The sequence below is a fragment of the Oncorhynchus mykiss genome, chromosome 11, assembly GCF_013265735.2.
Source record: "Oncorhynchus mykiss isolate Arlee chromosome 11, USDA_OmykA_1.1, whole genome shotgun sequence".
Classification (NCBI taxonomy): domain Eukaryota; kingdom Metazoa; phylum Chordata; class Actinopteri; order Salmoniformes; family Salmonidae; genus Oncorhynchus; species Oncorhynchus mykiss.
Genome location: NC_048575.1, coordinates 7,000,252 through 7,072,340, shown reverse-complemented (window position 1 = coordinate 7,072,340; position 72,089 = coordinate 7,000,252). Strand labels below are relative to the sequence as shown.

General features: G+C 41.8%; 1 protein-coding gene across 1 annotated transcript; it reads right to left on the bottom strand.

Annotated features, from left to right (window-relative positions):
• Positions 1–20,936: 20,936 nt before the first annotated feature.
• Positions 20,937–59,993, bottom strand: LOC110535201 (V-set and transmembrane domain-containing protein 2A). The gene is made up of 5 exons (XM_036934747.1): positions 59,362–59,993; positions 56,596–56,762; positions 30,594–30,644; positions 29,949–30,279; positions 20,937–25,127 (listed from the first exon to the last, which is right to left on the bottom strand). Exons 1-5 carry the CDS (start codon positions 59,438–59,440, stop codon positions 25,051–25,053), a joined length of 705 nt encoding a protein of 234 aa, XP_036790642.1. The 5' UTR covers positions 59,441–59,993; the 3' UTR covers positions 20,937–25,050.
• Positions 59,994–72,089: the final 12,096 nt, after the last annotated feature.

Here is a 72,089-nt window from a genome sequence, read left to right as displayed (position 1 = left end):
TACTACAGAGATGCAAAATAAGTTAAGAGGAAAATCAAAAATAATCATCTAATGTAATCTATTACAAAAATAAAGCAAACTGGATGGAATGTGGAGAAAAATGCACAAAATTATACCTGAATCTCCAGTACAGGAAGGAACGTAGGTATACGGCAGGACCAAATCGGAAAGACAGGTAGGAGCCCATATAATGCTTTGTAGGTTTGCAGTAAAACCTTGAAATCAGCCCTTGCTTTAACAGGAAGCCAGTGTAGGGAGGCTAGCACTGGAGTAATAGGATACATTTTTGGGGGTTCTAGTTAAGATTCTTGCAGCTGTGTTTAGCACTAACTGGAGTTTATTTAGTGTTTTATCCGGGTATCCGGAAAGTAGAGCATTGCAGTAGTCTAACCTAGAAGTGACAAAAGCATGGATTAATTTTTCTGCATAATTTTTGGACAGAAAGTTTCAGATTTTTGCAATGTTACGTACTATATGTCTATGGTTGCCTAGATTGGTTCTCAATCAGAGGCAGCTGTTTATCGTTATCTCTGATTGGAAACCATATTTAGGTAGCCATATTCCTTGGTTATTTTGTGGGTTGTTATTCTATGTTTAGTTGCCTGTTCTGCACTAGCCATATTGCTTCACGGTTCGTTTTGTTGTTTTTGTTTAGTTCTGTTCAGTGTTCTCTCTTTTATTAAAGAGTTATGTTCGCTTACCACGCTGTCTCCTCTTTATGACGACCGTGACAGAACAACCCACAAAACAAGGACCAAGCAGTGTGAAAAGGAGGAACAGCGCTTAATGGGGAGATGGACCTGGGAGGAGATATTAGATGGAGCAGGACCCTGGACACAGCCGCGAGAGTATCGCCGTCCTAAGGAGGAGTTAGAGGCAGGCGATACTACGAGGAAAAATACCGGAGAATAGAGGAACGGCGACGATATGAAGGTACATGGCTAGCACGGAAGCCCGAGAGGCAGCCCCAAGATTGTTTTTTGGGGGGGAACACGAGGAGATTGGCTGAGTCATGTAGGAGACCTGAGCCAACTCCTCGTGCTTACTGTGGGGAGCGTGTTACTGGTCAGGCACCATGTTATGCGGTAGAGCGCTCAGTGTCTCCATTGCGCTATTATAGCCCGGTGCGCTCTATTCCAGCTCCTCGCATTTGCCGGGCTAGAATGGGCATCCAGCCAGGACGTATTGAGCCAGCTCTATGTTCTGGATCTCCAATGCGTCTCCACGGTCCAGCGTATCCTGTGCGCCTCCAGAGCCCAGTACGCCCTGTTCCTCCTCCCCGCACTCGCCCCGAGGTGCGTGTTCCCAGCCCGGTACCACCAGTGCCGGCACCATGCACCAGGCCTATAGTGCGCCTCGGCAGTCCAGTACGCCCTGTTCCACCTCCCCGCACTCGCCCTGAGGTGCGTGTCCCCAGCCCGGTACCACCAGTGCCGGCACCACGCACCAGGCCTACAGTGTGCCTCGGCAGTCCAGAGCGTCCGGCGACAGTACCCAGTCCAGAGCTTCCCGCGACAGTTCACAGACCGGAACCTCCAACGACGGGCCACATTCCGGAACCTCCAACGATGGGCCACAGTCCGGAACCTCCAACGACGGGCCACATTCCGGAACCTCCAACGACGGGCCACATTCCGGAACCTCCAACGACGGGCCACATTCCGGAACCTCCAACGACGGGCCACAGTCCGGAGCCTCCAACGACGGTCCCCAGTCCGTGGTCTCCAGCGACGGTCCCCAGTCCGGGGTCTCCAGCGACGGTCCCCAGTCCAGATCTGTCAACAGGCCCTTGAGCAGGGCATTGACCCTGGATGCGTCTGTGTGTCGCTCTGACTACAGGTCTTCTCAGATCCTGTAATTGATATCCGAAACAAATTGGATCCGTGAAATTCCCTTCCAACACTGACAGGACCCGGTCATTTAAAAAATATATATATATATCCGATCCAATAGGATCTAAATTGTGTTGCGTCTATATCAGGTCTTGCGCAAGCCAGCAGAGTTGTTTTGACCTGTCTGGCAGGCTTTGAACTTTTAACGTTTCACTTGTATTTTCTCTTCCTAGGCCTATCTGAAATGATTTGTGGTCTACACTACAGATTAGTATTTTCATATGACATCTCTAATTTTAAAAGTCGACACTTGAAGAAGGAAATGGGCACTATAGGCACGTCTCGTCCAGAATGCACTCTCTGTCTCCCGCTAATTTGTGCTCAATCATTGTTTCATTGTGTGAATTGTTTGTTAATGTTTATTTCTATATATATATTTGCTTGAGCACACATAGATGGTAATGTCTGATAGTATTTTTGATTGTCTTAACTCACCACCACTTATGAGCTGCAGAGCTTCTCAAAGTATTTATTTTTCTCATAGGAGCATGTTTTTCATCCACCGCGAATGACAATAGTTCCTGACAATCTTTCCAACACCCTTCGTTCTCGATAGGCTCTAACTATTCTTGGTGTGAAATATCAACATGTTGCTGATCCCAAATCTCCAGTGGAAATAGATTATCCAAACATTTCTCCATTCTGTTTCAAGCTCATTGGGACAGGAAACAGTGAGGGCCCAGTTGAAACAGTGTTGCAAGTTGGCTATAGCAAGAGATCAAGTAAGACAGAGAGAGAGAGGCAGACAGGTGGAGGAGAGAGATTAATAATATGGACTGAACCAACTGCCACCCTTATTTAATTTCATCAGGACATTTTCTTCTTAAAATATAATTTAGGAACTGGTCTGTACTTCACATATTTTCAGACAAATCCGAGGTCCGTGGCCACCAAGTGTGATCCAACCCTGGATCCAACCTGTTCTGATACCGGGTGGGGTCTTGGGTAATCGGGTTAGGGTATATCTGTGAAGACCCCTAGTTCGGACAAGACCAAATCTGAATGAATAATCGACTTCAGGAGTTTTAACGGCACAATTCAGCACAGTAGAGCACAGTAGAATACAGTAGACTACAGTACTGTATGGTACAATACAGGACAGTAGAATATTATTCAGTAGAGTACAGTACAATATAGTACAGTATAATGTATTGTACTCTACTTTATCTGATTTAAGACCGGTCCTAATAGGTTACTGCCCCGATGTCCTATAAACAATATTTCATATATCCTCCTGTTTTAAAAACAGTAAAACAGCTTTGTAGGCCTCATAGCATTGGTTGTGTTTTAGGCAGGTCTTAAGAATAATTAGCATACCAAAAGTTTGCAATTCAAAGAACCTCTATGATAACCTATAGCAAGACGCGTGGTCAATTTATGAAAATGGGTAAAAAAGTCAATCTGTAACATCTGCTTCCAACTCACATCCTCAAACACATGTATACCCTGAACGCAGCTCACTCTCCAGATCCCAATCACTTGAATTCTAATCACCTGTTCACACACCTGTAGGTCATTATCACACACTATTTAGTTCAGCTCTTTGCACCCCGTCACTGTGAGGTATTCTTTGTTTTGTGACACACTTCTATTCGGAGCTCTGTTTTTCCCTTGATTTACTCCTCCTGTGTATGATAGTTTTTGCCTTCCTCACTAACGAAGCCTTTTGCCTATTCTCTGCCTGTACTTTAGCCTATCAAATTTCCGGTGTTACTGGCCTTTTCGCTGCCTGTACTGTTCCCCTTTTGGACCCCCTGTGTTTGACCTTCTGCCTGCCCCTGGACCCAGCTACCTGCCTCCTCCTGTGTATGACCTTCTGCCTGCCCCTGGACCCAGCTACCTGCCTCCTCCTGTGTATGACCTTCTTTCTGCCCCTGGACCCAGCTACCTGCCTCCTCCTGTGCATGACCTTCTTCCTGCCCCTGGACCCAGCTACCTGGCTCCTGCTGTGTATGACCTTCTGCCTGTCCCTGGACCCAGCTACCTGCCTCCTCCTGTGTATGACCTTCTGCCTGCCCCTGGACCCAGCTCCTGCCTCCTCTTGTGTATGACCTTCTGCCTGCCCCTGGACCCAGCTACCTGCCTCCTCTTGTGTATGACCTTCTGCCTGCCCCTGGACCCAGCTACCTGCCTCCTCCTGTGTATGACCTTCTGTCTGCCCCTGGACCCAGCTACCTGCCTCCTCCTGTGTATGACCTTCTGCCTGCCCCTGGACCCACCTACCTGCCTTCTCCTGTGTATGACCTTCTGCCTGCCCCTGGACCCAGCTACCTGCCTCCTCTTGTGTATGACCTTCTGCCTGCCCCTGGACCCAGCTACCTGCCTCCTCTTGTGTATGACCTTCTGCCTGTCTCTGGACCCAGCTACCTGCCTCCTCCTGTGTATGACCTTCTGCCTGCCCCTGGACCCACCTACCTGCCTCCTCCTGTGTATGACCTTCTGCCTGCCCATGGACCCAGCTACCTGCCTCCTCCTGTAGTTCTTTACAATAAACACCTGCTGCACCCTGCGCTTGAAACCAACTCTCTGCCTCCCATCATGTTCATTACACAATCGATAAAAAGTACAAACAAACACGCATATAAAGCAAATACCAAAGCTCTATATAGGAATAAATACTATGGCTCCATAAAGGAATATATTCTACGGCTCTAAAAAGGAATACATTATATGGCTCTATAAAGGAATAAATATGGTGGCTCTATACAGGAATACATATTACGGCTCTATAAAGGAATAAATACTCTGGCTCTATAAAGGAATACATTATATGGCTCTATAAAGGAATAAATATGGTGGCTCTATACAGGAATACATATTACGGCTCTATAAAGGAATAAATACTCTGGCTCTATAAAGGAATACATTATATGGCTCTATAAAGGAATAAATACTCTGGCTCTATAAAGGAATAAATACTCTGGCTCTATAAAGGAATAAATTCCACGGCTCTAAAGGAATAATTCTACTGTACTGTAATCTACTCAAGTGTTCTTTACTGTACTGTAATCTACTCAAGTGTTCTTTACTGTACTGTACTGTAATCTACTCAAGTGTTCTTTACTGTAATCTACTCAAGTGTTCTGTACTGTAATCTACTCAAGTGTACTGTAATGTACTGTAATCTACTCAAGTGTTCTTTACTGTACTGTAATCTGCTGTTTTATGTATTTATTCTACCTTTATTTAATGAGGCAAGTGATTATTTACAATGATGACCTTCCCCGACCAAACCCGTACGACGCTGGGCCAATTGTGCGCCGCCCTATGGGACTCCCAATCATGGCCGGATATGATACAGATTGGAATCGAACCAGGGTGTCTGTAGTGACGCCTCAAGCACTGAGATGCAGTGCCTTTGACCGCTGCGCCACTCGGGAGCCCTGTAATGTACTGCTGTGATGTACTGCACTGTGCTGTACAAACTTGTTAAAAAAATGGATTTATATGATTGAACCAATTATAGATGTCTATATTTGGGGCAAATATAGGACAGGTCCGGACTGGACGTCTGTGGAGATTGAAATCAAGGCCAGTCCAGACCGGACCAAATTCAAACAACAAAATAGACAGACGTCTATAGCCCCTTTTATACCTAGTTCTAACATGTCCTGATTGTGCCCACATTTGTCGACAGGTGTAGAAAATCAAAAGATTTTTGGAATCTGATTGTGATTAGATCTTCCTGAAGATCGAAGAAGATATTGTTGTATGGATAGCCTGGAAAACAAATCCTGACAACAAAAGCGTATAAATTTGACCAACGTCAAGATTTTCCCGCCCAGGTAATGGGGTCACAGCTAAGGTCACCATTGTACAGCACCCCTGGAGCTATTAGGGTTAAGTGCCTTGCTCAAGGGCACTGCTACAGAATATTCACCTCGTTGGCTCTAGTATTCAAACTATTACTGACCCAATGCTCTAACCTTGAGGCTACCTATCACCCGTTGTAACCGTGGATAGTGTTTGGGACAAATCAAGGCCGATCCGGACTGGAACATATCTGAACCAACTATATATAGACATCTATGTTTGTATCAAATTTAGGCCGTTCCGGACCGGACGTCGAAATCAAGGATGGTTCGGACCAAATCTGAACCAAATATAGACATCTATGATTGGTTCAGAGTTGGGATGGACCGGACCAAAATCATCGTCCGCATGCTAACAAAGAACAATAAAAGACGAAAAAAAAAGTCAGTCCCTCTAAATCTCCCTCAGACAAACGACTGGCAAGTTTATTTTGAATCCTACATTTACACTGCTCTACTGTGACATTTGAATCACCAGCAACGTATTTGTTCTTGTAACCTGTGTGTCTATACACAAGAAATAAAAAAAAACAAGTCTTGAGTGCAAAATAAAAACCAGCACTACTGCTAGTCCCAGCTACTTGCACATATCATTGTGTGGCAACATGTATTCTAAACCATTACTGTGGATATTGAGAAACCATTCCTTAGCCCAACAACTACAAACAACACAATCCTTTTTTGTATAGTTGGTTGCTGGCAAAACAAATGCTGTGCTCGGATGAGCTCCACCGCCATTCCTCAACGGCCAGTTGTGAATGTTGATGAGCCTGTCGGACGTAAAGCACTGTACTTTAGATTCAAAATCAATACCACTGACTTTCAATTGTGAGTACGTATTTCCTCTATAGATTTCTCTGCCATGGACCCAAACAAATAATTGCACCAATAGCGTTAATTTAAATGGAGGACCCATCTCGATAGGATCATTTCCAATTCCCAGATGTCGTTGTGAATACTACAGGTGTGGAATCTTCATTTGACCTCTTTCTCACAGCAGGAAAATAATCCTGCAGCAATGGAAAATGTGAATTGTTGTGTGGATTTAGGGGTTGATGCATTGTTAGTGAGGGCAAATCTAGTCTGAAATTGGGTGGGGGTGGGGGTATTATTTAGACATTTCCTGCAACAACACGGTGATCAAATGAAGAGCGGTTAAGAGGGATTGGTCCAGCAACTGAAAGGTTGCTGGTTTGAGTCCCTGAGCTGACTAGGAGAAAAACCTGTTGATGTGCCGTTGAGCAAGGAACTGAACCCTATTTGCTTTGGATAAGTGCGTCTGCTAAATGACAAATAAACCGTCTGGAATTCAATTTGCTATAGCAGTGTCCAGACTTGATAACTAGCAATGAAACTCTCAGTAACCTTATGCCTCTGCCAATCCCCTTCCGAGTGAGTGTCAACAACACATGAATGAGGGTTGCAGGGTAAGTGTATTTGATGTTTCTGAAGTTTTTAAATTACACTTTGAAATTTCCAACTTGAATTTCCCTTAAAATGTATCAACCCCTACAAGAATGTCCATTCATTTTAATCCACATAACAATTCAAATGTCATTTCCCTGTACCAAAATGTCTCAAATTAAGATCTTGCATCTGCAGGGTCATTCCACCAATTCTGTGTTTGTTTTGAGAAGTGTAGCTTGATAAAAAGCATTCTGTAATAAAGAGCACATGTTCAAGTTTATAAAAAATAAATAAAACTGCCCCTAAATATATTGTAGTAAGTGCCTGTTAAGCGTCAAATAAAGTTGTGGTGTTGACAGTAACAGTTTTGATGATTTCATCTTAAATCAGCCATAAATCCCGTTGCGAAAGGCGGAATTGGAAGCTTGTTGTATGCAACAGGGAGTGGCAATTGAATGCAAGCTTCACATAAAAACATGTAGTGGTGAAAATAAATGTTTTGCCTGTCTATCTACGGGAAACAAATATGTAAAAAAGGAATAGTTTCACCATATTAAATCAAGAGTACAGTTTGTGTAACAGGGTGGACCTTAACATGAGACAAATGTAAATGAATAGCTAACATAACATGAATAATCAACTTCAGAAATGACTTTGTCAAAAAAAAATAAAAAATAACTAGGGCTTTACAATGATGGTGAAAATGTTGGGTTAATGTCTTCCTAGAATCACGGAGGGTGCACGGAGGGACACGTGAGTCATTCTTAATTCAAAATCAAAAATAGATTTGATTTAATTCTCAATCTTGTCTATATTAAAGGTTACTTAATTTAATATTACAAGATTCAAGATTGGTGCATAATTTCTAGAAAAATATAGGCACTTTCATGGAATGATGAAGTAGACAACCTGTGGTTTCTACGTGTCCTCTTGATTGCTGTCAACATTTTGTGGTCCAGGTATTCTGGTAATCTGGTAGGTAATACAGAATACTGGTAATCTGGTAGGTAATACAGTATATTGGTTATCATAATGGTTATCTGGTAGGTAATTCAGTATTCTACTTATCTGGTTGGTGATACAGTATTCTACTTATCTGGTAGGTAAAACAGTATTCTACTTATCTGGTAGGTAATACAGTATACTGGTTATCTGGTAGGTAATATTCTACTTATCTGGTAGGTAATAAAGTATACTGGTAATCTGGTAGGTAACACAGTATACTGGTAATCTGGTAGGTAATACAGTATTCTACTTATCTGGCAGGTAATACAGTATTCTACTTATCTGGCAGGTAATACAGTATACTGGTTATCTGGTAGGTTAAACAGCATAGTGGTTACCTGGAAGGTAAAACAGTATTCTACTTATCTGATAGGTAATAGACCCACTTCAATTTGCTTTCCGCCCCAATAGATCCACAGATGATGCAATCGCCATCACTCTGCACACTACCCTATCCCATCTGGACAAGAGGAATACCTATGTAAGAATGCTGTTCATTGACTATAGCTCAGCATTCAACACCATAATACCCTCCAAGTTCATCATTAAACTTGAGGCCCTGGGTCTGAACCCCGTCCTGTGAAACTGGGTCCTGGACTTCCTGACGAGTCACCCCCAGGTGGTGAAAGTAGGAAAAAACACCTCCACTACGCTGATCCTCAACACAGGGGCCCCACAAGGGTACATTCTCATCCCCCTCCTGTACTCCTTCTTCACCCATGACCGCGTGACCAAGAACGCCTCCAACTCAATCCTCAAGTTTGCAGACGACACAACAGTAGTAGGCCTGATTACCAACAATGACGAGGCAGCCTACAGGGAGAAGGTGAGGGCCCTGGGAGTGTGGTGCCAGGAAAATAACCTCTCACTCAACATCAAAAAAACGGAGGAGCTGATCGTGGACTTCAAGAAACAGCAGAGGGAGCACCCTCCTATCTACATCGACGGGAGAATGGGAAAAGGTGGAGAGCTTCAAGTTCCTCGGCAAACACAGCACTGACAACCTGAAATGGTCCACCCACACAAACAGAGTGGTGAAGAAGGCGCAACAACTTGCCAGCTAAAACCCTCACAAACTTTTACAGATGCACAATTGAGAGCATCCTGTTGGGCTGTATCACCGCCTGGTACGGCAACTCCACCGCCTGTAACCGCAGAGCTTTCCAGAGGGTGGTGCGGTCTGCCCAACGCATCCTCGGGGGCAAACTACATGCCCTTGAGGACACCTACAGCACCCGATGTCACAGGAAGGCTTAACAGATCATCAAGGATAACAAACACCTGAGCCACTGCCTGTTCACCTATCATCCAGAAAGCGAGGTCAGTACAGGTGCATCAAAGCTGGGACCGAGAGACTGAAAAACAGCTTCTATCTCAAGGCCATCAGACTGTTAAATAGCCATCGCTAGCACTTTAGAGGCTGCTGCCCTGTATACATAGACTTGAAATCACTGGTCACTTCAATAGTGGAACACTAGTCACTTTAATAATGTTTATATATTTTGCATTACTCATCTCATATGTATATGCTGTATTCTATTCTACTGTAATAATCCAAATATTTATATATTCTGAATTCCATTCCTTTACTTTATATTTGTGTGTATTGTATGTGCTGTTGTGAATGGTTAGATATTACTTGTTAGATATTACTGCACTGTTGGAGCTAGGAAAACAAGCATTTCGCTACACACGCAATAACATCTGATAAACACGTGTATGTGACCAATACAATTTCATCAGCTTGGATTTGATTTGATTTAATGTAATATTCTGATTGTAGGTTATACAGTATACTGCTTATCTAATAGTTAATACAGTATACTGCTTATCTAATAGTTAATACAGTATACTGCTTATCTAATAGTTAATACAGCATACTGCTTATCTAATATGTAATGCAGTATTCTGGTTGTCTGGTAAGTAATACAGTATTTGGGTTATCAGGTCGGTAATACAGTATTCCGCTTATCTGGAAGGTAATACAGTATTCTGGTTGTCTAATAGGTAATACAGTATTCTGGTTGTCTGATAGGTAATATAGTATATTGGTTATCTAATTGGTAATGCAGTATACTAGTTATCTGGAAGGGAATATAGTATACTGGTTATCTAATTGGTAATACAGTATACTAGTTATCTGGAAGGTAATATAGTATACTGGTTATCTAATAGGTAATACGGTATACTGGTTATCTAATAGGTAATACAGTATACTGGTTATCTAATAGGTAATATAGTATACTGGTTATCTAATAGGTTGTCAAATCAAATCAAACTTTATATGTCACTTGCGTCGTGAATATAACAGGTGTAGTAAACCTTACCGTGAAATGCTTACTTAAAAGTCATTTAACCAATAATGCAATTCAAGAAAGAGTTAAGAAAATATTTACCAAATAAACTAAACAAAAACATATAAAAAGTAGCACAATAAAATAACAATAACGAGGCTCTATACAGGGGGTACCGCTACCGAGTCAATGTACATGTAGGTAGGGGTAAAGTGACTATGCATAGATAATAAACAGCGAGTAGCAGCAGTGTAAGAACTAAATGGGGGGTCAATGTAAATAGTAATACAGTATTCTGGTTATCTGTCACTAGTCTATCTTTCAGAACCTAAAATTAACCTATTTTTAACAGATCTTTTAGATGTCCTTTCAACATCATTTTGCTTACTGGGACATGTCACTCCTCCAAAATGCTTTCAGAAAAAACTGCTTCTTGAATTTTTTTTAAAGGCCAAATATTTCATACCACCATCTAATCTGCCTGCAGCGTAGATGCATGATGATACTTGAGAGCAGTCTAGATGGATTGACCTCTGCTTTGCCCAATAGATAAAGCTGTCAGTAAAAGGAAAAAAATAACTATTTAGCAAGAAAAAGGAGCTGATTGTGGTCTACAGGAAACAGAGGGCCGAGCACGGCCCCATTCACATCGACAAGGCTGTAGTGGAGCGAGTCGAGAGCTTCGAGTTCAATTGGTGTCCACATCACTAAAGATCTATCATGGTCCAACACACACCAACACAGTCGTGAAGAGGGTACGAACAACACCTCTTCCCCCTCAGGAGGCTGAAAAGAGTTGACATGGTCCCTCAGATCCTTAAAAGTTCTTCAGCTGCACCATTGAGAGCATCTTGACTGTCTGCATCACCGCCTGGTATGGCAACTGCTTGGAATCTGACAGGAAGGCGCTACAGAGGGTAGTGGGTACGGCCCAGTACATCACTGGGGCCGAGCTCCCTGCCATCCAGGACCTCTATACCAGGCGGCGTCGGAGGAATGCCCTAAAAATTGTCAAAGACTCCAGCCACGCAAGTCATAGACTGTTCTCTCTTAGCTACCGCACGGCAAGCAGTACCGGAGCTCCAAGTCTAGGACCAAAAGGCTCCTGAACAGCTTCGACCACCCAACCATAAGACTGCTGAACAGTTAATCAAATGGCTACCCGGACTATTTGCATTGCACTGACTTCCTTGCACTGGCTCTATGTACACTCACTGGACTGTACCCACACACTGACACCTACTATACTGACTCTCCAACACACACACACACACACACAAAACACAAACATGCATATTGACGCCACACACACACACACGCGCACGCACACACACACACACACACACACACACACACACACACACACACACACACACACACACACACACACACACACACACACACACACACACACACACACACAGACACACTTTCACACTCTTCACATATGCTGCTGTTACTCTGTTTATTAGTTATCCTAATTGCCTAGTCACTTGTACCCCTACTGTAATGATGTGCGCTGAGAGTCGGGAAGCACGTTCAGGGGGAGTGAGTGTTGTAATAAACAAAATACAAAACCACGACCAATGCACAGACATGACACTGGAACAGAAACAATAACACCCGGGGAAGGAACCAAAATGCAGTGACATATATAGGGCAGGTAATCAAGGAGGTGATGGAGTCCAGGTGAGCACGATGACGCGCAGGTGCGCATAACGATGTTGAAAGGTGAGCGCCATAACGAGCAGCCTGGTGACCCAGAGGGCGGAGGGGGAGCACACGTGACACCTACATACATGCACATATTACCTCAACTAACTTGTACCCCTGCACATTGAATCGTTGCTGATGCTCCTATATATTATATATTATATTATTGCTCTTTTAGTTATTTTATTGTGTTACTATTTCCTTTGTTTTATTTAGCAAATTTTTTCTGACTTTTTAACTCTGCATTGTTAGGAAAGGGCTCGTAATTCTAGATCCAAGAGGCTTCTAAACAGCTTTCTACCCCCAAGCCATAAGACTCCTGAACACCTAATCAAATGACTACCCAGACTATTTGAATTGTTGGTTAGGGGCTCGTAAGTAAGCATTTCACTGTACGATCTACACATGTTGTATTCGGGGGACTTGACATTGGATTTGGGCGGCAGGTAGCCTAGCAGTTAAGAGTGTTTGTGCCAGTAACTGAAAGGTTGCTGGTTAGAATCCCTGAACCGACTAGGTGAAAAAAATCTGTCCGTGCCCTTGAGCAAGGCACTTAACCATAATTGCTCTGGATAAAAGCGTCTGCTAAATTGCTAAAATGTCAAATCTAAATTTGATTTACAGTACCAGTCAAAAGTTTGGACACACCTACTCATTCCAGGGTTTTAAATTATTTTTACTATTTTCTACATTGTAGTATAATAATGAAGACACCAAAACTATAAAATAACACATATGGAATCATGTAGTAAGCAAAAAAGTGTTAAACATTATATTTTATATTTGAGATTCTTCAAAGTAGCCACCCTTTGCCTTGCTGACAGTTTTACACACACTTGGTATTCTCTCAAACAGCTTCATGAGGTAGTCACCTGGAATGCATTTCAATTAACAGGTGTACCTTGTTAAAAGTTATTTTGTGGATTTCTTTTCCTTCTTATTGCATTTGAGCCAATCAATTCTGTTGTGACAAGGTAGGGGTGGTAAACAGAAGATAGCCCTATTTGGTAAAAGACCAAGTCCATATTATGGCAAGAACAGCTCAAATAAGCAAAGAGAAATGACAGTCCATCATTACTTTAAGACATGAAGGTCAGTCAATATGGAACATTTAAAAAACTATGAAAGTTTCTTCAAGTGCAGTCGCAAAAACCATCAAGTGCTATGATGATACTGGCTCTCATGAGGACCGTCACAGGAACGGAAGACCCAGAGTTACCTCTGCTGCATAGGATAAGTTCATTAGAGTTACCTGCACCTCAGATTGCAGCCCACTACATGATTCCATATGTGTAATTTTATAGTTGGATGTCTTCACTATTATTCTACAATTAAGAAAAAGTAAAAAATAAAGTACAAAATCAAATTCCTTGACTGAGTGGGTGTGTCCAAATGTTTGACTATTACTGTTTGGTCACTCTGACCTGCTGTTGACCTGCTGTTGACCTGCTGTTGACCTGCTGTTGACCTGCTGTTGACCTGCTGTTGACCTGCTGTTGACCTGCTGTCGACCTGCTGTCGACCTGCTGTTGACCTGTGATGGTTTAACTACTGGTCCGTCTCCAGACTCCAGACTTCCAGCAAGCAATAATCACCATGAATAGACCTAGGTAGTATTGACATGCTATACACAACGAAGGCGATCATTCCTACCCATTTCTCCTACCGTCGGTGAGCAGCAACACGGTTGATTTGGCTGCAGTGACTTGGACTCTGTAGTAGACCTATATACTGTAACTCTTTTTAGGCCAACTGAGAGACGCTAACACTGCTTGTAATGAGTCTGTCTGAGATGAGGTTCTGAGAATGGCCTAGGGTTAACAATATTTTGTGTTTAATTAAAATGTTAATTAGACAATATCCCTGAAGCCAGAGCATGAGTAAAAAAATATGTAGGTCACACAGTCTTGTCTCCCTTGGACACTGCCAATGTGGAGAAACAGCAGGGAACCCAACTTTAATGTCCTACCATATCTTAGGATAATTGTATTACTGTAGGAGAGGGTGAAGCCTCTTGATAAGAGAGCAATCTTACTGTAGGCTACACCATTTTAGAAGATTTAGAGAGTTTGGAGGTTTATTACCTTAAGCACTCATTAATTTACGAATATATGGTGGTAGACAAATGCATTTTTTTGGGGGGGGGGGGTAATCTGTAGATTTGTTTAAATGATTAGCATTATTATTCATTAGATACAATTTATAAAATCAAACACACAGGGTAATTTGTAGTATCTTCTAGCAAATGTATATAAACTAATATGTTAATAAAATTAGCTATTGGGTCTTAATAAACATACAATCATTACATAATCGTTGCATAATGACTGTGCCAATGTCAATAACTGTCATTCCATAATTACGCTCAGAGGTTAGTCATTTCATTTTATTGATTTGCACATTGCTCATTTTCTGCAGTTGATGGCTTTATGTGCTGTATATTATATCCGGACTCATCCTAAAGCTCACTAGAGGAGGCCTGACTAGAGGAGGCCTGACTAGAGGAGGCCTGACTAGAGGAGGCCTGACTAGAGGAGGCCTGACTAGAGGAGGCCTGACTAGAGGAGGCCTGACTAAATGGCTTCCTAATACATGTTAGAACACAGCCCTGCAGAGGAATGTGAATGAACCATCAACAATTTATTGCTCTCTTTCAGCTCTTATTACTTGGGTTGTGCCTTGTCTTGGCACGTGCCATATAACTACAATGCAAGGCTGGGAAGATTGAGCAGAATACAATGAAAAGTCCTCATATCTTTAAAATAAATGAATGATCAAAAGAGAAGACTAGGCCATATGTGCGACTGAAAAAAAAAAAAAAAAAAAGCTTTGCCATGAATTACTTTGCTTCGTAACCAGGAAGTGAACCCTCAGTTGTATCTAGGCATTGCGTAGTCTCGTTGTATTCCATTTATAATGAAGTACACTAGGCAGTACATCAGGATCAAAACGAATCCACTTGCAGCATTGACCATTTACTGTATCCTTTAATTGGCCTTCAATGGATTTCACATATTTTACCAGATTTATCGCTAAACATCGATGCTAGTATGGATTTAGTTTCTAATGAGGATCAGACTAAATGGAATGAAGAAAAGCTTTTAATTTTTTCATCTCACGAAATCACATTGAAAAGCTGCAGTCTTATCTAGATTCTAGGTAACCTTTTTAGAGCCCTGTAGCCCAACTTTGACTTCAAAGTCATTGTACAGTATGTGCTGTCAGGGTTACATGTTTTACCATTCTGAATTCATGCCACTGATTCATTCCAGGGACAAAGATGCCCTAAAACAACTTGAACTAATTTGACGGGAGCCTGTCACTCTCACATCCTCTGGTCTGTGTGCTTGATTCTTCCCTGACTAGGTCCCCATGGCAGCCAGGGATCATTTGAATGCAGTCGTGCTTCGAGGTAATTCCATAATACATGCCTCTGGTTTCACTGAGCAATAGTTCCTTTCGCTGCATCAGGCAAACGACACAACAAGACATTTAGCTGTAATGTGCTAATCCCCCCCAAAAAACATTTCAGAAATGTATGATGGTTTTGCTGCAGCTATACAAAATGAATTGCAACTAATGTGTTTATTTACAATTATCTGGAAGCAGTTGAACAATTACCCCTCATTCCATATTTGAACAAAGCGGGACTACATATCCACTGTTAAACACTCTATATTATTGGCTCCATTTAGTAATTTACACCCACTCACTCACAGCTGTCACACACGTTGTCATGGAAATGACCGGACCAAGGTACAGCGTGGTGAGCCTACATTTATTTTAATTAGAATGTCACCAACAAAAACAAGAAACAAAAAAACGACCGTGAAGCTTACTAGGGCTATACAGGCCACTAACAAAGTCAACTACCCACAACTGAGGTGGCAAAACAGGCTGCCTAACTATGATTCCCAATCAGAGACATATTAGTTTCACCTGTGTGTATTTTAGTTTAATTAGCGTCCTTATATATAGTAGGTTGTCCCGCCCTTGTTTTGTGTGGGATTGTTTTTTGTTACTCTGTTGGATTGTGGTTTTAATGTGTGTATTCTCCGGACTGGTTGGTCCTGGTTTTGGGCTGGTCTGTTCTATGCTGACCGTTTTTTGGCCGGAGAATAAAATCACGATATACTGAACCCTGCTCTCTGCGCCTGATTCCAACCCACCACTCTTAGTATCCCGTGACAAAAACAGGCTGCCTAACTATGATTCCCAATCAGAGACAACGATAGACAGCTGTCCCTGGAGGTTTATTACCTTAAGCACTCATTAATTTATGAATATATGGTGGTAGACAAATTTATTTTTGAGGGGGAGGATTAATTTGTAGACAGCTGTCCCTGATTGAGAACCATACCCGGCCAAAACATACAAACAGAAAAAATAGAAATAAAGAAACTAGAATGCCCACACTAGTCACACCCTGGCCTAACCAAAATAGAGAATAAAAGCCTCTCTATGGCCAGGGCATGACAACAGCAATACAATTCCCTATCCACCTACCTCTTGCACCTGACACCATATTAGTTAGTGTGATGTCCTTAATCGTTTATCTAACCCATTATTTACAGAAGGAAGTTTACATGGTTGCCATATGTTCCATGATTTGTAGTGCTTAAATATTTTTTTTCACTGTCCTTGTGGTAGAGATGACAACACATTTTCCCTGTAAAGCCCGAGAGCCAGATATAACAAGACGCTTTCCCTGAAAAGGGTTCTTAAATACCAAGGGTTGCTTAGTATGGACTGATTCATTTGAACACCCCCCCCCCCCCCCCCCCCCCCCCTCCTGCCGAGACTCTTAGAGAATAAAATAATCAAGCAAGGTAAAAGAACCATAGTACATTAAAGTAAAGAATTTCTGCAAGTACCATTAAAGAGCTGTACATCAATGCCAGTATCAATTGATTGTTTAATGAGAACTAATAAATAATGTAACTCTCTCTCTCTCTCTCTCTGTGTGCCTGTGTGTGCACATGCCTGTGCATGTGAAAAAGATTGATAGGAACAGAGAGTTGGGAGAGTGCAATGTCCTTGAATTGCATTGGATTGTCTTTTTAGCATTTCTTCCAAAAGCTTCTAACAAGCCATTAAATGGCTTTTTCCTGCATGACCCCAAGTCATGGGGCCAAAAGGCAGGGCAGGAGGGTTACATGTACGTCTTGATACTCTCAACATGCCACAGGGGGTGTTGTTAGTGGACGTCGCTTCGAACAAGCTAACATTAGAGAAGGAAGGGAGGATGATATCAGCTCATGTACGAAGGGCTATATAAATACATTTGATTTGATTTGATTTGATTTGAAGGGGAGGACCATCCTCCTCATTCAATTTCAGAAACAAGTAATTGTGAAAAGTAAAATAATTATCATTTTTTAGATAAAACTACACTTTTTAGATAAAACTATATAAAACTATGTCATGTCACCAAATCATTTAATAAAACATCATTATTTTGCAATAAAGGTCACAGTAGCCTCAACAGCACTCTGTAGGGTAGCGCCATGGTGTAGCCGGAGGACAACTAGCTTCCGTCCTCCTCTGGGGTACATTGACTTCGATACAAATACCTAGAAAGCTCATGGTTCTTACTGCGTTTCATAGACTTACACAGTAATTATGACAACTTCCGGAAGACGTCCTCCAACCTATCAGAGCACTGACATGTTGTCCATCCAATCAAAGGATCAGAGAATGAATCTAGTACTGAAAGCATAAGCTACAGCTAGCTAGCACTGCAGTGCATACAATGTAGTGAGTAGTTGACTCAAAGAGAGAGAAAGACAATAGTTGAACAGTTTTGAACCAATTAATTTCTTCAAAAATGAAGGTGAAGCAAGAGAGAGAGACAGAGAGAGAGAGAGAGAGAGAGGGACAGCAAGAGCTAGCTATATTTACTATATTTTTCAATTTCACTTACTTAGCTAGCAAATGCAGCTAGCTAGTTTAGCTTACACAAACACCCGGCTCAAACAAAGCGATGCTATGTTACCTAGCTGGCTATGGAAGTAGAAGTCTTCCAAGTCAAAGTAAATGTTTTATGAATCTATTGCCATTAGGGCCCGCCAGTGTAACTGCTAAATTCTTGCTAACTGTACTGCATGATTGTAGCGTGTTTACTAACGCGTTAGCTACTAGAACTATGTGGACTTGACGTTAGCTAATATGGTGACAGTGATGTAGGCTGTGTGTAGCGGTTAGCGGTTATGATACAAAGGTTTGACTTGGAAATGTGTTTTTGCCTGGTCACATGACAGCTGATATGTTGTGCACTGAAGTCCACAAGCAAAGGGAAAAGGTGAGCGGAGAAGAGTGATAAACAGACTTTAATTTGTCCAATAGAAACTCTTGTTTGCAACTGGTGGACTAATGATTACGCCCTGGATCAGCTAGATTCAGGCAATATTGTGCAAGGCGATATTGAATGTGTCAAAGTCGGTCACCTTGATTACTCTAATTTCTCTCAACCTGTGCACCTACATTGTAAATGTTTATTCGTAGGCTAGGTTGGTAGCAACCTCCTGATGGTTAAAGGGAAAATTTGAAATTTGAATATCATGTTGTAGCCTAAATTTATTGATGTTACACTGAGCTGGGTGATTGGAATATGAATGACAGTTATCCAACATCCAACAATGGCACCAACCGCCATTGACCTAGCACTAACTTACTTATTTCAGTGTCATTGCGTAGCCTCCTTCACATGATTGGAAGGAATTTATGCAAAGAAACATGAATGCATTGAGGACCCTAAATGGTCAAAATCCTGACCAATGAAAAGCATGGATACTGTATAGCACGCAAGTTCCACATGAATCCATTTGTTGTTGTCAATTGGAAATGTAAAAATGTGATTTACAGGCACACCTCAAGATAGGTTTTGTACCCTGAGTATCTTCTTTTAGTGGGAGAAGATATGAAAATTCCGTTCCTATATCACCCTAATATGGAACAGACAGACAGAAACCTTGGGCTTCTGCAATACATGTGGAATGATCACGTCTCTGTAATATAGCATATTTGTTATCAGATTAATACACTTTGGAATCCAGTGGCTGGATTGGGAATGTGCTGCCTATGATTTATTCATATAATAATTTCCCCAGCCATATATCCCTATGGAGATGTAGCAAGTCTGAACCAAAGTGCTGGAGGCTGGGTTGCACTCATTTCCACATAAATAACAGACTTGGTGCTGACCAAATTATCAAACACAATCCAGGCATCATTTTACAATGTTGCTCATCTGGCGTTCCCACCTGTGGGCCCAATGGTTGGCCCCGTCCTTCCTAAATGTCCTTCTTTTCCCATTCCGAATCTTCTGATTAAACAAACCTGATTAGATCCATAGTTGTACATTTCAAATTTGAATTTAAAAGAGGTTTTTTATCTCGCCACTCAAAATAATGATTGGATGAAATGTGACAAGCTAATTTTTCCGGCAGTGAAGTTGTGATTAGAGCCGTTTCCTGCGACAAACAGTGTACCGAGGCGGAGACCGACTTCAAATCAACACGTACGGTTTAAGCCCTCCAGTAATACCAAGTTGATACACTGCATCTCTGCTTGCCCAGTTCTGCAATCAACAACAAATCACACAAATACCTGTGTCTTCTCTGGCTAGGTTCCATGGATCCTCCATTGTCAAATTCAAATTTAAGTAAAACTTTAACACCAAGTAACATATAGTATCTTTATTTTCTAACTAAATACATAATAAACAGGTTCTTTATCATGTTTTTAATGCCTGATCCCTCAGAATGTCAGAAACGGAATTGGATATTAGTATTTGATAACAACCTGACATGAGTTTTCAAAATGTAAACCCGGCTTAGTTATTCAGAATTCAGATAGCGGCTTGTCATATTTGCATGTCAAAAAGTCAGGTGGTGTCATTAGCAGCAACCAGGAATCTATGCTTGATCACCCCCTCATACAGTATCTCTGATAACTATTATTTTAACTCAATTACCTTCCTATGATACAGGGGTGAACACAAACTATTAACTCAATTACCTTCCTATGATACAGGGGTGAACACAAACTATTAACTCAATTACCTTCCTATGATACAGGGGTGAACACAAACTATTAACTCAATTACCGTCCTACAATAGAAAAGTGAACGCAAACTTGCAAACAGCAACTACAGATATGCTATATCAAAACAATGGCAGAAGGAAAGTTCATCTCCATGCTAGTTTTGTAAGTATGGTGTCTATATTAGGACATATCAAGTCACAGTATATTACAGACTTAACAAATGGACTCGTCAGTATGGTGTCTATATTAGGACATATCAAGTCACAGTATATTACAGACTTAACAAATGGACTCGTCAGTATGGTGTCTATATTAGGACATATCAAGTCACAGTATATTACAGACTTAACAAATGGACTCGTCAGTATGGTGTCTATATTAGGACATATCAAGTCACAGTATATTACAGACTTAACAAATGGACTCGTCAGTATGGTGTCTATATTAGGACATATCAAGTCACAGTATATTACAGACTTAACAAATGGACTCGTCAGTATGGTGTCTATATTAGGACATATCAAGTCACAGTATATTACAGACTTAACAAATGGACTCGTCAGTATGGTGTCTATATTAGGACATATCAAGTCACAGTATATTACAGACTTAACAAATGGACTCGTCAGTATGGTGTCTATATTAGGACATATCAAGTCACAGTATATTACAGACTTAACAAATGGACTCGTCAGTATGGTGTCTATATTAGGACATATCAAGTCACAGTATATTACAGACTTAACAAATGGACTCGTCAAAGGAAGCAGTGTTTGAATCCAGTCTGTGAAAATGATTTATTTAAATATTATTCTGATATCATCATTACAATTACAAACTGTGTCAACGTTCCAGTACAGAAGCTTCACACACACTACCAGATCAAAAATAAAATTACAGTTCATAACATTTTCGACGGCTCAACAAACAGACAAGACTGCATGGAGATGAATCATGATAAGGAGACAATACATCTATGTGGAGCTGAAACAATGGATCAGAAAAAAAAACAGAAACTGATAGTGCTACTCAATTGTCATTGCGTTGTACGGAAAATTCCCCGGTAACGGAATGAGACTGAGACTCAAGACTCTCTTACTTAAAAAATGTATGCCAAACAAAATCCAATTGATTTCAAAGTTTAACACACCATACAACTCCCAAAGTGGGCTCCAGAGTGGCGCAGAGGTGCTAGAAGCGTCACTACAGACCCTGGTTCGATCCCGGGCTGTATCACAACTGGCCGTGATCGGGGGTGCCATCGGGCGGTGCACAATTAGGGGAGGGTTTGACCGAGGTAGGCCGTCATTGAAAAGTATAATTTGTTCTTAACTGACTTGCCTACTAAAATAAAAACAACTCTATGCACAATAACTTCTTTTAACAATTTACACAGAAATTTGACAAAAACACATTTACTTGAAGAACAGTGGAGATGCTAAGTTTGGTTACTAAATGATGGCACCATCAGAACAAACCGTCATCCAGTTACCATAATTTGCATCTCCACTGTTCTTTAAGTAAATGTATTAAGGTCAAGTTTTGAATGTAAATTGTTAAAAGTAGTCATTGTGGTATCTTAAACTTTGATATCAATTGGATTTTGATTGGCAAACATTTTAAAGTAAAAAAAATCTCAGCGTAATTCCTTCATGTGGGATTGCCCATTTCTCATTTGATGGCTGAGACTTTGTTGCTTGTAAGCCACCACAATTGTCAGACTTTGCAATCACCTTAATAAATGACTGTTGTCAATCCTTCAAATGAAATATATTCACTTTGCTTGACCCATAATACTTTGAAATGGTTCCATTTCTTGTTGACAAAATCCAGTGGGTTGAAGTATTGTAGGCCGTGCAACAGGTTCGTTGTCATTGGAAGAGGTCCTCCGTAACTGATGGTGAATCCAACTGTCAATAAAGTTTTTTTTAAAGAATTGCGTAATTCCATTTCCTGTTGTTAGCAAATGAATAAATGACAACATTGTTACAAATACAGAACATCACTTGTCTCTGCTTTTAGACATTTTGATTAAAAAACATGCTGATTGTTTACTTTACAAGTTTTACAGATTTTTTCAATTTAAATTTTATACAGGGATTTGACAAACTGAAGGCATTCATTTAAAGATGCAGTTCGGGATCTTAAGCACTCACAAATTCATAACATATTCATCTGAATTGCAAAACAAAATTAAATATTTTTGCACAACGTAACATCATACGAAATGGATGACATAGTACACAACTGTGCACAGTTTTCGGGGACCCGTTTTGGCTCGTGAACACTACTTTCAAAAACGACTGGCTGAAATTATACAAAAGTTCTGGAGCGTCACTGTGCACACAAATATGCTATCCATTTCACCAGTCCCCGGCTAGAGAACTTGTACGGTATAAACATTCTACTAGCAGATGTCAACCCTTCTTTTTCAAAACGGAACATTTAGCATTAATTTAAATACTTATGATGTTACTTTACTCAATGGACTTTAGCCATTGTATCGATTTGAGGTTGAGTGGCATGACACAGCCTTGCTAGACTGAGTTTTGTCATCCTGGCGCCACTGGGACAGTGCAGATGAAATACATCGCCCACACATCTTGTACCCTGACAATACTTGATGATCAGGATATGTCTCTAGGTGGATCCTGCGGTATGCTCTGTCAGCTAACTCCAATTGCTGAATCAACAGGTTTAGATCAGTCCTTCCCAAACTTGTCCCCCCCCCCTCCCCCAGTACTACAATTATATTATTATTAATAATTATTCCAATTATCAAAGCTGGATGATTAGTTGATTATTCAAATCAGCTGTGTATTGCTAGGGACAAAAATCCAAATGTGCACCCAGTTTGGGAAACCCTAGTTTAGATCCTCTCGCTGATCTCAGCAGTGCTGTGTACAGCAGACGGGGGACTATGTTAACTGTGGGAAAAGCCTATTGAGACTTTCAGCAAAATGGTGCTTCCTCGTGGCCCCTGGAATTTGTAGGTACTTCCAATACCTAGAATTTTTCCATCTCAGTAAGTCATTGTTTTAAACAGGATTTGAAGAAATGGACAGATGTTGTGTTGTGAATCTGGGTAAGCCCAGATTGGAAATAAATTGGAACAATATGTGAGAGCACTAGGATACAGTATGAGCAAAGAGACCAATGTTGGTGAACGCCATATTGTATGGCCATAGCCAATGTCTTTGGTTGCATGATACATTTTTACAATGGAGACTCTCTTCAGTCTTTGGCTACCCTCTTCAACTAAACTGAATGGCAGATCTGAAGCATTGCTACCGCATCAATGAACAGTTCCACCCATTAAACCAGTACAGATGTATGATCTTAATATGATCACCCTGTAGCAGGGGAACTTACTACTTGTAGTGTAATTGAGGTTTTAAAAAGATTCAGAAATGTATATTTTACACTTTAAAAATGTCCATTAACCATAAACCACATAATAATTATAATTTCCTGCTGCTGAAAGATTATTTTCCTGCTGTAGCAAACTGGCTCAAATTAAGATCCAGTATCTGTATTTATGGGGGAATATGTCCATAGGTCACTTTACGTAACAACAATGCGACATAACATCGATGCATCCATTTAGTTAATGGAAATTATTCAAAGTGGTGAATGTCTATGGAACAATGCAGAGATACTTAGAAAGCTCCCATTTCTATTAACAGTTTTGTATAACGGTAAAATCCATGTCGTCTGCTAACGTGTTCTGAACCAAGAGGTCGGATTGTCAAAGCGTTGTGTCAATGAACATGGTGAAGGGATAAGAGCGAGAGCGATTTAAAACCGTTTCCTTAATCACAAGACCCATACAGTCTTTCTACGTCCTTACGTTTGTGTTACAGAGAAGAAACGTATCGTCTTGTCTCATTGGGGGAAATCATTGCACCATCAAACGGTATAAGATGGCGTCTTGGCTAATGTAAGATTCTTTACATAAAGATAGTGTCCCTGAACAGTAGGCTACAGCAGTACCTTGATACTCAGTCCTTTGTTTTCAGTGATGGTAGAACATTTAAATAGGAGAGCTGTACTGTACGTGAAGCATGACTATTAATGGCTTTGTACAATATTAGTGCAGGCCAATTTAAATGAATGGTCTGCTGGCACGGTCACATTATGAACATTGACATGTTCATGAATCATAATAGGAAATGATAAGGGAAGGAAAATAAGTATAATTGTAAACAGAAGAAATACCATGTAAAAAGTAAAGAAGGTGAGCATTAATGAGAAGTGATCTGTAATAACAACGGTCAAGAACTGTATTTGCAAGTTACACACATTATGGACGATAAAATAATTCATCGTCGAGTTGCCTTCATTTAGCAATCCGACTAGGCCTCTACATCATGTTGCTGTATTTGACTAACTCTTTTGTTCTAAGAGGACTATGAATAGCCTTGCACGATGTAGTTTCATAATAGTGAAAACATAGCGAATGTTAGCTATACAACAGTTCCAGGTGTTTGAAATAAAACAATTATATATACTGATATTATATATACACAAATATAGATTTTTTTAATTGTATTTTTTTTACTTTAAGCATTGACACAATAGATTCACTGCAGGAAACCCAAAATAAAGGTCTGTGAAAGATATTCCAAGGAGCCAATGTCAGTTTCCATTTTGTTTTTCGATCGTTGGGTGCATTGAAGAAACGTCGGCACAACAGGTAATCCCGCTGGTGGCCTTTGAGAAGGTGCCCCTTGTGTACAATGAGTAATAAGAATGCATTGGGTGCAGAGTAGTGGAAAATTAGGGCCAACTGTGTCGTCCGCTTGGTGGTAATAACAGGCCATTTTCTCCTTCGTTTCGAGAAGAGGGAGTGATACTCGGAGGAAAAGTCAGTCCTTGAAACTATAGCAAGGTATCCCTCATGAAGCCACAGGCAAGAATCAGGATGGCAAGTCCAAAGCTTGTAGCTATCCTCGTGCCTGTGAAAGAAGGAATATGGTCAACACATATACAGCGCTTATCTTGCATTCATTTTGTTTTTCACTGACAAAAACACTTATTGTTGTAACGTATGTATTTTGTACCTATAAAGCTGTACATTGGGTGTGAGGTTGGTAGTCATCCGTTGTTATATAGAATATGCATTAATTTCACGCAAAATATCTGCACAGTTGTTATCTTTAACAATGTATGCAAAAGCTATTACGACACTAGTCTGAAACATTATATACATTATGCACATACGGAATGATCTGCTTCTGAAATGAAATATGAAGGCTGGATAAGGCCACTAGCTTCCAAATGTGAGTAAATTCATTTAAATCTATTCAAATGAACACTCACTACACCAAACACCCACAACAACAAAAAAATTGGATAGAATCTTTACCCTAAAGTACAGGAAGTACAAACGGTCTTTGAACTAACGTGAAAGGATTTGCATGGACAACTACCACTGGCTGAATTTGTCAAGCTGCTGTCTGTTCTGAAGTCAGTTTCCACTGCATTTTGAGCAACCCACACTGTCTGACAACTGTGTGATGTTAAATAGCGTGGCAGTCTTATGCAAATTTGGTTAATTTGTGTCTTCGGGGACATTGTCCTTGAATTGATAAGAGCAAAGCGCTTAGAGCACAGAAAAAAAAGGCATCGAGGCATTTCTGTACTAAGGATAATGATGCAGAACTTATAGTACAGAAGGGAGAGATGGGAAGATATTCTGAATGGCAATGGTACATACTCTAGTGTATATTAAGCTTTTATTCTGTTAAATCACCCTGGAACACACAAACTAAAACTGGATCCAAGGTCCGAAAGGCATAAAAAGAAACAAGATGAACTTGTTCTTGTACCTGCCGAGACTGAAAAAAGTGTCCGGGAGGGAAAATAGCAAGAATGTAATCCTCCCGAAACAAGGCAGCGTTCAGGAAAAGTAAAATGAAATATTCCCTAAATCATGATGACATTTACTGGATTTTGTCTGTCAGACCAAGCACAGCAATGTTCTAAGAGGAGAATTGTCAGGGGACATTTTGGTTCAGCTCAATATCAGGAGGAGGAAAAAGACGGAGGCCTGTGACCCGCTGTTCTTCCCTGCCAGATTTAATTTGGCCCGGGGTGATCAAGTGGACAGGAGTGCCACAGAGGAGCTAGGCCAAAACATCCTCCGCATGGAGAATCATTAATCAGCTCACAGCCTGGGAGGGTGGGCTACGCTGCACTGCCGATGCAGACTGCACTGATGATGTGCAGTGAATATCTCCACACCATCCACGCTAGCCCCACCTGAAAACATACTCACGCCACGGAATAAAGCCTAAATGTCATTCTTAGATAAACAATAAAAAAAGTGCATCACATGAAAGGCTTAAAAAAAAAAAACATGAATTGTCACAACCAAACTCTTGATTTAATAAATAAGGCTAAAACCGGGAGTGAGCACAAGTATAATACGACACCATAGGACTCTTAATTTTACAATAACAGGACTTAAATGGCTTTAAGTTGCACAGAGTAAAGTCACCTGGTCTACTAGCAATCATTACAGTCTAACTGAGTCTCTAGTTTAATCAATATTTAGTCTAATGGAATGCAGGGCAGAGTGACCTCCCCACTGAGGGAGGGTGTATCACCCTGGCCTTATGCTGCTACCATAGGGATAGAGCTAATCTCCCATGGGCAGATTCTGCATGTAGGGCGGAGAATCACTGATTATATGGACCTATCGGGACTGGGAGGAGGTAGTGTTTTAACTGTCTTTTGGGGGGGGGGGGGGGGGGTTCCTTTTGCGAGGGTGGAGACTTTGCAAACCGATAGAAATCTAAATTTCTTAAAAAGTATAGACCTAGAAGTTAATCACAAAACTGATCAAATTCCCAGAGATTAAAATTCTGGGTTAACTGAGATTAGGAGAGAGCTGGCCTTACGCCATCTATCTGCCTACACGATGGCGCTAGCTGTGGATGTGGCCTACTGAAAAAAATGCAATAACAGTCTGATTTGTCTAGTAAATCCCTGCTGGGATTTGGTGATACCAGATGGCACTGCATCTAGGTGTCATTCACCCATTTCACAAATGTTCCCAGTTTTCAGTATTGTTCAACACTCAGCCATGTCGGACAGGACACAGGGGTATTCGATCTTATGAAAGTATACTGACCCAAAATATAAACGCTTGCTGGTCCCGTTTTTAATGAGCTGAAATAAAAGATCCCAGAAATTGTCCATATGCACAAAAAGCTTCTCTCAAATGTGTTTAAATCCCTGCTAATGACCTTTTCTCCTTGTGCTGGGGACAAGAATACTCCACTCTAAAATGTGCATTATTGTCACACAATGCCACAGATGTCTCAAGTTGATGGAGAGTGCAATTGGAATGCTGACTGCAGGAATATCCACCAGAGCGGTTGCCAAAGAATTGAATGTTCATTTCTTTACCACAAACTGCCTCCAATGTAATTTTAGAGAATATGGCAGAACATCCTACTGGCCTCACAACCACGGTCCATGTGCAACCACGCCAGCCCAGGACCTCCACATCCAGTATGTCTGTCTGTAATAAAGCCCTTTTGAGGGGAAAAACTCACTCTGATTGGCTGGGCCTATCTCCTTAGTGGGTGGGTCTATGCCCTCCCAGGCCCACCCATGGCTGCCCCTCTGCCCAGTCATGTTAAATCCATAGATTAGGGCCTAATTGATTGATTTCAATTGTCTGATTTCCTTCTATGAAATGCAACTCAGTCAAATATTTGAAATTGTTGCATGTTGCGTTTATATTTTTGTTCAGCATAGTTCTTTTCCCACAACGGGTTGGCGACTTGCCACATAGTTTAAACAAAGTTGTGAAGGCCTTTTGGTACATCTCACTTCTGGGACATTCATTGTATTTTAATTAAGTGATCCAAGAGCTTTGAATAACCAACAATGCCAAAACAAATGTATGCAAACTGTGAGGTAACTAGACCTGACACATTAGCCTTCTCTGCACAGGCACGTAATGCAGACAAGACTATGCACTGAATTCCTACCCGGCTAACAATTGCCATGGTTTACAGGTACAGGTAGACAAACAGACAGACTGACATACAGGCAGAAAATAAGAAAAAAAAATACAAAATAGATAGATGGATTGGCTAATGATCAAGTCCACTGAAATTCCATGAGGGTAGGTAACAACATCTCCACCCCGCTGATCCTCAACACTGGGGCCCCACAAGGGTGCGTTCTGAGCCCTCTCCTGTACTCCCTGTTCACCCACGACTGCGTGGCCACGCACGCCTCCAACTCAATCATCGAGTTTGCGGACGACACAACAGTGGTAGGCTTGATTACCAACAACGACGAGACGGCCTACAGGGAGGAGGTGAGGGCCCTCGGAGTGTGGTGTCAGGAAAATAACCTCACACTCAACGTCAACAAAACTAAGAGAGATGATTGTGGACTTCAGGAAACAGCAGAGGGAACACCACCCTATCCACATCGATGGAACAGCAGTGGAGAGGGTAGTAAGTTTTAAGTTCCTCAGCGTACACATCACAGACAAACTGAATTGGTCCACCCACACAGACAGCATCGTGAAGAAGGCGCAGCAGCGCCTCTTCAACCTCAGGAGGCTGAAGAAATTTGGTTTGTCACCAAAAGCACTCACAAACTTCTACAGATGCACAATCGAGAGCATCCTGTCGGGCTGTATCACCGCCTGGTACGGCAACTGCTCCGCCCACAACCGTAAGGCTCTCCAGAAGGTAGTGAGGTCCGCACAACGCATCACGGGGGTAAACTACCTGCCCTCCAGGACACCTACACCACCCGATGTCACAGGAAGGCCATAAAGATCATCAAGGACAACAACCACCCGAGCCACTGCCTGTTCACCCCGCTATCATCCAGAAGGCGAGGTCAGTACAGGTGCATCAAAGCTGGGACCGAGAGACTGAAAAACAGCTTCTATCTCAAGGCCATCAGACTGTTAAACAGCCACCACTAACATTGAGTGGCTGCTGCCAACACACTGACTCAACTCCAGCCACTTTAATAATGGGAATTGATGTAAAATATATCACTAGCCACTTTAAACAATGCTACTTAATATAATGTTTACATACCCTACATTATTCATCTCATATGTCTACGTATATACTGTACTCTATATCATCTACTGCATCTTTATGTAATACATGTATCATTAGCCACTTTAAACTATGCCACTTTGTTTACATACTCATCTCATATGTATATACTGTACTCGATACCATCTACTGCATCTTGCCTATGCCGTTCTCTATCATCACTCATTCACATTTATGTACATATTCTTTATCCCTTTACACTTGTGTGTATAAGGTATTAGTTTTGGAATTGTTAGTTAGATTACTCGTTGGTTATTACTGCATTGTCGGAACTAGAAGCACAAGCATTTTGCTACACTCGCATTAACATCTGCTAACCATGTGTATGTGACAAATAAAATTTGATTTGATTTCATTTGATTTGACATGAAACAGCGAGTACCGGAACCCAACGTAGCGGAACCCGACGAGACTCTTGCGGCGTTATCTCACCTGAACTCTGTTTGATTGTCTCACCTGAACTCTGTTTGATTGTCTCACCTGAACTCTGTTTGATTGTCTCACCTGAACTCTGTTTGATTGTCTCACCTGAACTCTGTTTGACTATCTCACCTGAACTCTGTTTGACTATCTCACCTGAACTCTGTTTGACTGTCTCACCTGAACTCTGTTTGACTGTCTCACCTGAACTCTGTTTGATTGTCTCACCTGAACTCTGTTTGATTGTCTCACCTGAACTCTGTTTGATTGTCTTGGCTGATGATGTCTGAGAGCTGGAGGTAGAGCGAACCCTCAGGTCGGGGCTCATGCTGTCTTGTGCTGCTGTGGCGCCTGTCTTGCGTGGCTTCTTATCTGCTGTCAGGTGGGACAAGGGGGATGTCTTCTTGGCCAGCCTGATGCGGGGCCGGGTGCTGTTCACCTTCAGGTAGGCCTGGACCTTGTACTCTAGCAGCTCTCCGTAGTTAGCATTGGTGACTCTGCACTCGTACAGGCCCTCGTCACTCTTTCCCACCCGGGAGATCTGCAGTTTGTGGGAGATGTCGTTTCCCTGTACCTTCACTGTCTGTAGGGAGATATAGAGATGTTCAACGAACAATGCAGGAGCAACCTACATCACAAAGCCACATGACTAGTGGTGCAGTACAGAGAACCATGTAATGACACAACAGTAACCCACAGTGATGGTTTTATATGTCCATACTTATGGAGTCACATACTTATGGTGTCCATATTCTACATCTGCAGTGCTTGCTGTTTGCCGTTTTAGACTGGGTTTCTGTTTAAGCACGTTGTGACATCTGCTCATGTAAAAACATGTTATTTAATTTGATGTCTTAATATGGACACCATACACATTCTGTACATGCAGTAACTTACACTTATTTTAGTCCCTTCATCGTCTGGATCCGGCTCTGGTATCACTTCCATCTAAGAAAACAGAAAAAACAAAAATACACCTAAAAACCAGGAACAAAGCTGAAAAGACATTTGAAAAGTGGTCAGCAATGCATTCTGGGTCTCTAAGAGTGTGCCATCCCAACAAATGTTCGAGGAGATATATTTTTATACGAATTTAGTCTTCGCAGACACTCAAATATAACTAGTCAGACAGCCTCTGGCATTCCTTTCAGTACGGTGCACTCAAAAGTATATTTTGTGTGTAAATGCAGTATCGTCGTCATCCATGGACGACTATAAATGTTTGATAGCTACATCGATAAGTAGTTAATCACACATGGGAGCAGCAAAAACATACCAATATCACCACAAAAGATTGGCTAATATGAAGGAAAACCTTCTCCCCCCCCCCATTCTGTACATTTAGAATGGGGACAAAGCTTTATGAAAAGAATCAATGAAATACAGTTACTTCGATATTCAGTGAAAAGAAACAGTATGAAACAGAATGTTTATACTCTTTGACAAATTGACAACTGACTGCAACACATTTTTACTCAAAAATGACATTGAACTGGCAAAGAACTCTACATCATCATTTAAGAAAAGCCTAAGTTTTCTCGACATGCTGATGAGACATAATGAACTGTCTGGTGTCTTTATACACACAACAAACCTTTCAATAGGAGACTCTCAAATGAAGTGAAAACACAGAGAAATCAAAAGAAAAGGGATACAGCTTCAGGTTGAACATGCCCACATTCTGGCTCTGGTGGCTGTATTCTGGCACCACAGCAAACACTCAGCCCAAAGCCGACATCATGGACTGGGCATTGATTTTAGAGGGTATAATTTATTTAATCTTCATCGAAGGCCAAATGGACTTATTTCCGGGAAAGTGTGCTGGTGACAGGCTTGAGCAGAGCAGCAGAGCCTCTTTCAAACCAGTCCATGAAAGAAACACCTTCAGAGGTTGAAATATGTCGGCTTCACAAGAGACTTTTAAGGTGGAAAAGGTACAGGAGCTACATAAGGAAACCTGAACTGAGCGAGTTTTCTGTCAAGTATATAATGACTTTCGAGAAGCCACTACTTATAAAATACTTTTAAGGTCGAAAAGGTACAGGAGCTACATAAGAAGACCTGAACAGGTCGAAAAGGTACAGGAGCTACATAAGGAAACCTGAACTGAGCGAGCTTTCTGTCAAGTATATAATGACTTTCGAGAAGCCACTACTTATAAAAGACTTTTAAGGTCGAAAAGGTACAGGAGCTACATAAGAAGACCTGAACAGGTCGAAAAGGTACAGGAGTTACATAAGGAAACCTGAACTGAGCGAGTTTTCTGTCAAGTCTATAATGACTTTCGAGAAGCCACTACTTACAAAATACTTTTAAGGTCGAAAAGGTACAGGAGCTACATAAGAAGACCTGAACAGGTCGAAAAGGTACAGGAGCTACATAAGAAGACCTGAACAGGTCGAAAAGGTACAGGAGCTACATAAGGAAACCTGAACTGAGCGAGTTTTCTGTCAGGTATATAATGACTTTCGAGAAGCCACTACTTACAAAAGCATACTTTCTTTCAACTGTGATCAAAAGTATGAATAATAGACAATTGCGTACGATGATGTCAAGAGAATTGGTGGGGCCTCGGCATGGATTCGACTAAAAGTCCCCTATCTCAATATTTTCTTTACAAAATGTCCCTTGATTAAACTATAGAGTCCATGTAGTGTCCATATAAGTCACCTGGGATGGATACTCTTCTAAAAGATAGAAATCCACTCACATCTGTCCTGCTGGTTTCCCTCTATAGACAGAATAATGTTGTAGAGTGGACGCACTGTAGAATGTGAACTAGTTCATCTAACCATCAATGACCAAAGACTAGGTTCAGCAGAAAAAGATTGGAGCCTGTCTCTCTAGTTCAGTCCTGGATCACAGTTTTATAGGGTCATTTATCCCAATTGGGTCTAGTCAATTTACAGTGGCTTTGCGAACCATAAAAAAAAAATGCTGGGCATTTAACTCCATTAGTCATTTAGCCTTGTACAAATGCAATTAACTTAATTGTGACATAATGAATTTTTCGATATTCATTCAGAATCCAGGGATTTATCATGAAGCGTAATAGACATTTATAGGCCACTTGCAGACTGGCAGGGAAGTGTGTTGATTTCATGATGAGAGAAATCTATTAAAATGTACACAAGCGTTAGCCTATCCGTAGCTCGAGCATAGCAGAACAGCTTGTTTCCTCAAATGGGAACTAGACTCCCAGTCTTAGAATGCCTGTTGTCATCAATAATGATACCCTTTTGTCTACAAATGTGTTCTGTTTAATTTACAAGTGTTCTTTAGAGTGACTTAACGTCTTTTGACTGTGATGCAAAAGTTCGCAGTGATACTAAGAAACAAAAGCTCCATTATTTTCTCATTTATATTTCATTTTTCTATGCCTGGCTGCCTCTGAGCTCCACACACTCTCCGTTTCACAATCTCTTGTCTCTTTATTACAAAAAACCCCTCCACCATCACACACTGCCATTCTTCATGCGAACTGAAATTGACTTCTTGTAAAATGTGTCCCGCAATTACTGTGCATAAAGCAAGTGGCCGCCCAGGTCCCTGCAACCAAATGAATGTCAAAAGAGAAGAATGGATGAATGTACATTGAGATATAGACCTAAATGTACAACACTTCCACCCTTCATTACGACCATCTGACATATTTCATTATAATGAACTAGAGGCTGTTATAATTCTTAGGCAATTGTCTATAGACCCCCTGTGTTACATTTCATTAATTAGAAGCAATCAATAAGCAGCCTTGATTTAAAAACCAATCAAATCATACGATCAGCTGCAACAACAAGACTCACTCCCTCATCCTTCAAGAGCTGGGCTCTTGAGCTCAACGCGTTATTCCCCTCTCACTGTCTGGAGAAGTGAGGAACAACACAATACACGTCCATTACTAAAGGCTGCCCAAGTATACAACCAGATGAATAACAGTCAACTAGGATGTAGATTCACTTTCTGTAACACTTGACTTAAAGTCAACCCGGTTAGGGTTTAACAGCAGTCATTTGGTAACGCTGGACTTAAAGGCCAGTAAGCATTTCACAATAGCATTTACAGCTGCTTTATCCTGTGGACGTGACAGATTCATTTTTGATTTGATTTGATTTGAAAAGTAGAAGCCCTGTGCACAGCAGTGTGTCTTCTTCAAGTTGGTTAGGAACAACTTGGAATCCAAATCACATGCAAAAACCACACACTTGGAAAGACAACAGTTGATCTTGATGCATTGTCTGAGGCTGTCCTAATATGGAAGTGTGCCAGTTTTACATTTGTTTTGGGAACTGCAAGTTAACTTTCTCTACAAAATCTCTGCCTCTTTAACAAGTCCTTCGTCATAACATCAAGTACCCAATAATAATGTTTGAGTGTGTTAAGCTGGAGTACATAAAATGCCATGCAGCCTTGTAAGTGCTCGCTAATTACAAAGCTCACTGACTCTTGAGTGGGCGCTCAAGACGTTATGGTGCGAGATCTGCTGTTAATGTTAATTATGGCCACTGCAATCATGTTCTTGAGTTCTTCTCAAATGGAAAAAAGCTGGACGGGCTCCACTGCCATTGGTCAAGTGTCCGATGATGCAACAGTAATTACATGTACAATAGATAAACTGTAGCATCTCCCAATATGAAAGAGAGTGTAGGACTCGGTTTCAGTCGGCTAAACAGCTCTCCAAGTGTACATAGGTTTCTAACTGACAGAACAAAATTTAATTTAAAATGAGTTTTGGAAAATACTGCTGTACGTGATCGCATTTCATACATTTTTGGTGTACTGCTTGCATTAAATCTGTATAAGTTATCACCTCTTTCCATTTGAGAAGAACTCAAGGGGTGGCAGGTAGCCCAGTGGTTAGAGCGTTGGGCGAGGAACCCGAAAGGTTGCTGAATCAAATCCCCGAGCTGACAAGGTAAAACAAATATATGTTGTTCCTCCCCTGAACAAGGCAATTAACCCACTTTTCCCCGGTAGGCTGTGATTGTAAATAAGAATTTGTTCTTATCTGACTTGCCCGGTTAGATAAAACATCACTGCACAGGACTTGTGAAATTAGTGACTTTGAGATTAATAGTGTAAAGTGACAATCTGAGCATTTTAGAGGGCACACAAGTAAATGTGATTTTTAAAAAGCAAGAGGAAGGAACTCCTACTCAGCCCTTCAGAAGTTCCCAGTGTGGAAACAGGAGACACGATTCCGTTTAAAAGAGCTTCTAAAAATGGCTTCAAAGCCACGTGCGGCTCCCTAGTCTCCTCTAGCACCACACCACCTTGGCAACTAAATAAGTGAAGTATGAGACCACGGTGGTTCTTCAAGTATATCATCAAACCTCTCAGTCAAATCAGCAATTCCATCATATAGAAAAGTCCAATCAGTTCCCATACAAGTGAAGGTACAGAGATGAATTTCTCCAATCTTTGATGTTTCTCACAGATGTTGAGTTATCCTCTTGTTAGTGCCATCATAGATCACTCACCCACACACACACACACACACACACACCGAACACACAACAAACTACTGACAATGAACATGTCAACGTATGAACAGAGAATGGGACACAATGTCTCAAAAAGAGATGTAGGTTAACTTAAACAAATGTTTACTGGAGAATATTGAAAGTCAATTGATTGGGCAGTTTTATGTTCAGTCTGGCAGTCCTATCCCTCTCTGACACAGAGGAAAGGAAGAGCTGGTATGTAACAAATCAGGAGACTGAGACAGAGGAAGACAATGTGAAGTGTCAATGTAAAGTAGGCGATTATGAAAAAATGGTGAAGTGCTGTGGAAAACAGCTGAAGCATGTTTAATACAGTAGAATCATTATGAGAATTGAATGACAAAGTACCATGGGAATACATTCATGAATCAAGGTTCATGAAGGGGGTTTGACAATCACATCTGATGCACAAGCACGTCCTATTTTCAACGTGAAACTGGTCCACAGTAAATTAAATATTTCAAATCCCTTTTCCATCTCTCTGTTTTTTGCATTTCTTTCGCTGAATCAATAGTTTAATTGTGACTTCCTTCCTCTCTTCTCCTCTTCTTGTTCATCAGAGATATTCTGAGAAACAAGGTGGAGGTGAGACACAACAGTTCAGTTCCAAGGAGGCAGCACCAACATCCTCTACCATCAATGCCATCTCTGTGTTTAGGGAAAATGCACGTTGTAGAAAAGCATTGGCCTTTCAGAATCGGCAGAGACTATGTGCTATGACTCATAGTGGAGTAAAAGAGAGGAAATTAAAGTAAGCAAACAGAAATAATAGTTCAAGGAACAAAAAAAATCAGGAAGATAAACAACTTACAAAATAACTTAGAGAACACCTCCATATTCCCATGGAGAGATGTTGAAAGAAAACTTTTTCTACCTTTTCTATATACTATAGGTCTCTTCACTGATGTTGTTAATGTCTCTGGGCAAGAAGTGCCTACGCATGGAAACACACTTACTGTTTATAGAACAAAACAATACATTATTCACATTCATGTTAAATAATCACTGTAATTATGAAGCTAACTTTAATATGCACAGTCTAATAAGAGTCACTTTATGCTATTATTCAATTTGATGGAAGTAAATTAGCACATCAATTAACATCTTAAAAACCTCTTGAGGTATTTAAGTCCAAATCATAGGCGGATGACAGATCTTGTGATAACATATCCTTTTTTTTAGGATTTATTTGATTCTCAATGCAACACACCCCTTTTAGGCAATGGAAAATTGAGAGAGAGAGAGAGAGAGAGAGAGAGAGAGAGATAATAAAAGTACACTAATTACTAAAGTATATTTCCTGAATCTGATAATAATCCTTTTGATTGAAACTCCCCTTGAATTAAATTGAAGAGATTCCAGTTGGAAACAAATACACCCATGTCCCTCAAAGATGCCAATAACACACTGTCACACCCTGACCATAGTTTGCTTTGTATGTTTCTATGTTTTGTTTGGTCAGGGTGTGATCTGAGTGGGCATTCTATGTTACATGTCTAGTTTGTCTATTTCTATTTCTATGTTTGGCCTGATATGGTTCTCAATCAGAGGCAGGTGTTAGTCATTGTCTCTGATTGGGAACCATATTTAGGTAGCCTGTTTGGTGTTGGGTTTTGTGGGTGATTGTTCCTGTTTCTGTGTTTGCACCAGATAAGGCTGTTTATTGTTTTGTTAGTCTAGTCATGTATAGTTTCTTGATTAAACAACCATGAATAGAAACCACGCTGCACTACTTCCGGCGCCGACAGAGATGGCCGCCTCGCTTCGCGTTCCTAGGAAACTATGCAGTTTTTTGTTTTTTTACGTGTTATTTCTTACATTAGTACCCCAGGTCATCTTAGGTTTCATTACATACAGTCGAGAAGAACTACTGAATATAAGATCAGCATCAACTCACCATCAGTACGACCAAGAATATGTTTTTCGCGACGCGGATCCTGTGTTCTGCCTTACAAACAGGACAACGGAGTGGATCCTATGCAGCGACCCAAAAAAACGACTCCGAAAGAGAGGGAAACGAGGCGGTCTTCTGGTCAGACTCCGGAGACGGGCACAGCGCGCACCACTCCCTAGCATTCTTCTTGCCAATGTCCAGTCTCTTGACAACAAGGTTGATGAAATCCGAGCAAGGGTAGCATTCCAGAGGGACATCAGAGACTGTAACGTTCTTTGCTTCACGGAAACGTGGCTTACTGGAGAGACGCTATCCGAAGCAGTGCAGCCAACAGGTTTCTCCACGCATCGCGCAGACAGGAAAAAACATCTTTCTGGTAAAAAGAGGGGCGGGGGCGTATGCCTTATGACTAACGTGACATGGTGCGATGAAAGAAACATACAGGAACTCAAATCCTTCTGTTCACCTGATTTAGAATTCCTCACAATCAAATGTAGACCGCATTATCTACCAAGAGAATTCTCTTCGATTATAATCACAGCCGTATATATCCCCCCCCAAGCAGACACATCGATGGCTCTGAACGAACTTTATTTAACTCTCTGCAAACTGGAAACAATTTATCCGGAGGCTGCATTCATTGTAGCTGGGGATTTTAACAAGGCTAATCTGAAAACAAGACTCCCCAAATTTTATCAGCATATCGATTGCGCAACCAGGGGAGGAAAGACCTTGGACCATTGTTACTCTAACTTCCGCGACGCATATAAGGCCCTGCCCCGCCCCCCTTTCGGAAAAGCTGACCACGACTCCATTTTGTTGATCCCTGCCTACAGACAGAAACTAAAACAAGAGGCTCCCACGCTGAGGTCTGTCCAACGCTGGTCCGACCAAGCTGACTCCACACTCCAAGACTGCTTCCATCACGTGGACTGGGAGATGTTTCGTATTGCGTCAGATAACAACATTGACGAATACGCTGATTCGGTGTGCGAGTTCATTAGAACGTGCGTTGAAGATGTCGTTCCCATAGCAACGATTAAAACATTCCCTAACCAGAAACCGTGGATTGATGGCAGCATTCGTGTGAAACTGAAAGCGCGAACCACTGCTTTTAATCAGGGCAAGGTGTCTGGTAACATGACCGAATACAAACAGTGCAGCTATTCCCTCCGCAAGGCTATCAAACAAGCTAAGCGCCAGTACAGAGACAAAGTAGAATCTCAATTCAACGGCTCAGACACAAGAGGCATGTGGCAGGGTCTACAGTCAATCACGGACTACAGGAAGAAACCCAGCCCAGTCACGGACCAGGATGTCTTGCTCCCAGGCAGACTAAATAACTTTTTTGCCCGCTTTGAGGACAATACAGTGCCACTGACACGGCCTGCAACGAAAACATGCGGTCTCTCCTTCACTGCAGCCGAGGTGAGTAAGACATTTAAACGTGTTAACCCTCGCAAGGCTGCAGGCCCAGATGGCATCCCCAGCCGCGCCCTCAGAGCATGCGCAGACCAGCTGGCCGGTGTGTTTACGGACATATTCAATCAATCCCTATACCAGTCTGCTGTTCCCACATGCTTCAAGAGGGCCACCATTGTTCCTGTTCCCAAGAAAGCTAAGGTAACTGAGCTAAATGACTACCGCCCCGTAGCACTCACATCCGTCATCATGAAGTGCTTTGAGAGACTAGTCAAGGACCATATCACCTCCACCCTACCTGACACCCTAGACCCACTCCAATTTGCTTACCGCCCAAATAGGTCCACAGACGATGCAATCTCAACCACACTGCACACTGCCCTAACCCATCTGGACAAGAGGAATACCTATGTGAGAATGCTGTTCATCGACTACAGCTCGGCATTCAACACCATAGTACCCTCCAAGCTCGTCATCAAGCTCAAGACCCTGGGTCTCGACCCCGCCCTGTGCAACTGGGTACTGGACTTCCTGACGGGCCGCCCCCAGGTGGTGAGGGTAGGCAACAACATCTCCTCCCCGCTGATCCTCAACACTGGGGCCCCACAAGGTTGCGTTCTGAGCCCTCTCCTGTACTCCCTGTTCACCCACGACTGCGTGGCCACGCACGCCTCCAACTCAATCATCAAGTTTGCGGACGACACAACAGTGGTAGGCTTGATTACCAACAACGATGAGACGGCCTACAGGGAGGAGGTGAGGGCCCTCGGAGTGTGGTGTCAGGAAAACAACCTCACACTCAACGTCAACAAAACTAAGGAGATGATTGTGGACTTCAGGAAACAGCAGAGGGAACACCCCCCTATCCACATCGATGGAACAGTAGTGGAGAGGGTAGCAAGTTTTAAGTTCCTCGGCATACACATCACAGACAAACTGAATTGGTCCACTCACACAGACAGCATCGTGAAGAAGGCGCAGCAGCGCCTCTTCAACCTCAGGAGGCTGAAGAAATTCAGCTTGTCACCAAAAGCACTCACAAACTTCTACAGATGCACAATCGAGAGCATCCTGGCGGGCTGTATCACCGCCTGGTATGGCAACTGCACCGCCCTCAACCGTAAGGCTCTCCAGAGGGTAGTGAGGTCTGCACAACGCATCACCGGGGGCAAACTACCTGCCCTCCAGGACACCTACACCACCCGATGTCACAGGAAGGCCATAAAGATCATCAAGGACATCAACCACCCGAGCCACTGCCTGTTCACCCCGCTATCATCCAGAAGGCGAGGTCAGTACAGGTGCATCAAAGCTGGGACCGAGAGACTGAAAAACAGCTTCTATCTCAAGGCCATCAGACTGTTAAACAGCCACCACTAACACTGAGTGGCTGCTGCCAACACACTGACACTGACTCAACTCCAGCCACTTTAATAATGGGAATTGATGGGAAATGATGTAAATATATCACTAGCCACTTTAAACAATGCTACCTTATATAAATGTTACTTACCCTACATTATTCATCTCATATGCATACGTATATACTGTACTCTATATCATCGACGGTATCCTTATGTAATACATGTATCACTAGCCACTTTATACTATACTATGCCACTTTGTTTACATACTCATCTCATTTGTACATACTGTACCCGATACCATCTACTGTATCTTGCCTATGCTGCTCTGTACCATCACTCATTCATATATCCTTATGTACATATTCTTTATCCCCTTACACTGTGTACAAGACAGTAGTTTTGGAATTGTTAGTTAGATTACTTGTTATTACTGCATTGTCGGAACTAGAAGCACAAGCATTTCGCTACACTCGCATTAACATCTGCTAACCATGTGTATGTGACAAATAAAATTTGATTTGATTTGATTTGATTTGGTCCGCCTCTCCTTCGACTCAAGAAAACCGTTACACACACGCTATATCCTGTCACTTACACTGTTTTGTTTCATGTAAAGCCAACCAATGAGTGGGGCATATCTACATATAAACTCAGCAAAAAGATTAACGTCCCATTTTCAGGACCCTGTCTTTCAAAGATAATTTGCAAAAATAGAAATAACTTCACAGATCTTCATTGTAAAGGGTTTATAAACTGTTTCCAATGCTTGTTCAATGAACCATAAACAATGAATGAACATGCACCTGTGGAACGACACTAACAGCTTACAGATGGTAGGTAATTAAGGTCACAGTTGAAAACTTAGGACACTAAAGAGACCTTTCTACTGACTCTGAAAAACACCAAAAGAAAGATGCCCAGGATCCCTGCTCATCTGCATGAACGTGCCTTAGGCATGCTGCAAGGAGGCATGAGGACTGCAGATGTGGCCACGGCAATAAATTGCTATGTCCGTACTGTGAGACGCCTAAGACAGCGCTACAGGGAGACAGGACGGACAGCTGATCGTCCTTGCTGTGGCAGACCACGTGTAACAACACCTGCACAGGATTGGTACATCCGAACATTACACCTGCAGGATAGGTACAGGATTGCAACAACAACTGCCCGAGGTACAACAGGAATGCACAATCCCTCCATCAGTGCTCAGATTGTCCGCAATAGGCTGAGAGAGACTGGACTGAGGGCTTGTAGGCCTGTTGTAAGGCAGGTCCTCATCAGACATCATCGGCAACAACGTCGCCTATGGGCACAAATCCACCGTCGCTGGACCAGACGGGACTGGCAGAAATTGCTCTTGCCTGACGAGTTGCGGATTTGTCTCACCAGGGTTGATGGTCGGATTCACGTTTATCATCGAAGGAATGAGCGTTACATCGAGGCCTGTACTTTGGAGCGGGATCGATTTGGAGATGGAGGGTCCGTCATGGTCTGGTGTGTAACAGCATCAACGGACTGAGCTTATTGTCATTGCAGGCAATCTCAACTCTGTGCGTTACAGGGAAGACATCCTCCTCCCTCATGTGGTACCCTTCCTGCAGGCTCATCCTGCCTTGACCCTGCAGCATGACAATGCCACCAGCCAAACTGCTCGTTGTGTGCGTGATTTCCTGCAAGACAGGAATGTCAGTATACTGCCATGACCAGCAAAGAGCGCAGATTTCAATCCCATTGAGGATGTTTGTGACCTTTTAGATCGGAGGGTGAGGGCTAGGGCCATTCCCCCCAGAAATGTCCGGGAACTTGCAGGTGCCTTGATGGAAGAGTGGGGTAACATCTCACAGCAAGAACTGGAAAATCTGGTGCAGTCCATGAGGAGGAGATGCACTGCAGTACTTAATTAATGCAGCTGGTGGCCACACCAGATACTGACTGTTACTTTTGATTTTGACCCCCCCTCGTTCAGGGAAACATTATTGCATTTCTGTTAGTCACATGTCTGTGGAACTTGTTCAGTTTATGTCTCAGTTGGTGAATCTTGTTATGTTCATAGAAATATTTACACATGTTAATTTTCCCAAAAATAAAAGCAGTTGGCAACGTTTCTTTTTTTTGCTGAGTTTAGAATGTGTAAAAACCCATTACACAACAAGCCATAACCTGTCACCATATCTCTCACCGTAATGGTGTTGAGGCAACATATTGTCAGTAAGAGCACAGGGGTGCATGGATGATTGATACCTCTAGCCCTCAAATATATAGATAGCTGGTCTTCTCTATGATAGACAGCCTGAAATGACTTGTTTCACTCACGGAAAGTGGTTTCTCTCTTCTCCCACCTGAGAGCAAGGAAACCCAAGATTTCTTCTCCAAAGTAGATATTTACATTGCTGAGACATTGACCCTGCATTTCAGACAGCTAAGAAAACCCCAACTGTGTCCTTGTGAACAGATACAGTATGGTCTTGATGTATGTCTGTTGAGCAAACAAAAACACCACAACTTTCCAAGGCAGAGAAAATTTAAGTGACGAAGCAGCAGGGGTGGAACTTAGGCTAGCACATGGCCGACATTGAGAGTGTTAACCCTCTCAAGGCTGCCGGCCCAGACTGCATCCCAAGCCGCATCCTCAGAGCATCCTCAGAGCATGCACAGACCAGCTTGCTGGAGTGTTTGAACACCCAAGCCACCGCCTGTTCACCCCGCTATCAAATCAAATCATCCAGTAGGCGAGGTCAGTACCGGTACATCAAAGCTGGGACAGAGAGTCTGAAAAACAGCTTCTATCTCAAGGCCATCAGACTGTTAAACAGCCATCACTAGCCAGCTACCACACAGTTACTCAACCTTGCACCTTAGAGGCTGCTGCCCTGTATACATAGACATGGAATCACTGGCCACTTTAATAATGGAACACCAGTCACTTATTATGTATACATACTGCTTTACTCATCTCATATGTATTGACTGTATTCTGTTCTACTGTATTTTAGTCAATGCCACTCTGACATTACTCATCCTAATATTTATACATTTCTTAATTCCATTGTTATACTTTTAGATGTGTGTGTATTGTTGTGAATTGTTATATCCTTCTGCAATGTTGGAGCTAGGAACACAAGCATTTCACATCTGCAAAAAAATGTGTATGTGGCCAATAACATTTGATTTGATGTTAAAAATCGGTAAAGTTAGATTTTCATATCAACACATAACCTTCAATTAATTTTCCTCTTTTACGAAAATTTAAAGAAACCAAATAAATACACTTAATCAATAACGTTTTATTTAGCTAATTATCTTTCTCAAAAAAGTTTGTATATTATCCCATACCAAAATCATTATTCTTCATTGTTTGTTCCCAATATTTTACAGTTACCCTGTGACCCCACTAGTGGCCGTGACCCCGACTTTGAATACCACTGCACTGGCTCAAGGATAGTAATTTTCAGACAGAGTTATTAGAAAATGTACCAAACTAGAGATGCCTTTTCCATTTTCGTGTAGCAGACCCAAGCTAGTAGAAATTGTAGACTACGAGCCTGGATGGCCAGTGTCAAAAATAATTACAATTACTACTAAGTCATTTTGTGGACTTCTGTACTTTAGTTTACTATTTATATTTTAGAAAATGTTTATTTTTACTTCACTACATTCCTATAGAAAATAATATACGTTTTACTCCATACATTTTCCCTGACAACCAAAGTACTTGTTACATGTTGAATGCTTAGCAGGACAGGAAAATGGTCCAATTCACACACTTATCAACAGAACATCCCTGGTCCTCCCTACTGCCTCTGATCTGGAGGACTCACGAAACAGAGAACATCCCTGGTCATCCCTACTGCATCTGATCTGGTGGACTCACTAAACAGAGAACATCCCTGGTCATCCCTACTGCATCTGATCTGGTGGACTCACTAAACAGAGAACATCCCTGGTCATCCCTACTGCATCTGATCTGGTGGACTCACTAAACAGAGAACATCCCTGGTCATCCCTACTGCATCTGATCTGGCGGACTCACTAAACAGAGAACATCCCTGGTCATCCCTACTGACTCTGGTCTGGAGGACTCACTAAACAGAGAACATCCCTGGTCATTCCTACTGACTCTGGTCTGGAGGACTCACTAAACAGAGAACATCCCTGGTCATCCCTACTGACTCTGATCTGGTGGACTCACTAAACAGAGAACATCCCTGGTCATCCCTACTGACTCTGGTCTGGAGGACTCACTAAACAGAGAACATCCCTGGTCATCCCTACTGACTCTGATCTGGTGGACTCACTAAACAGAGAACATCCCTGGTCATCCCTACTGCCTCTAATCTGGCGGACTCACTAAACAGAGAACATCCCTGGTCATCCCTACTGCCTCTGATCTGGAGAACTCATGAAACAGAGAACATCCCTGGTCATCCCTACTGCCTCTGATCTGACTGACTCACGAAACAGAGAACATCCCTGGTCATCCCTACTGCCTCTGATCTGGAGGACTCACGAAACAGAGAACATCCCTGGTCATCCCTACTGTCTCTAATCTGGCGGACTCACTAAACAGAGAACATCCCTGGTCATCCCTACTGCCTCTGATCTGGAGAACTCACTAAACACAAATGCTTTGTTTGTAAATGATGTTTAAGTGTTGGAGTGTGCCTCTGGCCATCTGTTAAAATAATAATAAAACAAGAACAATCGTGCTTTTTGGTTTGCTTAATATAAGGAATATTACATCATTAATACTAAAGGTACATGAAAAGTTGATTGTCAACAAAATGGACGAATGAAACATACACCAAAAGATACTAACTAGTATGTGGTGGAATTTTTCTTTAAGTATAATTAAAACCGAATACTTTTAGACTTTTACTCAAGTAGTATTTTACTGGGTAACTTTTTACTTTTACTTGAGTAATTTTCTATTAAGGTATCTTTACTTTTACTCAAGTATGAATTTGGGTACTTTATCCACCACTGTTATGTTCCATCACTGAGAAACGGTTTTCTGCTGAATACATCCTTTGCCTTTTTTCTCTGTCAGACTTAAAACGCGTCTCACAAAACGAGGCTGCGTACCCTTGAAATGCTTGATATCAAAATGTGTGTCTCGGTCATAATCCGTCAGTAAATACATTTTCCCTGGGAGTCCTAATTAGGCGCTTAATTCCAAACTCTTGTTGCTCACTCATCTCCAAAGGCACCATGGAAAATTGCACTCAATATGAGTCCAACTGTTCAGCAGGAAGCTCAAAACCACTAACTGCTGTTTCATCTAGGCGATTTCTGACTACATTTACCATGGTAACCTGGTTGGCAGCGTGGTTACAGGTGGGTAGCAACACAGTACAGTCTGATGTGAGTCAGTCAAGGTGGAGGGACTGTCAGAGGGGATGTGAATTGAGTTTTGACCCGTGTAACCCTCCAGTCCAAGCTCAGCTAAGTATTTATACTCTTGGACGTTTCCTGTTCATCACAAAGGACACAATGGTCCAGTCGCTGATAGCTGTCATGTTCATTTTGTGCCCTGCACCCTGTCCATTAGAGTTAAGTCAGTACAGGTGTGAGTCATACACATTAACAAGGCACAGACAATCACATTTTTTGACTTAACAAAGTATACCAAGGAAGTCAGGAAATGGGCGTTTGATGAGATCTGACCTAAACAATTGAGGGCACAACTGATACGAGGATTATTGACAGCAACAATATATGATTACATATCACAGTGTGATCAGTGCCATACTGTTCTGCTAGACCATACATTACTGTGGTATCCCCCAAACCAATTAAAAGGATGAATCAATGGCCTGAATCAAAACTGTGTGACAGCTGCATCATCTCAGAATACAGGATCTCTCTCTCTCTCTCTCTCTCTCTCTCTCTCTCTCTCTCTCTCTCTCTCTCTCTCTCTCTCTCTCTCTCTCTCTCTCTCTCTCTCTCTCTCTCTCTCTCTCTCTCTCTCTCTCTCTCTCTCTCTCTCTCTCTCTCTCTCTCTCTCTCTCTCTCTCTCTCTCTCTCTCTCTCTCTCTCTCTCTCTCTCTCTCTCTCTCTCTCTCTCTCTCTCTCTCTCTCTCTCTCTCTCTCTCTCTCTCTCTCTCTCTCTCTCTCTATGTTCATTTGAAGCTGATAGGGGGTAAGAATGAGAGAGAGATAGAGACAGAGTGAGAGAGCAATATATACATATATATACATATATATGTAATGCATGGTCTCTCCCTCTCTCTCTCTCTCTTATACAGTATATATGTATATATATACACAGTATATAGGAGGGAGAGGGAGAGAGAGATAGAGAAAGGTCTGGGAGTGTTGCAGAGGGAGGCTGGCACAGTGGCAAGGTCAATGTCATTCCACACATCAAGGGGATTGGTCACGTTTAATCTAATCAACGACTTTCATATGCAGGCACTCACTTATCTGACGCTTCTGTCAGATGTCCACAAGTTTCATCTGGAAAACTCCACAATGGGCTCTTCATCCCATTACAGTTGTAGAACAGCCTGATACCACTGGACCACAGTTGGGTCACACCTTGAAGTGGAGATATCACTAAAATCTCTCAGTAGGGGGAGAACTGCTATTCCGTATTCCTGAAGCATCTCAGAGTAGGAGTGCTGATCTAGGATCAGGTCCACCCTTGTGAATGTTATAGGACTCATTAATAATCTAAAAAGACAAACTGATCTTAGAACAGCACTCAAAGGTGTACTTACCCCTACTTCACTTTTAGATCTCCTACTGCAGAAAGGCCTCATGATTAATAACTTCCCCCAGTAAATGTCATTACAATAAAATGTACTTTCAAATTAAAATTGGACCGAATCCCTTTAGATTTTCGCACTCGGCACGAGGTAACAAATACATTTAGGTCAGGTGCCTACAACACTTTCCTCAAGTGAAGAGACCGCCGGTTGTTACAGGCCACTGCTCAGTGTGTAATCTACATAATTCCATTTAATACGATTCTTAGAAGTGTTCCACGAGACTTTTAATATATTACTCCAGCAATATTGTTATTTCCTAACTTAGTTTGGTGTGTGTTTATCGCATAAGTTAATTGGTTCATTGTATTAAGGCCTACACCTACACATCATATCATCAGTACAATGATAAGAATAAATATTATTAAAAGTTACAATAAAGACCAGCAGAAGGGCACTTAGGAACACCCGCTCTTTCCATGACAGACTGCCTAGGTGAATCCAGGTAAATGATCCCTTATTGATGTCACTTTCTTAAATCCACTTCAATCAGTGTAGATGAAGGGGGAGGAGACAGGTTAAAGAAGGATTTAAAAAAAAAACCTTCATTGTGTATGTGTACCATTCAGAGAATGTATGGGCAAGAGTTAAGTGCTTTTGAAGAGGATATGGTAGTAGGTGCCAGGCACACCGGTTTGTGTCAAGAACTGCAACGCTGCTGGGTCTTTCACACTCAGTTTCCCGTATGTGTCAAGAATGTTCCACCACCCAAAGGACATCCAGCCAACTGGACACAACAGTGGGAAGTGTTGGAGTCAACATGGGTCAGCATGTGGATCGCTTTCAACACTATGCAGAGTCCATGCCGCAATGAATTCAGGCCTGAAGGGGGGGGGGATGCAAGTCAGTATTACAAAGGTGTTCTTAATATTTTGTACACTCAGTGTATATCAAGATGTCCTTTCGAAGCAGACTTATGACTGACATCTCAAAGCCATATGAATGTACAGAACTGGCCATTTCAAAAAGCATGTCATATGAGAAGGACACTTGCTTTAATATTGATCTATGCAGTGGACAACAACAAAAAACACATCTCCTCGCGCATCGATTCTCATTGTGATTCTGTCACACTGCAGTTCTGGAGCCTATATAACTGTAAACCTCCATCTTTGCCTTCTTCCTGTAATCCTCCCTGGAACCAAGCATCCTGGGCAGCCAATCATCTGAATCCGTGTTTAATTTCCTGTCCCGATACATACGAGCCCTTCTCTGCCTGTCCTTTCTATCGTCGTGGACAATCTGGATCTGAGTGAGAGACATCGCTCGAGTGTTGCGGATGTTTCAAATGGCCATAAGGGGGTCACAGGCAGAATGTCAACATAACTGCAGGGGTTCTTGTCTTTGTCGGATTAAATCATCTCTGGAACTTAAAAGGATGAGGTGTTTGTTGTTGTCCCTTGGACAATATGTGTTGTAGTGATGCTTGCAACTTTTTGTCACTTGTCATGTCAGATCCAACGGCTCAGCAACATCAGTTAGTCACGTATGAGTGTACACACACACACACAGGCGCACGCACGCACACACACACACACACACACACACACACGCACACACACACGCACACACACACACACACGCACGCACGCACGCGCGCACACGCACACACACACACACACACACACACACACACATACACCTGCAGCCGATGTTTCCCCCTTCCTTTCGTCTCCCGTTGATTTGGTGGATCAATTGCTAGTCATTCTCTGACTGTGCCCAATCTCTTCCAAAAAGTCAGATTGTGTTTTGATCCAGTACATTGAATTGGAGGATGCTGGCTGTGCATGCCAGACAACGCCTTCTCGAGCTCATGTTTAGTCAGAGGTGCCTCGTGCTTGGAGAATTGTCTTTCTCCTTTCTGACCAAATCTGTCCGTAAACACATCCCTCTCTCTGTGCTACTCTACAAGCCTGTCTTCGCTATATTTCTTCCTACAAATCACCTCTGTTTGGCGTCTTTGGACCAAAGCCCCTTGGACACTGCTCAGAGCCATGCAACCAATGTATACAGCACTCAATAAGCATACCTATTGATATGAGTGCTGAGCTTCTGCAGGGAATTCTCTGAAGGGATGTTGAAAACAACATGGCTGTTATATCCTCTAACTTGCCCAATGGCACCTCTAGATGGTCTAATTAATCTGGCCTAACACATGGCAGGTTTACACAGGAGACATCCTCACACTCTTGGACTGTCTGTCACACTAGTTAGTTACTGTGATCCCCCCCCCCCCCCCGGTGGCTCACAAGGCCCGCCCGAGGGGCCCTGAGTGAAAGATGAAATTGTGTCATGTTGACAACAAAAAAAGTACTGAGAGGAAACGATTACAGTACAATAGTTGTAGCAAAGTATTTTTTAGAGTATCTGTAAAGCATCCGCTTCGCAACACCAATTGGGACCGGACCACACCAGCCATGAGGATAAGTATCTAATGGGAACTCTGTGTTGAAAGCCTCTGTTTCAATTAATCTTTTGGAGGACATTTTGCAACTATTACCTGCAATACCCCCCCCCCCCCCCCCCCATCATTGACTGATTGGTCCAATAATGATAATACTTAGCAAGAACCATCCCACAGCGTGTGGCTCTTGTTATTTCCCAGTAGCCCTTGCAAACTTATCGCTCCATAACTTCTCCATGTTCTCTCACCCATCTCTTTACCAAGCTTCCCTTCAAATTAATTGACTCCTACCAAAGTCACTCATGGCCCAATAATTGAGTCATTCCAAATGAGAAATCAGTAATGTTATTGACACACTGCAATAAGGGCTCTCCATTAGGTTGAAGTAACAGGAAAAAAGACAAGCTGATGGAATACAGGACATTATGTTGAAGTAGCAGGGGATACAGGACATTAGGTTGAAGTAGCAGGAGATACAGGACATTAGGTTGAAGTAGCAGGAGATACAGGGCATTATGTTGAAGTAGCAGGAGATACAGGACATTAGGTTGAAGTAGCAGGAGATACAGGACATTAGGTTGAAGTAGCAGGAGATACAGGACATTATGTTGAAGTAGCAGGGGATACAGGACATTATGTTGAAGTAGCGGTCGATACAGGACATTATGTTGAAGTAGCAGGCGATACAGGACATTAGGTTGAAGTAGCAGGAGATACAGGACATTATGTTGAAGTAGCAGGGGATACAGGACATTATGTTGAAGTAGCGGTCGATACAGGACATTATGTTGAAGTAGCAGGGGATACAGGACATTATGTTGAAGTAGCAGGGGATACAGGACATTATGTTGAAGTAGCAGGAGATACAGGACATTAGGTTGAAGTAGCAGGAGATACAGGACATTAGGTTGAAGTAGCAGGGGATACAGGACATTATGTTGAAGTAGCAGGAGATAGAGGACATTATGTTGAAGTAGCAGGAGATACAGGACATTATGTTGAAGTAGCAGGGGATACAGGACATTATGTTGAAGTAGCAGGAGATACAGGACATTAGGTTGAAGTAGCAGGAGATACAGGACATTAGGTTGAAGTAGCAGGAGATACAGGACATTATGTTGAAGTAGCAGGAGATAGAGGACATTATGTTGAAGTAGCAGGAGATAGAGGACATTAGGTTGAAGTAGCAGGAGATACAGGACATTATGTTGAAGTAGCAGGAGATAGAGGACATTATGTTGAAGTAGCAGGAGATACAGGACATTATGTTGAAGTAGCAGGGGATACAGGACATTATGTTGAAGTAGCAGGGGATACAGGACATTATGTTGAAGTAGCAGGGGATACAGGACATTATGTTGAAGTAGCAGGAGATACAGGACATTAGGTTGAAGTAGCAGGGGATACAGGACATTATGTTGAAGTAGCAGGGGATACAGGACATTATGTTGAAGTAGCAGGGTATACAGGACATTATGTTGAAGTAGCATGAGATACAGGACATTAGGTTGAAGTAGCAGGAGATACAGGACATTATGTTGAAGTAGCAGGGGATACAGGACATTATGTTGAAGTAGCAGGGGATACAGGACATTATGTTGAAGTAGCAGGGGATACAGGACATTATGTTGAAGTAGCAGGGGATACAGGACATTATGTTGAAGTAGCAGGGGATACAGGACATTATGTTGAAGTAGCAGGGGATACAGGACATTATGTTGAAGTAGCAGGGGATACAGGACATTATGTTGAAGTAGCAGGGGATACAGGACATTATGTTGAAGTAGCAGGGGATACAGGACATTATGTTGAAGTAGCAGGGGATACAGGACTTTATGTTGAAGTAGCAGGGGATACAGGACATTATGTTGAAGTAGCAGGGGATACATGACATTATGTTGAAGTAGCAGGGGATACAGGACATTATGTTGAAGTAGCAGGGGATACAGGACATTATGTTGAAGTAGCAGGGGATACAGGACATTATGTTGAAGTAGAAGGGGATACAGGACATTATGTTGAAGTAGCAGGGGATACAGGACATTATGTTGAAGTAGCAGGGAAAAGACAAGCTGATGGGATACAGGACATTATGTTGAAGTAGCAGGGGATACAGGACATTATGTTGAAGTAGCAGGGGATACAGGACATTATGTTGAAGTAGCAGGGGATACAGGACATTATGTTGAAGTAGCAGGAGATACAGGACATTATTTATTTTATTTTTTTTATTTTACCTTTATTTAACCAGGTAGGCAAGTTGAGAACAAGTTCTCATTTACAATTGCGACCTGGCCAAGATAAAGCAAAGCAGTTCGACAGATACAACAACACAGAGTTACACATGGAGTAAAACAAACATACAGTCAATAATAAAGTATAAACAAGTCTATATACGATGTGAGCAAATGAGGTGAGATAAGGGAGGTAAAGGCAAAAAAAGGCCTTGGTGGCAAGGTAAATACAATATAGCAAGTAAAACACTGGAATGGTAGTTTTGCAATGGAAGAATGTGCAAAGTAGAAATAAAAATAATGGGGTGCAAAGGAGCAAAATAAATAAATAAATTAAATACAGTTGGGAAAGAGGTAGTTGATAGGGCTAAATTATAGGTGGGCTATGTACAGGTGCAGTAATCTGTGAGCTGCTCTGACAGTTGGTGCTTAAAGCTAGTGAGGGAGATAAGTGTTTCCAGTTTCAGAGATTTTTGTAGTTCGTTCCAGTCATTGGCAGCAGAGAACTGGAAAGAGAGACGGCCAAAGAAAGAATTGGTTTTGGGGGTGACTAGAGAGATATACCTGCTGGAGTGTGTGCTACAGGTGGGAGATGCTATGGTGACCAGCGAGCTGAGATAAGGGGGGACTTTACCTAGCAGGGTCTTGTAGATGACATGGAGCCAGTGGGTTTGGCGACGAGTATGAAGCGAGGGCCAGCCAACGAGAGCGTACAGGTCGCAATGGTGGGTAGTATATGGGGCTTTGGTGACAAAACGGATTGCACTGTGATAGACTGCATCCAGTTTGTTGAGTAGGGTATTGGAGGCTATTTTGTAAATTACATCGCCAAAGTCGAGGATTGGTAGGATGGTCAGTTTTACAAGGGTATGTTTGGCAGCATGAGTGAAGGATGCTTTGTTGCGAAATAGGAAGCCAATTCTAGATTTAACTTTGGATTGGAGATGTTTGATATGGGTCTGGAAGGAGAGTTTACAGTCTAACCAGACACCTAAGTATTTGTAGTTGTCCACGTATTCTAAGTCAGAGCCGTCCAGAGTAGTGATGTTGGACAGGCGGGTAGGTGCAGGTAGTGATCGGTTGAAGAGCATGCATTTAGTTTTACTTGTATTTAAGAGCAATTGGAGGCCACGGAAGGAGAGTTGTATGGCATTGAAGCTTGCCTGGAGGGTTGTTAACACAGTGTCCAAAGAAGGGCCGGAAGTATACAGAATGTTGTCGTCTGCGTAGAGGTGGATTAGAGACTCACCAGCAGCAAGAGCGACCTCATTGATGTATACAGAGAAGAGAGTCGGTCCAAGAATTGAACCCTGTGGCACCCCCATAGAGACTGCCAGAGGTCCGGACAACAGACCCTCAGATTTGACACACTGAACTCTATCAGAGAAGTAGTTGGTGAACCAGGCGAGGCAATCATTTGAGAAACCAAGGCTGTTGAGTCTGCCGATGAGGATGTGGTGATTGACAGAGTCGAAAGCCTTGGCCAGATCAATGAATACGGCTGCACAGTAATGTTTCTTATCGATGGCGGTTAAGATATCGTTTAGGACCTTGAGCGTGGCTGAGGTGCACCCATGACCAGCTCTGAAACCAGATTGCATAGCAGAGAAGGTATGGTGAGATTCAAAATGGTCGGTAATCTGTTTGTTGACTTGGCTTTCGAAGACCTTAGAAAGGCATGGTAGGATAGATATAGGTCTGTAGCAGTTTGGGTCAAGAGTGTCCCCCCCTTTGAAGAGGGGGATGACCGCAGCTTATGTTGAAGTAGCAGGAGATACAGGACATTATTTTGAAGTAGCAGGGGATACAGGACATTATGTTGAAGTAGCAGGAGATACAGGACATTATGTTGAAGTAGCAGGTGGATAGGACAAGTGAATAGAAAGCAGGACAGAACCTATATGCACTATGGCCAGGCAGGCAGCCTAGCGGTTAGAGCATTGGGCCAGTAACCCGAAAGCTCCTAGTTTGAATCGCCGAGCCGACAAAGTGAAAAATCTGTCGATGTGCCCTTAAAGCACAGCACTTCATCCTAATTGCTCCCACTGTCGCAACTGATAACTGCTGACCATGACCCCGTTCTCAGTGGGAGTTGGGATGTGGAAAGAAGCACATTTTCAAACAAGACGAACATAAAAAAAACTCACCAAATGTATTACTTTATTATACTATATGTTCCCCACCACTGACATCTTGGTCATTTGATCCTGGAAACATTTTATCCATTAGAGCTGTGTGTCTGTCTCATAATGAGACCGGAGTCGATGGGAGGCTGTGCATTGTATTGGCTATGAATGTAGCCACATTATGTGGACAACCCTTCAAACTAGAGGATTCGGCTATTTCAGCCACACATTTTGCTGACGGGTGTATAAAATCAAGCACACAGCCATGTAATCTCCATAGACACACATTGGCAGTAGAATGACCTTAATGAAATGCTCAGTGACATTCATTGTGGCACCGTCATAGGATGCCACCTTTCCAACAATTCAGTTCGTAAAATGTCTGCCCTGCTAGAGCTGTCCCAGTCAACTGTAAGTGCTGTTATTGTGAAATGGAAATGTCTAGGAGCAACAACGGCTCAGATGCTAAGTGGTAGGCCACACAAGCTCACAGAAAGGGAGTGTTGAAGCGAATAACTCGTAAAAATCATCGGTCCTCGGTTGCAACGCACTACCAAGTTCCAAACTGCCTCTAGAAGCAACGTCCGCACAAGAACTGTTCGTCAGGAGCTTCATGAAATGGGTTTCCATGGCCAAACAGCAGCACACAAGCCAAAGATCACCATGCGCAATGCCAAGCATCGGCTGGAGTGGTGTAAAGCTCTCCGCCATTGGACTCTGGAGCAGTGAAAATGCGTTCTTTGGAGTGATGAAACGCGCCTCACCATCTGGCAGTCCGACGGACAAATCTGGGTTTGGAGAACACTACTTGCCCGAATGCATCAAGTTTGACGGAGGAGGAATAATGGTCTCGGGCAATTTTTCATAGTTTGGGCTAGGCCCCTTAGTTCCAGTGAAAGGAAATCGTAACGCTTCAGCATACAATGACAATCTGTCCTCACTAATGCTCTTGTGGCTGAATGGTAGCAAGTTTTCACAGCAGTGTGGAGGCTGATAAAGCAGCCAAGGGGGGACCAACTCCATGATTTTGGAATGAGATGTTCGACAAGCAGGTGTCCAAATAATTTTTGGACAGAGGGCCAGACAGGGTACAAGGTTCATGGGGCAGTAGGACAGAGGGCCAGACAGGGTACAAGGTTCATGGGGCAGTAGGACAGAGGGCCAGACAGGGTACAAGGCTTATAGGGCAGTAGGAGCGATGGCCGGTGAAGGAGATAGTAGCTTCAGGTGCAAGAGGATGGAGTACAGCTATGGATTGTGTTTCCTGCTGGAACAGGAAATAAGTGTTTTCATTCTTTGATCCACGCCTGACAAGTTGACAGGTCTCACTAAGGACACGTTCTGTATGTCTGTGACTTTCACACTCTGTCTTTAACAGAGAGGAAAACAGAAAAAGCATCTCATGTCGTCGAGAGAGGCCGTGGCACACAATGGCAATCAATGGGTTTAGGCTTTTTTCAATGACCCAGGAAGACACAACTGTTACCTTGAGAGAGAAATCACATTTTCCATTTTGCTTATATCAACCCTTAATCCCACACCAAATAGAATTACTAGCGAAGAGGATTGTAAAGATTTACTCTGCGGACGTGTGGATTAAACAGATAGCCATAAATCCAGCATTGAGGAGAGATGAATCCCCTCTTCAGCATGAGTAGACGGATAGACCACCATTTTAGCCCAGTCAAACAAAGCAGAGAGCTTCCAACAATGTGAAACCACTACACGTGATAGTGTCACTGGGACTTTATATCTCACGGACAGCTACAGAACGAACACTGCGATGCCACTGTGATATATAGTGGACCGCCCTTTAAAGCAGGATTCAGTTGTTGTGTTGTTGTCATGGACTGGACCCTGCAGCACCCTGTCTGTTTCACTTTGGATCCTATTCCTCTCTTTTTCTCAGCTCTACTTTTTTTCCCGTAGCATCTTTTTACAGTCCTCCTCACGACTCCTTGGGCTTGTTTTTCTTGTCGAAACCCTTTCCTCTCAGGACAAAACCACTGCTTGTCATTTCAAACAAATACCATGAAAAGAACTAGATCATATGAGCAGCAATGGCGTGGTGAGCATCAATAGCTCCTTCAGCCGACATCTAAGAGTGATAGATCAAAAGGATCAAAGCCTTGGCAATGCCAGTACGATGGGTGACAACAATGGACAACTAATAACTGTTTTAAAGCCATGTGGATATCCAAGAACAGGCCTCTCTCTCTCTCTCTCTCTCTCTCTCTCTCTCTCTCTCTCTCTCTCTCTCTCTCTCTCTCTCTCTCTCTCTCTCTCTCTCTCTCTCTCTCTCTCTCTCTCTCTCTCTCTCTCTCTGTCTCTGTCTCTCTCTCTCTCTCTCTCTCTCTCTCTCTCTCTCTCTCTCTCCCTCTCTCTCTCTCTCTCCCTCTCCCTCTCTCTCTCTCTCTCCCTCTCCCTCTCCCTCTCTCTGTACTGTGGTTTCACTGCGAGGAAGACGAGCATTTAACAAAATAAACATTTCCTTGTTTGATGTCTGTGATGACAAACTGACAAACTCCCCTAAAATGTACCAGCCATTTCAATAGAGGGTGCGAAGTAATACACAAACACAAAGTAACTGATCATTAGTTGCAAGGAAAAGCTGTCATAAGTAGCTATCCAGTGTAGAAATACATTACAAATGCCAGTCGAGGAGGGTCTCGGGAACACTGTTCAGGCTTTAACCAGCCAATTTGCAAGAATGTGTCCAGCAAAGTTTTTTCCTGCATGGCCTCTGAGGGTTCTACAATGATAAATGACTATCAGTTCTCTTAACTCTCTCAGAATGGCACTACATACCTCAGACTACACATGCAAGTCACTTAAATTAGCCCTGGGTTAAATCAACTTGGTAAAGACAGGCTGAGATTTAAACAGACCAGTATTATTTTCCACTGGAATGCTGTGGCAATCTGTTATCAGAGTTTATTACAGTAAGTTTTACAGGATAATCTAGGGATTTTAAAAGGCTATGCTCTTGGTAATGATAATCCAATCATGTGAGAATTCACTGAGGTTTCTGTGGGGAATGGGATTAAACTAAAACTGCACCACTACCCAGTCATGATTGCAACGTGCAGGGCCAAGACATGTCGTATTTTTAGAGAAAGTCCCTTGAAGAAAAAAAAAAAAGCTTTCCCCCCCCCTTTTTATTTGGAACAAGTGAAGAGCATACCTCTTCGTCATCCTCCTCCTCGCTGTTGCTGGATTCTTCTGGTGCTCTTATAAACCACCACTGAATCTCTAAGTAAACTGACGTGGTTCCGCTCTGGAAGGCGCACGCCATTTCAATGTTTTGACCTTCTTTTACCGTTAGATTGGAGGGGATATCCGTAAACTTTCCTGAAAGATAGAGAAAAAACAATCAGTATAATCGCTGTCTGTCCATCTCTTCACAACTACAGCCTACATATAACAAACCTGTCATAGCGTAAGGTACTTCTTTCAACACAAGGTACTTGAGTAAATAAACCCTTACAACAACAACAACAACAACAACAAAAAACATGAAAGAAAATCTGATCAAGAGAACACGTGAAAAACCTGTGCGAAAAAACACGTGAAAGATTTCAAAAAGGAAAGGAAATATAGAGTTAGACATGTTGTTTTCGTAGGTTTGACGTTTCACATGTGAACAAATCAAATGGGAAAAACAGACACGTGGTTTTTGGACAGGTGAAGTTTCATACGGATTTTTTTCACGACTAAGACACGTGGTTTCTCAAGATTTCTCATATTATGTTTCACATGCTTTTGTAAGTGGCAGGATTAGAAGCCATGTCTCCCACCGGAAAATCTGACGTCTTGACCATTAGACCAAAAGGGCCAACACAAACTTTGACGTTGCATGCAGGGCTACATCATCACATGACCATGAGCGACTCATGTCCGCTACACTTTCACATGTGCATTTTCACATTTTAATGTCAACCAGGGCTGTCAAACCATTTTTAAAAATGCTGTCCAATTCATGGCAGGATTTCCTCCTGTGATTAATCACGATTTATCGCAATTTCATAATTTGCTCAAATTGAGCTGCAGTTTACAACAACAAAAAATTATACAAAAGCATTACAAGAACATTGACGTCTTGATTTTTGTTCAAAGTAACAGTTAGCAAAATCAGATGAATTGATAAACACACTTTAAACCTCAAAGTCAACTTGTCCTGACATGGCATTGTTGCAGCAGTAGAGCTGTATAGATCATGTATTTAGGATGTTTTCATTGTATTACCTGGAGTTAACTGATGAACAGGATGTTAAACAGGATGAATGTTGACAGGATGAATAAGGACATACGGAACTCTAGCTTCTCTGTTCTTTTCACTGGGCTTCATTTCACTGGTCACTGACCAACCTATGGCGAAGAGACACATGCACCTGCAGCAGTAAAACTCTGAGATGGATGGCTCAGAAATACCGTAAGAAATTATATTTTTCAATGCACTTTAATTATTATACTCAGGTAGGCTAAGTGACCTTTTTACAGAATGGCATTACAGAATTTGCAATTCCATATGTTGAAACCATTGCTACTGCAACATGTCACGTGTGAGGAGAATAACACTATTTCACCACCACAATTTCACATGTGAAAGTTAAGATTTTCACGTAAATGTTTCCTTACATGTGAAATTTTACTTTGAAATGTGATTGATTTTCACATGTGAAACTGCATAACCGAGTTTCATGTGAACCTTTTTAACACGCGGAACTGCAAATTTCACATGTGCATCTGTAATTCACATGAGATGAACACGTTTTTATTTTTCCCTCAAATGTGAAAAGGTGGTTTAATTTAATATATGTGAAAGTATGGTTTCACGTTAAATTTAAGCTCAACACGTGGAAACAGTTATTTCACATATGGAAATGCGATTTTGTAAGGGAAGTGTAGGTTAATCAAATTAGTGAAATATATAATCTGAAATTAAGGGGTTTCCTGTGTCTAGAACTGTCACCGCGATGGGTATCATAATCTTGATCAAAACAGAATGCCATATAGCATATATCAGCCCCTTCTCAAAGCACGGACATATGAGATACACGTGATTTAACCTCAACACATTTGCCAGATTCACTCTCCAATAACTAAAATTCAAATGAATGTGCATAGTGCAATTTAAATAAGACCAGTATAGTATAGTATATATATATATATATATATATATATATATATATATATATATATATATATATATATATTTAAGTGTGGAACATGTTACACTGGTTTAATCCATGAAAACACTCTAAGCATCACAATAACTGTCTTTCAATGTAGCCTACAGTTTTCCCCCCGCAACACACACTGCGCTTAAAAAAAACATTGTCTGATCATTTTCAAGGGATACAGGCTAGGGAGGCAGTGGCAATACCAAGGCAGATCTGTCAGATTTCGTGTGATGAGATCCAAAGGTAGAGAGAAACCACAAAAGGACATGTGAAAACTCTCACTGATATGTCAACAGGGTAACCGTCCATGACGCTGAAAAAAGAACTACTGCCCGCTCTACGCCATTCCAACACTGTTTCTGCGTATCCGTTACTTTAAATGCATGTCGCGCTCAGTCTTCAAAGTTATCCTTACAACGACATTAACCTGTGCCTGATAGTCCAACATTTAGGTTCTGCTAATTATTATAACATTATAAACTACTAAATTATATCCAGGTGTCATTTTATGCAATCAACAGTTGCGTTTTGTTCATTTGGACAACATTGGATCAAAACTAGGTACTTTTTCTGCATTTATCTTATAGCCCAGAAGTATGTTGCATTTGTTACGTCAATCGTAATATATTCATTATTTAATGTCTGCATGAAGTTATACGCACTTTTAACATGAATTCAAATGCGATTTATATTGTTTTAAACCCAGAAGAAGCCCAGAGAGATTGGAATTGATAGAAGTGTTGAATTAGCGTTATGTCTCAGCTTACCTTCAAAGCAGAATCCAAATTGTATACATAAACTAGACATTACAACGAATCCAATAAAGTCCTGAGAGGTCCACATCATTACAGACGGATAATGTCACATCAGCCGAGAGAGAAATAAAAAACGATCTTCCAAAACTGCTCAGCAAATTAAACTCTTGCCAGGCCGATATGCTTGGACACAGAATGGCGAATATAAAACATGCTGGAACAATAGCAAGGCTCCTGAAGTTGTCAGCTTTGCAGAGAGAGAGAGAGAGAGACTGGTGACTGCGCGCTCAAGGTGTTGTAAAATAATCGCCTCTGTTCTCTACCCTCGGTGCAGTACGTGGCTGTTCATGCAACGTCAGTGTGCAGTTCCCCTATTGTGTGCTTGGTGTACACACCTCTACACTTTTGCAAAGCCCGTTTTCCACATTCTTTCAAATTGCTCTAGTCTAGACTTAAAAATATGTAATATAGTAAAGTCATTATCAGGCATAGCAGCGGGAGTAGCCTACAGACGATTTTGAAAGCTAGTAATAATTTTAGCATTCATGACAAGATTTGTGTGAGAGATTTGTGTGAGGAGAGCAAAATACCTGCTCACTTTTCTCAGCAACCAAAACAAGCCAAATCATTCAAGAAACTGGGTGGGTTGTCACTCAAAACCACATCAAAATGGTATCTGATTCTGAAGTGGTATGTGGCATGAAGAATGTACATATGGAATGTAGGTGTGTCCATCTCATTGAGGGTCGGCTCTAGCCTTTTGAGGGCCCTAAGCAAGATTTTGTTGGGCCCCCCCCCCCCTCCCCGTCTTTTTTTTTGTTGCCGTTTTAAAGCTAATTTCCTGCAAGTCTAAAAATGTTGCCATGACATATCATGTTAATGATTTCTGAGTGAGAGTGATTAACAACATCAACGGGCAGGCACTTGCCCTGTGTGCTTGTTCAGTATTCAGCCATGATTACTACAAGTTTAGATAGCTGAATAGACTAACTCACCAATCTAAAAAATTGTTAGCTGATGTGGCTAATTGAGTGACTGTCAAAAAACTGCTGATGCACAACCAATTTTCGAACTTGCACCTATTCTAACTAGACCCAGACAATTTTTTTGTAAGTGGCTGGGTGCCCTAAGCGATCGCTTATGTCGCTTAAGTTTGGAGCAGGCCCTGATCATGTTTATTAATAGCTATGCAGTCAGACCTCTGAAACAGGCAGAGATCAGACCCACTGGTACAGAGGCTATAAAACAATATTGTAGCCATTGAGGGGGAGACAGCTGAGACAGGGTTTGAACCAGATATCCTGCAAGTACAGGTCAATCACAAAAGGCTACTTCCTATGCCATTAAAAACTTCTAGGGATAGCACCATTTTTTCAATTTTTGCCTAACATGACATACCCAAATCTAACTGCCTGTATCTCAGGCCCTGAAGCAAGGAAATACATATTATTGGTGCCATTTGAATGGAAACACTTTGAAGTTTGTGGAAATGTGAATTGAATGTAGGAGAATATAACACAATAGATCTGGTAGAAGAAAATACAGAGAAAAAAAACAACAGTTTTTTTTCTTCTACCACCATCTTTGAAATGCAACAGAAAGGTCCCTGTTCCAGCCATCACTCTGGTTGTAATTCCGATGCTGTCCACAAGATGGCAGAGGTTTATGTGCAAAGGTTCAGACGGATAACTTAAAGTATGAGGAAACTACATGACATTTAGTGTGAAGTCACCCAGGTACATTTGGGCAAATCGTGAAGGAGACATTTACATTCACATTATATTTTTCTGCAAGAATATCCTCAAATCTATACACTTGGACTTTGATTCAGCTTTTCCAGTATTAGTAGCCATATTATAAGTTCAACATTTGCAAAACAACCAGTTTTCTTAACTTCATATATTCTTATAATTTTGTCCAAAAGGAAAAGGCTTGCTGTCGCACAAGGTTAGCAGCTACATTTTGCAACAGGTACGGGTTTCCGGTAAAGCCCAGCTCATTAGCTATCTAGCTAGCTTTGTTCGACCCCGAGAAGTGCTTTACAGTCGATCAAGTGAAGATCGCCCGCGTCATTGGCGTGTCATGAAGGTAAAGCCCAGCTCATTAGCTATCTAGCTAGCTTTGTTCGACCCCGAGAAGTGCTTTACAGTCGATCAAGTGAAGATCGCCCGCGTCATTGGCGTGTCATGAAGGCGTTTCTCCCTGACCAAATATGGTGTCCTATAGGATATACTACACCTCTAATGATATAGTGAAGTCTGGTTACGTTCTTGGATCTCAGAAGAATAAATACAAACGTGATTGTTACGGTTTTCTTCTGGTGAAAGAGAGGAGGACCAAAATGCGTGTTTTGCTGTTAGGAGCTCTCCTCAAAAAATAGCATGGCATTTTTTCGCAGTAATAGCTCATGTAAATTGGACAGTTATGTTAACAAGAATTTAAGCTTTCAGCCAATATAAGACACTTATATGTACCGACATTTGTTGTTTCTCTAAAATCTGCGATCGTGACACAAGGTGCTGCATGATTTACAACTGTCCCGTTGACAGGACGCCTGTCCCTATTAAGATTTGGACCTCTTGGCAGAGGCTGTAGTTCACTTACATCCAAAGAGGCCCCACTATTCCTTATATCCTGACAAACAGGCCAGCACACAAGCCTCAGTACAGACAAGGGCACACATGCATTGTACACTCTTAGAAAAAAGGGTTCCAAAAGGGTTCTGTGGCTGTCCCTATAGAAGAAACCTTTTTGGTTCCAGGTGGAACCCTCTGTGGAAAGGGTTCTACACAGAACCCGAAAGGGTTCATAAAAGGGTTCTCCCAAAGGGGACACTGAAGAAACATTTTTTTGGTTCTAAATAGCACCTTTTTTATAAGAGTGTAGTCCTGAGAGATTATCACATTGCTGCCACCAATGTAGTGAATGAGAGGGAACCCGCCAGAGAAGTGCTTTCCTTGTAACCACAAGGTCAGTGGTTCAAGCTCTACTCCGGCTGTTCTGCCTTGACAATAAACAATCAAAGTTACATTAAATCAGGCTAAATCCAGTTATTTACTATACTGTTGCTGTTGTTGATGATCAGCACTATCTAAGCAATAGTCAGTGTGGGGCAGCGAACGGTACTTAAAGGGACGTGTCCCGCGTTGGTTTCTTGCCACTATCCCATTTTCTCAACCGGAACATTCTGCACGGGCCACTTTGAGTGAAGCAGAGTGCATCTGAAAATTAAACACTTTTCCAGGGCAATGATGTTTGCAATAATTAATGACATTCACATCCAGCCACGTTTATAAGTGCGCGCTCAATGACAATAATACTTGGCATCTCTCTCTCTCTCCTCTCTCTCTCTCTCTCTCTCTCTCTCTCTCTCTCTCTCTCTCTCTCTCTCTCTCTCTCTCTCTCTCTCTCTCTCTCTCTCTCTCTCTCTCTCTCCATGCAGAACCTGCCGTGAGCATGTAAAGGCCTACTAGGCATAGATACTGGTAATGTTGGTGACTGAGCATCATAGATACTGGTAATGTTGGTGACTGAGCACCATAGATACTGGTAATGTTGGTGACTGAGCACCATAGATACTGGTAATGTTGGTGACTGAGCACCATAGATACTGGTAATGTTGGTGACTGAGCACCATAGATACTGGTAATGTTGGTGACTGAGCACCATAGACACTAGTAATATTGGTGACTGAGCACCGTAGATAATGGTAATGTTGGTGACTGAGCACCATAGATACTGGTAATGTTGGTGACTGAGCACCATAGATACTGGTAATGTTGGTGACTGAGCACCATAGACACTGGTAATATTGGTGACTGAACACCATAGATACTGGTAATGTTGGTGACTGAGCACCATAGATACTGGTAATGTTGGTGACTGAGCACCATAGACACTGGTAATATTGGTGACTGAACACCATAGATACTGGTAATATTGGTGACTGAGCACCATAGATACTGGTAATGTTGGTGACTGAGCACCATAGATACTGGTAATGTTGGTGACTGAGCACCATAGATGCTGGTAATGTTGGTGACTGAGCACCATAGATACTGGTAATGTTGGTGACTGAGCACCATAGATACTGGTAATGTTGGTGACTGAGCACCATAGATACAGGTAATGTTGGTGACTGAGCACCATAGACACTAGTAATATTAGTGACTGAGCACCATAGATAATGGTAATGTTGGTGACTGAGCACCATAGATACTGGTAATGTTGGTGACTGAGCACCATAGATACTGGTAATGTTGGTGACTGAGCACCATAGACACTGGTAATATTGGTGACTGAACACCATAGATACTGGTAATATTGGTGACTGAGCACCATAGATACTGGTAATGTTGGTGACTGAGCAACATAGATACTGGTAATGTTGGTGACTGAGCACCATAGATACTGGTAATGTTGGTGACTGAGCACCATAGATACTGGTAATGTTGGTGACTGAGCACCATAGATACCGGTAATGTTGGTGACTGAGCACCATAGATACTGGTAATGTTGGTGACTGAGCACCATAGATACTGGTAATGTTGGTGACTGAGCACCATAGACACTAGTAATATTGGTGACTGAGCACCATAGATACTGGTAATGTTGGTGACTGAGCACCATAGATACTGGTAATGTTGGTGACTGAGCACCATAGACACTAGTAATATTGGTGACTGAGCACCATAGATACTGGTAATGTTGGTGACTGAGCACCATAGATACTGGTAATGTTGGTGACTGAGCACCATAGATACTGGTAATGTTGGTGACTGAGCACCATAGATACTGGTAATGTTGGTGACTGAGCACCATAGATACTGGTAATGTTGGTGACTGAGCACCATAGACACTGGTAATATTGGTGACTGAGCACCATAGATCCTGGTATTGTTGGTGACTGAGCACCATAGATCCTGGTAATATTGGTGACTGAGCACCATAGATACTGGTAATGTTGGTGACTGAGCACCATAGACACTGGTAATATTGGTGACTGAACACCATAGATACTGGTAATATTGGTGACTGAGCACCACAGATCCATGTAATGTTGGTGACTGAGCACCATATATACTGGTAATGTTGGTAACTGAGCACCATAGATACTGGTAATGTTTGTGGGAGTCTATGACAAAGGGTTTGCTGTGTCACCATCATGATCAAGGATAACAGAGTGTGCCCTGAGCACTGTGTCTGCACACAAAGACCACCTCTATCCACCATTAAATGGGCTGGTCGGACGTGGTGTGTCATACTAAAATAGCATGTTGGTAGACTTGATCTTATTTTCCTTTTTCCCTAAGGGACAACTTTCATTAAAGATGGGATCTCTGTAAATCAATGTCTAGGTTTTTAGTTCTTTATTTTTACTGGCCCATGCAGCCTCTTCGAAGCACAACATTGACTTTGTGTTACATTGTTATTTCTTGCAGCTATTTGGAAAAAATTATTCATTCATTTGACATACATGATACTTCTATATAGTTTGATTTCCTCAGACATGTACTGTATACATGATATATGGTGTTTTTTTGGTCCTAACTATTACAGATCATGAAGGTTTAAACCCCATCCCTCAGCTACTCTCAGCCAATCCCACCTATCACCCTAACCCCAACCCTCAGCTGCTCTCAGCCAATCCCAGCTATCCGTAGATCAACCCTCTCTAGATTTCAATGTGCCATATATATCTTTCGACTGTGGTGTGATGTCTCGCATAAATTCCGAACCATTCTAATCTCATAGTACCCACAGGTTGTAAATTAAAGATGCCATTTTTCACTATGAGTATTATTACACTGTTAACTGATTGACTATGGCTTTCCAAAGCTCCCAACAGTGCTATTTGTAGGGTTAGTTTTAGGTGAATGTTGTGATTTTTTCAGCCACTCCTGAACCTGTTACCAGAAATACCAGAATAAACGATCTAATGTTTCTGTCTCTTCACAGCATAATCTGCAGAGCTGAGATGGTTGTATGTCTATGGGGGTTTGTGTCAAGAGAAACGGCAGGAGGAAATACATCATTTTATTTGGATAGAAATTCTTCATTACAGAACCCTGTGAAATTACAATGAGTCAAGAGAGGAAGAGGTGCCAACTTGCTACTGGCATCCTGTGGATGGCATGGCGCCATCACCTGGGCAAAAGCAGATTGGCATTTATTGGAATTAATCTTGTTCTGGAGGCATCTCTGCAGGGTGGTCACTAGTTGGCCTAGCCTCAAAGTCATAACATGTTAAACCTAACCCTAACCATAACCACACTACTAACCTTATATCTAACCCTAAACTTAAACCGTTTGTGAATTTTTTTAACGATATAGACAAATTTGACTGTGCGTCTGGCCCATCTATCGGAAAACGATCAGCTCTGCCTCCAGGACAAGATTCATCCCAATAAATGTCAACCTGCTGGTTAAAATGCTGAGAGAACTGAAAAGCTAATGCTTCCTCTGGCCAAGACATTAAACTGAACGCAAAAACTTCCTGAATCAAAGTAAACGAGAGATTGACTGCATCACTACGGGTCTTTGAAAGTAACAAACTGGCTATGCAATCACATAGCTCAGACACCCATACATACCCCACAAGACATGCTACCTGGGGTCTCTTCATTGTCCCCAATGTACAATACAGTATAGAGCCATGACTAGATGGAACTCTCTCCTACCTCAGGTATGGGTTGTTTAGCACGCTCAGCACCCTACTTCCCATGACTACACCTGTTACACACAAGGTTGCATTCCCCTGTCACAAGGGGATCTATTGCTGATTTACGATGAAATCGTCAACCCTTTGACTTGATTTGGCATTTAAAAGGTACTTACTATAAACATTTATTTTTATTTAACCTCGAGATGTGACAACGTGTTTTTTTTTTTTTAATGAAGTTTAAAATGTGCTCTTTATGATAAAATGTTAAAATGTTTTTGACCAAGTTACACTTCTTAAAGAATTGGTGGAAAGACCCCAACTATATTCCAAAAACAGAGTTTTTTTTTAGATTTATGTAACTGAGGTCGTCACGATTTACACTGAGGGTTGGATTTGGATTACAATAATGCCCACTTGTCCACTAACAGAACTGTCATGCAGGGAGAAATAGCTGCACTGATTGTGCTCTATCCAATCAAAGCAGCAGAACCTCCAGACAGTGAGACAGACCTACACATTATGCATCGCCTCCAACTCAGACCTGTTAACATAAGAAAATAATACGCCACCAATGTGGAAAGAACACTTGGCACCTAAGCCCTTTATGGGACTTGTTGATGTGTTTCTGTTTGATAGTGATCACTAGAGTTGTCACGCCCTGGCCTTAGTTATCTTTGTTTTCTTTATTATTTTGGTTAGGCCAGGGTGTGACATGGGTGATTTATGTGTTTTGTCTTGTCTAGGGGTTTTTGTAGATTTATGGGGTTGTGTTCTTTTAGGTGTCTAGGTAAGTCTATGGTTGCCTGGATTGGTTCTCAATCAGAGGCAGGTGTTTTACGTTGTCTCTAATTGGGAGCCATATTTAGGCAGCCATGTTCCTTGGGTATTTTGTGGGTGATTGTTTCCTGTGTCAGTGCCACGCAGGACTGTTTTTGCGGTTCTTGTTTTGTAGTTGTGTTCACGTTTAGTGTCTCTTATTAAAGAACCATGAACTATAACCGCGCTGCGTTTTGGTCCGCCTCTCCTTCCCAGGAAGAAAGCCGTGACAAGAGTATGAACGCTGTTTGGGGTAAAATTAAAATTGAGATGATGCGCACTTGCATCCCAACTGCCAATTGTCAATATTCTAAAATTCAAAACTATTCCTGCTGTGACCTGTTTAGTCAAATGATTCTCTATGAAACACTGCCAGACAGATGCACACTCAATAAATAGACAGTTGTCCAAACTAAACAACACCAGTGACTTAATAAGATGAGTTTTCTAATGTGGTCTGCCCGCTCAATGTGCCTGCTAGCTACTAGTACTAGCTAGATCCATTGACAAACACAGCGATGGAACTTAGCTTGCTATAGCTAGTGATTTTTGGCCAATGATAAACATTGTGTAGCAGCTTGTGCATTATGTATGATAGTTTGACAGCTTGCTGATGATGAAGTTGTCGACATGTTCTCATAAATCAGTTCTGAGCGGAGCCAGCTGCAGCTGACTTGATACTGTCTACTGACTTGGTTTTCATGCACATTGTTTAACTAAAGAAATACTGCACCAAATATCTTAGCTAGATGTAAAATTGCGCAACAAAAACCTTGGTAAAAATGAATTGCAAATTGCTTGATTTATCTTACGTTAATAAGGACTATTTTGAAGAAGTGGCTATGTTGTTGCTACCGTGCTTCAAGAGGGAAAAACAACAATAAATGCCATAACACACCCACTACTCAAATGTTGTCTTTCTTAATGAGCAGCAGGAAAAAAAGCAGTGAGTTCAGCCACTGTTTAAGACTACAGATAGTGTTCCACTGTAGTTCTCTATTTAAGCTGATAAGAGAGAAACCAAACTTTCTGTCCCCTTTTGTTTACCAGACCCTGTTGACTTTTGTCTCTCTGCCTTGTGTACAATATGAAGGTGTCACTACCACCACCGCAGAGGTAACAGTGGAACCTGTGAAACACAATGCACGCACGTCATTCACAACACAGGAGAGTTTAACAGTATCGTTGGATATTTTGTATCATCCATGAAGAGGTGTAATTGTATATTCGGGGAACAATTCATTTATAGAGTTGGGACAACTTTTAGAATTCTTAAAATTGTTCTAATATACGCCCTAAAGGAGTCAATGGAATGCAGATATTCAACAAATCTGATCTAACAAAGTCGATATTCGTCATATACGTCATGATCGGTGTATTGTAACAGGCTAAAGTATGGTTACTAAAGTCTGATTTGGAGATATATTATATATTTGGCTGTTTTCGCTGCACAACATGTAGAAGTTGTCCCTTTTCAGGTTTAGCAGAAGTGACTGCTAAATGCTAACTCCCATTTGTATAAGCTGGTTAACATAGCTAGCAACATACAATACAGTACATCGATGGTGGCAGTCAAATTCCTTTTTAACTGTACTTTTTTACCTCAACATAGTGTGAAATGCACATCTAAATATAGGCTCATTTTGCTGGGGGGGGGGCAATAAGGAGACTCAGGATCTTTCCCCATGCGTTTCCATGGCAATCCCATTGTTTTGGTCAAGTTCCATTGAGCTCTTTATCGCATATATTCCAGACATTCAATTGCATAGCATTTTTTTAAAAGTATTCCCCATGTAATGTTAATGGGGTGCTAATATGGCCACCATATAATGTTGTAGTGACATGTAAATGCATCATAATGCAAAAACCTGTTAATACATTTCTTTGGCATGCCTATGACAGAGCATCCCCAGGTTCCATTAAAATATGTTGTGATGAATAAATGGCCACCGTAAAGTTAAGGGATGCATTAATGTGTTGTTTTACTCACGTGTGGCTCGGGTGAGGCAGTAATTCATGTATAAATTGAAATTATCGCACAAATGGCTAATTAATGGTAATTACCTGTTTTACGGTGGGGATTAGCCCACTATGTTGTGTCTGGAGGAGAAAATAGATTTGCACCCAGATAAATGCAATTATGAAAACCCTAGGCACTGGATGTGTGCTTAAAATTAAATTAATATTACTTTTTGGAAAATAGAATGCCTGATAAGACATAATTACATCATATGTCTCAGTATAAATTAAGCTAATTTAGTATGGCTTGTTTTGTGACTGGGGAGGCAGCTATGGAGAGAGGCCATGACCCGTGATTCTTTGCGTGAATGAGAATGGCCACTGACCATTTCATCAGCGCCATAAACCCAGTTTGCTGTAAGGACAGAGCCGCTATGGAAGCCCATACAGTGTTTTTTGCAAACAGTGTTATCTCTGCAGAGATGGGGAAACTAATTAGAGGGACCACAATAGGTGGGATTAACGCACGCTTTCCATCAGCTTACACAACTGAATCGACCTCCATGCTACTGAATCCCAATACTGTACATACGGACCACAGTGATTCTGTTGTACAGCAAGTTCCTCTCTTTTAAAGTGTCTTGTACTGTAACTGCAGTGACTGTGCTAATATGGACACCATATGAAAAAAAGATTTGCATCATAAGAGTCAATCAGCAATCATTTCTGTAATGACATAGGTTCTGTCAGTATTATGATACAATGTAGGCCTTGATGAATAGTTTTTCAGAGCTATCATAGATTATTTTATTTATTTTAATTTATTTAACCTTTATTTAATGTCCGTGAATAATCCTAATATGTTTACAGATAGATAAATCTGCAGCCTATTTGGACATGATTGTTTATCGGGTGCTGATAATTACCCCTGGTGAGACACTCACAAAGCCCAATCATTTGTCACAGCTTCAACATTGCCGACTGAGGCTTTACTTGGTGTTTGAATTCTGGCACATCTTAAAGCAAAATGCCTGGCAAGGTAACACAATAATATGCACATGGGGGGGGACGAAAGTGTGGATTTCAAAAACTTGGCTCTGCTCTTAAAGGAATTGTGTAAATAAGCATAGAAGTATACTTTAAAGTCCACATTAGTTGGAAAAGGTGAACATTTATTCAGATCTGCAATGGGAGAGAACTGCACTGCCCAATTAACAGTAACTTAGTAACAAATTGCCAATAACTTACAATCTATTATTTTGAGGCCAGGAACAACACACATTGACAATAGTATAATTTACGTAATTTAGTTTTGAATCCTTATACTGTGTGACTTGGTCTAAGAGTAAACCATCTTTCATTGTCAATTAATCTGTGCACGACTTCCTCCGAAGTCGGTCCCTCTCCTTGTTCGGGCGACGTTCGGGGGGTCGACGTCACCGGTCTTCTAGCCATCGCCGATCCATCTTTCATTTTCCATTTGTTTTGTCTTGTCTTCTCACACACTTGCTTTCAATTCCATCAATTACATGTTGTGTATTTTACCCTCTGTTCCCCACATGTCCTTGTCCGGTACTGTTTTTGTAAGTGCTTGTGCACGTTATGTCTGGGGTTTTGTCCCATTATGATTGTCGTGTTTTGTTCACGGTGATATTTATCATTAAACTGTACCGTTGGAACACAGTCTTGCTCTCCTGCCCCTGACTTCTCTACCGCCAGTACGCACGCCTTACAAAATAATTAGCTAGTTATAGGGTACTTTGATTCTGTCTCACAAAAGCCTACTTACACTTTCAAACTTCACGCACCAAATCAATCTACCATCAATCTACCATTCAAATCAAATCAAACTTTATTTGTCACATGGGCCGAATACAAGTGTAGACCTGACAGTGAAATGCTTGCTTACAAGCCCATAACCAAGTAAGCATTTCACGGTAAGGTCTACACTTGTTGTACTCGGCGCATGTGACAAATAAAGTTTGATTTGATTTGAGCGGTATTAAATCATCTATTACTTTGGTTTGTTATTTGGCAGACATCAACAAACCAAGCCCAGTAACACAGGCCCGACTCTACAATTGATTATTGCTACACTGTGGCTACACTCGTGTGAAATAAAACATAATTATTGTACTCTTCCGTGGTCCAGTATTTACATCTAATTTACAGACAGGTATAATTCAGTCCTATTTCAATTGGCCCAAATAATAATTTACCAATTTTACTGCGGTAACATTTGCAGTTCTATTATGCGACCACATTGCTTTAGTACCGCAAGGTGAACCTTGAATAATTCATGGCTTTAGCCTCTGAAAAGGTATAGCCATCAAGCATTTTTCCACTTAATAGAATCATAAAGAGTGTCAAAATTTGAGGCTGTTTTATATTAGACGTGAAGGGCGTTTATTTTTAGTAGACCCAATTTACGTTTTGACGGACTGTGAAACGTCATTTTAGAGCACAGGGACCAAAGGCATCAATTAAAATGCTCTCTTAGCTGAATGATCTGTTGCTCTCAGCACGATGCAATTCATGAACACAATTCAATGTGCTTTTTGCTGAGATAAAAGGATCAACCCGGAAGTGTCAAGGTAAAATCAGACAGGGTATAGAAAGTTAGACATCTCATAGGCTTGTTTTTTTCTGGTTTGGGCAGGGCAGGCAGGGTTGAGAGGAAGAATAAAGTAGACCAGATCCAGCTGCTATTGCATTGGTGTCTATGGGAGAGGCGTAAGATTTGGCAGAATGTTGCAGATTTTCCCCACACACGGTAATTGGTGTATATTTTGGGTGATTTTATGAGCGTTCTGAGCCCAAATCGACATCTGAGGAGCTTAGGAGAAAAACAACTTTGTTTGAGGTCTGAAGCAGTCGTCTGGCTGGTTGCTAGGCAGGAGGGATTGGGGGGAGCTTAGCAACCACCCTTTCCACAGACTGGAACTGTGATAATAGATTTAATATGGGAAGGGAAAGAGGGATACCTAGTCAGTTGTACAACTGAATGTCTTCAACTGAGTTATTATTATTATTATTTTTTAATTGAACATTTATTTAACTAGGCAAGTCAGTTAAGAACAAGTTCTTATTTACAATGACGGCCTACCGGGGAACAGTGTGTTAACTGCCTTGTTCAGGGGCAGAACGACAGATTTTTACCTTGTCATCTCGGTGATTCTATCCAGCAACATTTTTGCATACCGGCCCAACCCTCTAACCACTAGTCTTCCGCATGTATCCCAACCCCTCTGAATCAGAGAGGTGCAGGAGGTTGCCTTAATCGACATCCACGTCTTCAGCG

Excerpts from the sequence above, each read along its gene's own strand:
- LOC110535201 (XM_036934747.1), bottom strand. The coding sequence starts at position 59,440 with ATGATGTGGACCTCTCAGGACTTTATTGGATTCGTTGTAATGTCTAGT. Across the intron at positions 30,280-30,593 it reads ATGAAGGGACTAAAATAAGT|ACAGTGAAGGTACAGGGAAA; the intron begins GTAAGTTACTGC and ends ATCTCCCTACAG. Across the intron at positions 25,128-29,948 it reads GACAATCAAACAGAGTTCAG|GCACGAGGATAGCTACAAGC; the intron begins GTGAGACAATCA and ends CTTCTTTCACAG.